At 38.1% G+C, this 52,385-nt stretch overlaps 2 protein-coding genes across 2 annotated transcripts; one reads left to right on the forward strand and one right to left on the reverse strand.

Moving 5' to 3' along the window:
* Window positions 1-8,083: 8,083 nt before the first annotated feature.
* LOC133423389 (phosphate-regulating neutral endopeptidase PHEX-like) lies at window positions 8,084-18,332 on the reverse strand. The gene is made up of 9 exons (XM_061713570.1): window positions 18,313-18,332; window positions 16,724-16,775; window positions 16,363-16,451; window positions 11,817-11,884; window positions 11,600-11,730; window positions 11,384-11,449; window positions 10,575-10,679; window positions 8,992-9,083; window positions 8,084-8,186 (listed from the first exon to the last, which is right to left on the reverse strand). The coding sequence occupies exons 1-9, from the start codon at window positions 18,330-18,332 to the stop codon at window positions 8,084-8,086; spliced, it is 726 nt and encodes a 241-aa protein (XP_061569554.1).
* A 5,015-nt stretch (window positions 18,333-23,347) lies between these two features.
* On the forward strand, window positions 23,348-48,012 carry mbtps2 (membrane-bound transcription factor peptidase, site 2). Its single transcript, XM_061713213.1, has 11 exons — window positions 23,348-23,591; window positions 26,224-26,372; window positions 26,483-26,621; window positions 28,381-28,484; window positions 31,628-31,755; window positions 34,075-34,193; window positions 38,981-39,161; window positions 40,543-40,649; window positions 42,311-42,509; window positions 43,614-43,689; window positions 47,148-48,012. Exons 1-11 carry the CDS (start codon window positions 23,517-23,519, stop codon window positions 47,368-47,370), a joined length of 1,500 nt encoding a protein of 499 aa, XP_061569197.1. The 5' UTR covers window positions 23,348-23,516; the 3' UTR covers window positions 47,371-48,012.
* Window positions 48,013-52,385: the final 4,373 nt, after the last annotated feature.

Genomic DNA, 52,385 nt, shown 5'->3' on the forward strand with positions numbered 1-52,385 from the left:
AGTTTTCTAAACTGGTGTGATCCTGGAAGTAAGGAAAACTGCACTTCTTGGATAGCAAATGGCTCCAAAAGTGAATCAATCTCCAATTATTAATGTTAAGATTTTATAGCAGAAATAAGAAATATTTACAGCCTGGTGTCCATAGCTAGATTTCAAATCCATGACATCTGACGTGTGAAAGTGTACTTTTGAACCTCATCAGGAAAACTATAAAGCCACAATTTCATGGAATATACAGGACTGTCTCAGAAAAATTAGAATATTGTGATTTTCTGTAATGCAATTACAAAAACAAAAATGTCATACATTCTGGATTCATTACAAATCAACTGAAATATTGCAAGCCTTTTATTATTTTAATATTGCTGATCATGGTTTAAAGCTTAAGAAAACTCAAATATCCTATCTCAAAAAATTAGAATATTCTGGGAATCTTAATCTTAAGCTGTAAATCATAATCAGCAATATAAAAATAATAAAAGGCTTGCAATATTTCAGTTGATTTGTAATTAATCCAGAATGTATGACATTTTTGTTTTTTTAATTGCATTACAGAAAATAAAGAACTTTATCACAATATTCTAATTTTCTGAGACAGTCCTGTAGTATAGTATAGGAGTTTATGGTGTAAACAGTTAGCCGTCATCAATTTAGTTACTTTGCTCTCAGCATTTTTGGCGAATTTGACATTTCAGTTGGGAATTAAGAGCTATTTGTTGTTTGACAACTAATACATTCATGAAGAAGGTTCCAGGTTTCAAAGAACATTTCTGTGCAAAGCTTGCATCTAATTGCTGATTTGTCACCATCATTTACCTTTTAAATGCCAGTCCAAAAACATATACGGTATTTCAGGTTAATTGATTATTCTAAATAGACGCAACCTGTCCATGGTGCCCCAACAGAGCTGGATGGATGGATGGATGGATGGATGGATGGATGGATGGATGGATGGATGGATGGATGGATGGATGGATGGATGGATGGATGGATGGATGGATGGATGGATGGATGGATGAACAAAAAAAGGGAGGCAGACTGAAACAAGAGCAAATGTAATATTGATTAAGCAGATGTTGAGACTCGATGGTGAGACGTCATTGTGATTCACAAAATGCTGATAAAGAAAACGCGAAAGACAAAAGGACCGAGATACGGTCATGGGTACTGAACCTTTTCTAGAAAACTCAGCGAGATCAAAGAAAAATAGCAGCTTCTTTCATCCGATTCAGTGCTAAAGATTTACAATCTTACAGCGGGGTTGAACATGAAATTTCAAATAGATTTGTTTCTGTGTGATATTAATACAAATCCTTGTGATTTCCTGTTTTTTTTTATGTATTTATTTTTGAGATAGCAAAGAAATGGATCAGAGTGCACTGAATTGCATTAAACTAAATGGTTCAGTCACAAGTTGCATCATCCCACATTAGTATGGAGATTCAAATAGCTATTTTAAGCAGAAATACAAGAATCTGCAAATTCAGCACATAACTTATAAAGTAGAATTAAACATAACCAGAGATGCTGACTACAGAACCACCTGAGACAAGATAAATACAAGTAAAGTGTTTAAAACACCAACTCATAAATCAGTGGGCTGCTTCCAAAACAGCCCAAACTTTTATAGATTTCGGTAATTCTTGGGGTTACTCATCGAGTCCTGACTTGATTTACTCGTGCTGTGATGGTGTTTAATCGGGCGAGGAAGGTGACAAATCAGCGGTTTAATCAACCTAGATGTCATTTTTAGAGCAGCCATTAAAGTAGATTCATCACAGTTCAATGATGTAATGGCCACCAGTGAGGCGGTAGCTCTTTATTAACGGCTCTGCGAGCACGGAACATTGATGTCGCTGCCGCCATTGATTTTCAGGGTAGTATGTGGTTAGCCGGCAGCTTTGCATGGTCAACGGGTGTAAGAGAGCACATTTTGAATTTACTCAAGTAAACAGTTTCATCTTAGGGCGATGAATAAATCTAAATATTTAACAAAGCATGTTTTTTAGCCTCTTTTTTTCTCTTTATTTTTTTATTTATTTATTATTTTTTAATTTTAATTATTATTTTATAATTTTTATTATTATTTTAATTTTTAAATGTTTTAATTCTTTCTCTTTATTTTTAATTACATTCATACACAGCAATATAAAATGTTGTGGTTTTTCAGATGATGGGCAGGACAGAATTATTTTTTTTTTCATTTTTGAAGGGAATTTGTTCATGGAAATCACTCATTTTTGTGTTTTGACGTCAAACTTGCCTTTTAAATTCGCTTGTAAGCAAGAAATTTGGACACTTTAGGAACTATCAACATTTAGAAAAAAAAATTCTCTTAGACAATCAAAGATGGCAAATTTGATTTGATTTTTGATTTGATATGTTTATTTGGTCACGTTGTAGAAGTCAGTATTCAATACAATAAATAGGAAATAAGATTGTTTATTCTTTTTTTAATTAAAATAGGGTTTTCCAAATTTTGGCATTAAGATGGTTAACGTAACAAAAAGTACAACGTAAATCTACTTATCAAATGACAATTGCCATTGTGAGACACCATTGTTATCAATGTAATAATATTTAGCTACTGTACTGTTTACAGAATAAAATAATGACATAAGAACTTCTTATTTTGGAGCAGAGTATTAATGCAGGACAAAAGCAAAGATGTTTCCAACATCTGGACATTATACAGTATGTTGTAAATCATATATCGGTTTACCAGCCACCTTAAATTCCATTGTCGGCACTAATAATAGAACTTCCAATTAGACAATATGTGACATGACAATTTTTTTTTTCTTCAAATTTTGAATATTTTTGTGGCACTTGTGGACTTTACTGGGAAAATAGGTGGAACTGAAATGGGTAGAAAGACGGGGGGAAGACTTGAGCTCTGTTTTTGTTGTTCAACATCAAACTTTTGTAATGTTATCCTGATGAAATAGATCTTTACAAATGGACATTATTTTATTTTGGGGGGTTTTCTTTAACAGCTACAGTAGGGCTGGGCGATTTTGGACAAAAATAAACAAAAATACAGATTTTTTTTCTCTGAAAACCCGATTTTCGATTTCAATTTCGATTTTTTTGGTAAAACTACAAAAGACAATGGAATAAATTGTTTCAAATATTTTATCTTTATTTTTAAAGAAAAATAGCAAACAAATGTCCCTTTTGGGAATGAAGTGCAATTGAAAGATACTGTAAATCCTCCTTGAGTTTAGTAAAGTGACAACATTTACAATTTTCTTGACCAAACAAAGATGACTAGACGAGCTCTGTCTGTAATGCAGCCAGCTGCAAACAAGGAAAATCCGATTTTCCGATTTTCCTTTTTTTTTTCCTTTCCTTAACATCGTCTTGATTAATAAATCGGATTTAGATTTAAAATCGATTAATCGCACAGCCCTAAGCTACAGACACCGTTGCAGCTGTTAACACAACTGTTATGGTCTAATGTGGATTTACAAAGTAGAAAGTATTTGGAAACAGTGATGTAGTTCCACAGCTTTGCTTCACAAAGTTTGGACTTTGTTGTCCTTGGTATTACTTTCATTTTTAACACTAACAACCTCCTTTAGCAGGAATCTTCAGAATTTTCAATGCTAATCTGGACGAAGGTCATCTCTCTTTTGAAACTACATTTTAAAACTAAGCATACTAATGTGGACGTAGTGTACGATGTAAAACACTGAAATGAGAAATAATGAAAATACTTCCATGGCCATATTGGTCATTAAGAAGAAGAAAAACATAATCAACGGTTGTTTTATTCAGTTCTCATCAGCAAATTAAATCAATAGTTTCTCTCTGCACAAGTTCAAATTTTGCAATAGATGTGCAACAAATAATCCTCTAAAATAGAAGTCAGAGTTTCCCCGAGGGAGTGAATACACATTTCATGTAGAAACCATCCGAGCCTGAGAATGCCACCGGCCAGATGTTGATCACACATCAGTCTCACACCTTCGCCGAGGATCTGACTGTTTTTCTAACTGCTTATTAATTGATGACACTGTGAGATAAGTCATTAACGCTAACCCCCCTGCTGCAGCCACTTAGGCAAAGTCAGAGCCAGACACACACAAGGAAACACGCACAGCATCAGGTTTAAGAGTCGGCCGCAACACAAAGCAGGTTGCCATGGGAACTGCAGAGATAAATGAATGAGATGTGCCGTGCGGCGCTGTCCGAGTGTAACAGCACGGAGGAAGGAAAATAAATAAATGGACATGCTTTTCAATCAGCTTCGCCTACACCGTGTGTCACCGTCACTCTCTCAGAAGTTCCCACTTATCTTATCAATCACGGCACAGCGACAAGATACAGGATAATATCTCATTTTTATTAAAAGACAACATCAAGAGTGAGCCATGAGCACAGCACACAGAACGAAAGCAAAACTCTGCAAAGGAATTTACAAAACTATGATATACAGGACTGTCTCAGAAAATTAGAATATTGTGATTTTCTGTAATAAAATTACAAAAACAGAAATGTCATAAATTCTGGATTCATTACAAATCAACTGAAATATTGCAAGCCTTTTATTAATTTAATATTGCTGATCATGGCTTACAGCTTAAGAAAACTCAAATATCCTATCTAAAAAAATTAGAATATTCTGGGAATCTTAATCTTAAACTGTAAGCCATAATCAGCAATATTAAAATAATAAAAGGCTTGCAATATTTCAGTTGATTTGTAATGAATCCAGAATGTATGATATTTTGTTTTTTTAATTGCATTACAGAAAATAAAGAACTTTATCACAATATTCTAATTTTCTGAGACAGTCCTGTATTAACAGAAAACACAAGGAAAGAACAGTGATTATGATCCTAAAGCAACAATAAAGCTTTCTGAGTCATTTCTTGTGGCTAAATTGGTTATTTTTTCATTTAAGATCTACTGTATTTAAATTTTTAGTACTTTTTATTATGATATAAATCTCTGTTGTAGAACATTTTTGGTTTTTGTAAACGGAGACCTCTGAGGACGGAACAAAGGGCTCTGGGAAACTTTGATAACATCAGCACATAATTATTATTTCTTTGTTTCTAAGATTAAATGAGAAACTGTAACAGATTTAAAGCTCCAGTATGTAATAATAACAGTCCGACTGGCAGAAACACTGAGTAATTACAACAGCTTGGATCTTACTGGTGTACAATTGCATGAAAACAACATTGGTTGTGTTTTTTTTTGTCAAAACAAGCAATTTATATCCAAAGACACCCGGAGCCGTCCTCATTGCAGCTCATCATGTTTGTAGTGAAGTGAAACCGGAACAAACCAGATCTAAAGCAGCGCTTTTGGGCGTCTCACGGCTAACGTGATTTGGGAGGTGGCGGTTTCAGTCAGATACAATTATCCACTGTTCACTTCTGTATTCTCTAGGAGTGTATAGTTGGTTATCCAATCTTGAGTTTTTATATTTATTTTCATTTCTACCCTCCGTGTGCTGAGTTGTAGAAGCTGCTGGAGACTGAATTTCCCAGAGCGAATCATCCCAAAGGGATCAATAAAGTTGACTCTAAGTCTAAGTCCGATATTTTAAGCTGTTCGCTGTCCCTAAGTCCCACAACCAAGATCCAATTATGAAAACAGAAGCTTAGAAATATAGAAAATGAATTCAAGAAAAAACCTAGATGATAATGCAAAGAGAAATAATCCTGATTTTAACCCATTACTTCAATTTATCAATAATATTTACCAATGATAATCTTACAGAATACATACTGCATGTATTAATTACAAAGAGCTTAGTTTACTATACTAAATCGTGTACTTCTACACGTAAATGAGCTGTTTTGAGGTTATAACATGTGTTCACACCAACAGTTCTGAGTTTGGAGCTCTGTGTATCTGAACAGCCTTATCTGTGTGAAAGAACACTGTGTACTCACAAAAGTACCTCATCTGGAACAGAAACTGATGTAAATTGGATTATGATGTTAAAATAACATCTCAGAGGGTAAAAAACCTTCCCGCCCAGTCATCCCAACTCTTTTCTGCCTTGATGGTTTCTTCACTCAGCTTTGATTTCCAGGAGGCAGAATCAGCGAATGCGGAAGAAACTTCCTCTGGACACTTCTGTGTAAGCCCAAGGGCGTAGGTTTGCATAGGGACGGTAGGGACATAACACTACCAACTTTTCAGGAGGCTCAAATTTTCCCCACCAACTTTTAAGCAACCTTATTTGCATTATATAATGAGTTCAGATATAAAGGTAATTTAGATTGTTTTCTCAAATGTTGTAAGGATAGAATTGACCCTACCATTATTAAGTGAATTATTTTCATTTTGTTCAGACTTACATTTACTCCTTTTCACTTGCTGAATGTGCCGGTCCATTTTTTTTTCCTCAAACGCACGTTTGATTGGCTGATGACTTTCTCCCATGAAAATAACAATTTTAACTTTTTTTTAACAGATTTATTTTGCATTGATCAATTATACTATCAATTAATTAGGTTCATATTCTTGACAAATGTAGCCCTGACTCCCGTTCACCCAATTTGTTTGGTCTTATTAATGTCCCGTCCCCAGCAAAAAGTGTACATGCAGGTTATGCTGTTATATCGTCCCTACCGTAGGTTTGTTGAGACCAAACCTACGCCCTTGGCGTGAGCATGCAGCCAATCAGAGGAAAGGAATCGTGAAGTCGGCAGAACAACAACCAGACTGGTATTAACAAAACACCAAAATGATGAGCAGTGGAGCGGGAACACAGGTGGAGTTGTGCCAGCACTCGCAGTAAATCATTTGCGTCAGGCTGCCGTCCTTTTGGTCACCGGTCCAGCTAGTCAACCTGGAAAGGGCCTCAACTTGAGCAAAGCAAAGATCACTAGACTGAAAAACAGAGCCAGTAATCCGGAGGCCGCTCCGGCTGCTGAGCTGAGCTCCACGCAAAAGCTGGACGCTGCTTTGCAGCTTCTGCCCCGACTCCTGACTCTAATTTGAAGAGTCTGAGGGCTCTGCTTTCTATCATCGTTTTAAATTCACTAAAAATGGTAGACGCTAAGTGGCTATGGTGGTAAGACCTAGCCATTAACCATTAAAAAAATAAAATAAATAAAATCACCACCGGTTATGGAGGATTTTTTGTGCCAAAATTAAATAAATAAATACATCATTAATTAATTAAAATGGGAATGAAATATATCATTAATTAATTAAATGTGTGATTAATTAATTAAAATTTGAATTAAATATGTCATTAATTAATTAAAATACAATTAATTTTAAGTAAAAAAATATATTTATTATTTCAGCATTTAATTAACACACATTTAATTCTAATTTTAATTAATTAATGACACATTTAATTAATTAATGATTTATTTAATTCCCATTTTAATTAATTAATTATGTATTTATTTATTTAATTTTGGCACAAAAAATCCTCCTAATGGGTATGCGTACATTTTTGGTTTCTTATCCTAAAACCAGGTCGTAAATATGTTAACTTCTTCCTCAAAGTTGGATATTTTAACATCCAGTTTAAGTATTTGCATTACCCTGACAGATGCTGAGACGTGAACTTTGTGATCTGCTGCCCCCATGTGGTCAGAAGTGGTACTGCTCGATAGAGTTAATAAATCTGTGCTCATATTTAAACTGTGGTTTACAAGCATTCATAATCATATTCATAGCTTGACCTGATATAAACCTCCTATATCTTCTTCCACAGAATATAAAACTTATAGTCACTGTATATCTGCGGTAACAGGGATATTTGTTGTAGAAGAACTCTTTTTACCATATTTTATGTTGTTATGACTCTTAAACCTTGGTCCTTTACACATTGATTCAGTCATATTTATGCATTACCTACAACAAACATACCTGTGGAACAAACGTGGGCATTTATCAGCCGATTAAAAATGGCTTCAGTCTCCAAAATGTTTCCTTCATACCAAGGGTGAGAGTCCGAGTGTCTCCGAGGAGGCAGACTGTGTCTGCTCTGCTCTGTTATCATGTAAACTAAGTGTTCATCATCCAGCATCATCCACCTGCTCAGCAGACGTCCTGCTGGCGGTTCAGCTCTGGTTTGGAGTCACGTTGAGGTCGGGGATCACCAGACCCGGCAGGACTGCGCTCCTCGGTTCATAACTGACGAATCATCACATCTGAAGGCTTTCCTGAACTCGTCGTAGTTGCTCATCGCCCCGATGACTCTGCAGGGAAACAGTGATGGTGAGTGGACGTTGGAGGAGGTGGGTTTTATGCAAGTGTGTGTGTGTGTTTACCTGTATTTTGGACAGAGGTGGGTAGAGTAGTCAGAAATTGTACTCAAGTAAAAGCACTGTTACTTCAGAATAATATAACTCAAGTAGAAGTAAAAAGTAGTCATCCAAATAATTACTTGAGTAAAAGTAAAAAAGTACTTGGTGAAAAAACTACTCAAGTAGTGAGTAACTGTTGAATAACGTCTGATTTATTTTTTTAACACAACCATTCAAACAGACAAAAGTACAAAATAATCATCTTCAGGCAAATTAAATCAATAAAATAATTTCATAAAAAATAGCTTAAATTGAAATAATCTTAAAGTAAATTCAAGTACTTTAATAAATAATAAAATAAATAAAATAATAACAGAATAAAAAAATAAATTAAGCACAAGTAGCACAAATTTTCAAGCTTTTGTACTTTTCTTTTTTAACCAGGCAGAACTACAACAAGCCCATGAACTCATAGAAACTGTGTGTGTGTTTGAGTCTGTGTAAATGTGACAAAACATGCAAAAACAAACATTTTTCCCCAAAGAATCACTCGTCATGAGATTGATGCGTACGTGGATAAAAGGGATAAAAGAAAAGTAACAGCTCAACGTAGCCTAATGTAGCGGAGTAAGAGTAACAGTTTCTTCTTCACAAATCTACTCAAGTAAAAGTAAAAAGTATAGTGATTCAAAACTACTCCTAAAAGTACAAAATTTCCCAAAACTTACTCAAGTAAATGTAACGGAGTAAATGTAACTCGTTACTACCCACCTCTGATTTTGGAGGACTGTGGGCGCCGCTCTGGATCTGTTCTCTGGCTGCTTCGGGTCTGTATGAATTACATCTAACCTGCAGGGAATCAACATGCAGATTAGAGGCTGTGCACGTCTCTGTGTACGCTGCATGAGTATCAACAAATACCAAGAGCCCCAGACAGCACAGAACAGTCTATTACATCCAATTACATCATCTCACACTGAATGACACGAATGTGCTTCATCTTGGGTGAAACTTCAAAAATGTTGAGGTTTCACGATGAATCTCTTGAATTGTGGGAAACATAGATGTAGAAAAGCGTCATCAGCGTACGCTGATCATAAATAATCAACAAGTAAAACAAGAAAATGAGCAACACGTCAGCAGCAGCTGTTACACGAGCAGAAACACCTGATGAAAGAATCAGGAAAGGAGAAGAATGTGGTCATCGTTCAGGAGACGAGGAGAGTCACGTTAATTAATGTCATTACATGTGGCATTGAAACTGGAGACTCAGCAGACTCGTTGCTCACTGTGCACAACATAAGAGCCTGTTTGGAGCTACAACAAAAGATTTTATGCTTCCCCAACGCTCATGTTTCATCTGCGCCGGCTGAAACATAATCCTGCTGTTTATTCTGACCGTTATTTCTAACAATATCATTCTACAGACAAACCTGAGGTCACGTGACAGACAGAGAAAGTTTTGTCCAACCTGATTTTTATTCAAAAGGCCAGTGATTTCAAGCATGGCAGCAAATCTACATCAGAAGGGCTGAAAAAGAACCAAATCAGGGTTTCTGAACACAGACCTCCACCCAGGTGAAATGCTGGGAGGAGATCTGAGGAGAGATGTGCACGAGGGCCTGAAACTTGGATGAAGTGGAGCAACAATGTAAAGAAGAAATAAGAAAAGTCAAAATGTGGAGAAAAAAGTCAAAATCTGGGAGAAAAAAGTCAAAATGTGGAGAGAAAAAGTCAAAATGTGGAGAAAAAAGTCAAAATGTGGAGAGAAAAAGTCAAAATGTGGAGAAAAAAGTCAAAATGTGGAGAGAAATAGTCAAGATGTCGAGAAAATTACAAATAAATCACATAGGAAAATACACGACCACTACTTTCAGTTATTGCTGCTACAGGTGGATCAACAAGGATGATGGGAGAACTTGGTATCGGCCAAATCATTCATTTGATTATTTATATATTTATTTGAAACATAGGACAGTGAGAAGACTAACCCGCTGACCCACTAGGGTCAGAATATTTCTGTCATGCTGCCACAAACCTTCATGAAGTAAAGAAATAAAAAAAGCAAAAAGGATTCAAAGTATTAAAGTAAGTAGTGGTTAATGTATACGAGTGTGCATCCTAGAAATGGGTGTGAAAAAAAGTTCACTTGCATAAACACTAAAACACTATGATGCACAAGACTGGACAAGATGAAAAAGCCTGTAAGAGCTAAAATAAAAGACCAAAACTGTTGAAGACACACAATCACAGCTGAACTACACAACCACAAAGAAATGCTCCTATTTCCAGACGTGGTGTCGATGGAAAAAAGAAAAGCGAGCGTGTGTGAGGACGTACATGTGCATAGCTCAGGAAGAACAGCTGATTGTTGTTTAGTTCCACTCCTGGAAGTAGAGGCTCCTCCACCCCAGCTCTGCTTTCATCCACCCACCGCCTGTACGCCTACACACACACACACACACACACACACACACACACACACACACACACACACACACACACACACACACACACACATCAAATATATATATATATATATCGTATTGTCCCAAATATAAGACGACCCCGATTATAAAACGACCCCCTCTTTTATAAGACTCAAGTTGGAAGAAAGACTTTTTGAACACACAAATTCAATTTTTATACAAAAATAATTACAGTAAATCTGAAACAAATGATTATAACAATATATTTGAGAGAAAAAGCATGTTATTTTGACTATTTGAAATCATTATCTTGAAGTTTGCATCATAACTTCTCCTCAGCTGCCAGTTTACCTGCCGAACTTCCACCCACTTTTCTCCAGATTGGAGAAACTACGTTTCTACACTTTCTGTTATCTCTTCTCTTATTTTCTTCTCTTTTCTTTCTTATGCTATTTTTTATTTTTATTCTTCGTGACAGGGGTTGGCTTTGGCCTGTAGAGTTAAGTTCAACATTGGCTTTAAAGATATCTGGCGCCATCTAGCGGTGTAAATGGGTATAACGTCTAGACCCCGAATGTAAGACGACCCCCACACTTTTTCAGTCTTATTTCAATGCAAAAAACCCCGTCTTATATTCAGGCCAATACGGTATCTGCCTCTTAAAGGAGGAGCGTTAAGCAGCTTCTCTACAAGTTCTCTCCTTTATCTCAGACGGCTCACCCTGAAAGCTTCTCTCACTCCTCCATTATCTGCTATGTTTTCAGCCAGAGTCCTCGTACCACGAACCTAGAAAAACCAAAGACAGAACACACTAAAACATCGACTCAGCTGTTTTTTCACTAGAAGCATCTGACCTGTACAAAAGTTCAGGTATTTCTACTTGAAATAACATCTCAAAAGTCATTTTAAAGTCATGGTCAGCTCTTTGGTCCTCACATTTAAGCCGGCCTCCTCCCAGTGGTAGTTGTTGTACTGCTCAATCATACACTGAGTCTTCTCTGTGAAGGCCGTCACAGACGAGTTGCTCCACCACTGGTCAAGATTGCCATTTTTGTCATATTTACGACCTTAAAAGAGATAAAATACATGAAATGATTTGGTATGTTAGAAATCTTGTAAACAGTGAAAAGTAGCAGCTACCACCAGCGTTTACCGTTGTTGTCAAAGCCGTGTGTCAACTCGTGTCCGACTATCACTCCGATGGCCCCGTAACTCAGAGATCTGGAAACAGAAACCAGGATATTAGACAGTCAGACCAGCACAGACCTGGAAGAGCTCGTTTTAGCAGAGATGACAACATGAATGTCTGCTTCCTGAATCCCCCACCCTACCCTGAACTCTTCAGAGAGATCTGTATTTTATAAAGCTGGGTTTGTAGTTAGATTTTATATGATCTACATACAAGCTTCAAAGTTTCCCACCAGAGAGGAAAAACTGCGTTGAATAAACTGTCAATCACCCTGTAAATACATAAGTGGAGGAAAGATTTGCTTGCAGTTGAACTGTGACAATATCTGTGAAGCTATTTTTGTCAAGTTTATTATGTCCAAATATGCAGAAGACATGATTTCAAAACCTTATAAATGGTTAATTTATCATGCGTTGGACTATGAATGAGAAGAATGCTCTTCCTTATGTGATACTCACAAAAGTGTTTTTGTAGAATTATTATTATTGTCATTATTATTGTTTTATCTCCGCTGAAGTCACGTTTTGGTTTATTGCTATCTTTGGTTTTGGTATCTTTTTATTTTATTATTTCATCCTGCGAAAATGAGAACAAGAAAGAAACACACAAGGACTTTTAGTACCAGAAACGGACACAGGGTGGCAGCACCGGCCCCGGCCCGCGCCACTGGGACTCTTCACAGCGCGACGAGGACGGGAAACTCATAATCCGTTGGACTGGAGAATGAGCAGAGGTGGTCCGGTGTCACTAATTTTATTTGTGTGTTTCCAGGTTGGTTATTTATGTTTTGATGTGACTTCAGATGTTTTTAAGTTAATATCAAAACCCCGGACGTAAAGATGAAAAGTTACGAGTTCAGTTACTAAGTACAGTGAATCCAAGCGTACGTGACAACCGAGTATGTGAAGATGGCGGCCGCTGCCGCAGCTAGATTACATGTACTTTTTATTTATTTATTTTGGCTCTCCGGCATTTGTGGGTTGTTTTTAAGAATTGTGTGTATGATACATGATTCAGGTTGGGCATTATTACTGTGTGTGTGTGTGAGCGCAGCAGTGTTTGTGTAGTGTCGTGCTCAGCACTAAAGGTATAAGCTACAAGCTAACACCAGCTACGGCTGTTGCCATGGTAACGCAAGACCGAGTTCAAAGCCAAAAGGTCCAGCTATCGGTCAGCTATGTTGTTTAATTTGTGTTAATGTTATATAACGCGAGTTAGTGACTGCAATAATTATTATTCTGTTATGTTAAGTGAACACTTAATTTATTTTATGTACTTTAGGTACAAAAAATACTCTTTCAGTAAGAGACCGAAAAGTTTGTACATGATGGCTCAGATTACATGATTAGTGATGTGTGTTTGAGAAAAGAGTGTACATGATTTATGAGATTACATGATTAGTTATAGACATTTGTGCATGATTACAAAGAAAAATGTTTCTTTGGTTTAATGCAAAGGATATTGGTTATTTTGTTGTTTATTTCTGAAAGAAAAACTTAAGATATACATTTCCTGGAAATGTGTCATATGGTTGATACCAATGCATCAGTATACAGAGATAATTAATTGTTGCAGTGAACAGTTAAAGAAAATATGTGAATAATATAATAATTGGACTGGAAAATGAGCAGAGGTGGTCCGGTGTCACTAATTTTATTTGTGTGTTTCCAGTACTCCGGTTCCAGGATTATCTATCTGCTAGCGGCCCAGCCGGGACCCGCTACACTTACTCAAGATAAAAGACAAACACGTGAGAAGTGGCTCAGAAACAAGACGCTAAAGGCACTTTGATTAATGATCAGCTGAGAATCCATAACAACGACAGCGTCCAGCAGGCTGACCGCCGGCATGTTTCCAGCCCGAGGATCTGGAAACTGAGGTGAAGTGATTTGTCAAAGTCAGACCAGCAAAAACTCTGGAAGAACAACTGATCTTATGTTTTCACTAAAGTTTTCATTAAGCAGATAAATATCAGTCTGGTGGTGCTCTATGGCACGTTGTCAAAAAAAGGTCACATCAAGCAATTTATACATCAATTTCTAAAGCAGATGACTGAATTAAATTATTTCAACATTAAATCACGTACACATCTTAAATCTTAAATCTCTGTCACCTCAGTCACAATGTCCATCTTACCTCTGTGATCTAATTTCATCATTGTTGAGCCACGAATTAAGCAAAACCCAGCCATCTAAGATACAACTAGGACAGGAGTTCAAAGTTATCTTTGCTGTTTTTTGACGAAAGTCGGTAGGGGATGGCAAGAGCAAGACCTCTCCTAAAAGTAAGTAAATATTCCTTGAAATGAAACTAAAGCAGACATTTCAACATGACAGAGGCTTGTGCTACTTTTAACGCAGTAGCCTCAGAGATTCTTGTCAGAGGTTTAAAATAGTAATTTATTGTAACGTAACTCCATGGACCAACGTACTGACATTGGCCGGGTTTCCCAGATCAGTTAAGTAGTTCTTAACAGTGAAAGACTTCTTTCAAACCTTTTTAAGGAGCCTGTGAAAGAAAATCGCGTTTCCCAGAGTTGCTCTTAGCTTAAGTATCTCTTTCATTAAGAAGGAAACGAAAGATGCTGCTGACCCAGTCTTTACAACCATCTTAGTGAACAAAGACTCACAGATCCAGCCGCGTCAGGCAAATCAATATCACACCAAGCAATGAGATATTAAAACAATGCACCCCGCACAAATTATGATTCATTTTATACTTTAGATTTATATTGTTTAGCATTTATTGGTGACAGCAAAGGGGGAAAAAAAGAAAAATAAGGAATAACAAGTGTGTTCCTGTATATGCTTTATGCATTACGCACAAATAAAACGATCATCATGAATATCATTTATTTGATAATTTGGCTGCTATACAGCATGTTCTCGCTGCAAATCAACCGCGTCACCGTGCGTGAAGCAGAACTGTTTTTATGAACGCATTCGTGCGTCAGCACTTCAGTCCCCTGGACGTGCTGTCGGACCGGGCTGTCCAGGCAGCCGTGACACCGATCCTCCTGCGTCCGAGCCCGAGCCCGAGCCCGAGCGCACCTATGTGATGACAGGGAAGCAGCAGCTGAAGAACGTGATCCTTTGATGAATCGTTCATTACAGTCTCAAATATAATCAATGGTGTCGGTTTATATTAAAGAATCTTTTTGCCCAGAAGAAAAAAGAGCGAAGACAACGACCCATAACTATTTTCTTCTCTTGAAAAAACACAGCTACACCGCGGGGTTTAGGATAAAAAGACGCTACAGCGAGTCAGGATGAGGCGGCTCAGAAGAGCAGTGGAATACGTGCAAGGCGGGGCTGATCTCCGCAATTAGAAGCCCTCTATAATTGTAAAAAGAATTTCACTTATCACGGGTTCTTTTTGGAACATAACCCCTGCGAAAAACCAGGGATTGCTGTAATTCCACGTTGCGATTTGCGAAACTCGCCTTCTCTTGGCTCATGACCGTCATGTTTTTGAACGCACACACACTACGTTCCCTCCCGGTCTCTGCGTGTGGGGAAAAAAAGCCTCACTGTAGCCAGAAATAACGGAGTAACGCACCGTTTGGTAGCGGTAATTGCGTGACTGAATTTAAAAAGTAATGCGTTAGATAGCCTACTCTAACACATTACTTTTTATTATTTTGCGGTATTAGTTACCGCAAAACTAACGGCGTTACTGTAACCCGTATCCACACCCGCTGTGTCTCCAAACATCCGCAAATACAACGTTGATAAATGCAATAGTGAAAACGGTCAAGCAGCGAAATAAACTTCAGAATATTTTTTTGAGGTAAAGGATTCTGTTTTACTAGTCAGGAGGATACAATCTGGTCCAATATGCTGAATGATCGTTAAGTTAATTTCTCCTTTCGTCCATCTTTCACATTTAATAAAAACAATACATTCCCTCATTCTCCTACCAAGACTACTTCTTATTTGGTTGCAGTCTTGTTTTCATCATGAAAAAGGGTCATTGAATTATATTTATCATCTTAATTTTTTATTATAACGCACATGCAGCAGAGAATTAGTGCGTTAGGTAGCAGTGCTGTGTGAAAATGCGCTGATAGTGATCGGTGATCGATTTGCCTGGCATCGATTATTTGGTTTCAGAACTGGACAGCTCCTCCAAAGAGGGTCTGAAAGAGCGAAACTAAAGGACGGTGTTAAGAAGTCATCTGGGAAACACCCGTATCTTAGGGTTCTCTCTTAGTTCAAACCTTCTTTGAACCTCTCTTAAATCCTTAAGAGAGGTTGGATCTGGGAAACCCGGCCATTACCGGTGGCTGTATTTCTGACCAAAATGAAGTTAGTTATTCATGTAACTTGGCATATCTGATGAAATTCCTATTAATGTCTGCGGACAGTTGAAATCAGATATTTTCATCAGTTTTGAATCCTTACTCGTCAATAAACGTGGCCATTGATCAATCAAAAACAAAGTTCCAATAGTTTAGATAGCAGCAGGCTATTCTCGCCATTTCTATGGCTCTTTTCTTCTAAACGTGTACAGCAGAGCACAGCAACGTTGGAGGGAGTTCTCCACGTAATTAACACACTTATCCCAGTGTGGGGTCAGAGAGGTGGTTCCCGTGGTTACCTGGTGGTGCAACAGTCAAGAGATGCAAGGTGACATCATTTCTCCCTTCAATAAAAAGGAAACAACTTCTCCTCATAAGTGATAAGAAGATGGTGTTACTGAGCTGCCATGAACAACATGACCAGTTAAACACAGTTTCTGTTTTCTGTTGCAGCATTTAGAAAAAACTGAGTTTGGTTTCATCATCTTGGTTCATAAAGTAGAATTCAATCTGAAGTTCATCAGAAATCACCGATATCAAACAAACATGGTCCAGTTTTGCTCGTACCCACCCGAGCGTAGTCGAGGTATCTGTACAGGAACCGTCGGCTCAGAGTGGTGATGCTGGAAAAAACCGTCAATGAACAATATGGTCATTCACACCATTTTTTTATTTTTTATTTTTTGCAGACATTTCTTTATTTTCTTGCCTGTCTCTTATCCACTGAAGCCACTCGGTGCTTCTCTTAAACACACTTAAGCATCTGTGTGTTGCTCTTTGCACTTGTACTGCTTTTTCTTGCATCTTGCAGCTGAAGCTTCGTCACCAAATGTGACGACGAGCATCAGAAAACCCTCTGAAGGTGAAGTTCCGCTTTTGTCTGTTGACTTGTTTTTCTCTTGGCGGGCTGTTGTGTCACACAGTGGTGTGCTGGTTCAGTTATCAAAAGTTATTAATGGTTGTCGGATGACAATCCTTAATAATTAATAAAGTAGATTATTTATCAAATGGAATTATCAAAATGACTTAATCAAAACGGGGCACCACCTGATGTAATCAGGAAAATGACAACTAAACAGCAAAAATCAGTCTCAAGGTAGATTATTCTTCAGAATAATAGTGAAGGGAGGAGTTCGAACACAGGCCTCTGCAACCAGCAGTTGTGAAAAATATGCGCAAAATAAGCACAAACAACTTCTCATTCAAATTAATCAGAATTTATTTACACAAGTGTCAAGAAGATGGTAAAACGACACTTCGGATCAATTCTGATGACTAAACTACACAAAAATAACACTAACTAAACATATCACAAAACTTCAGATTACATGTGTGTGTCTGGGTGCCAGTGTGTGTGTCAGTATGTGTGTGTGTGTGTGTGGGGGGGGTTAGTAGGAGCAGGATGAGGGGAGAAAACAATAAGATAAACAAACACACTTAAACTAATGAACACAGTTGTGACGGGGTCAGTGGTCCGGCTCACAACGTAAAACTAACTTTTAAAATGTGTTACTAAGTTTCTCTGCCCAGACACAAACAGCCCTTACGTGGATCTTGAAAATGAAGAAAAAGGTAGTTATGTCTGGCCGGCCGGTTCTTTGTTGAACAAAGGGCGTTACGCTCAGCAGGGGATCCTGATAAGGAGCTGCTGCTGCTCTCACTCCCTCATGTTCCTTGTGGATGAGGGGAGGCAGCATGGACACAGCAGCTGGTTTCCTTCAGCTCCAGGTCGGTCCAAAGGCGGTCCAATAGAAGGTTGTCATGGTAACCTTTGTGAGCACTGAACTAAATGGAATTCCAGGTCAACGTGGCCCCACCCACCATAAAAAAAATGATCCTTTTACATTAATCAGATAAATTAAGATATGTGAATATAATATTTATAGCTTTTACAGATATTCAAAATGTTAAAAGCACCACATGACATCTTTCACGTGCAACATGAGGCTGGTACCAACGTGTTCACTCTTCAACACAAGATGGATTTTTTCCCCTCCAACAGCGTGTTTCTGAAGATTATAGTCAGTGTTGTGTCATTTTTTGTGCTGATTTAAGAGCAAACAACGTAGAAATGGACTTCTGTTTGTAGAAATGTCATTCACACCATATCTTTGCCAATGTACCATAGCAACAAAGGATAGAGATGAAGAGTGCGTGTACCTGGGATCTTTGTTGTCCATGAGCTTAATGTTAGAATAAATGTTAGAAGTACCTGTGGTATGGAGCGCTTTAGACGAGACAGAGAGTATCTGTTGTACATACTTTCGCTGGTGCGGTTTTCATAAGGAATCAGGATCTGCAGATACGATCAGACATGTCATTAATCCTGAATACGTTCATTAAAGATCTTCATTTGCACCAATGGTAAAAGCTATATAATAATATATTATTAAGCTATATAATCAGCATCATATTTCAGAGTTAATGTTGCAGTTTTAATTAACTCAGGAGCCGCAGAGGCCCATTAAATCACTTCTAAACTTCTAGCATCATATTTATCCGACACCAGGTTTTTACATGAGCCACTTGGGTCTCGAAGGCGAGAGCTTCTTCCATCTGGGTCCTGGCCTCGGTCTCCGGGGCGCCCAGCATGACGGCCACATCCACCATGAGACTGATGAGTGTAATATCTCCATTGGCAGTGTTTTTGTTGCCAGTCACCAGTCCTGCAGGAGGGAAATAAACGCCCCCGGGAAGAGAAGATTTTAGACAACCGGTAAGGGGAGAAAGATGAGGCAGAAACCCACCGCCTGAGCAGAGGAGGTGTTGGTGGTGTAATCTTCCCTGGAGGGCAGAGACAAGGAAGCCTGGTCCAGCTGCAGAGACAGAGAGACATGTGAGCTTTGCTGCTTTCCATACTCGTCTAACTCACAACCTTTGATGAAGGCGAGGTGCTGAATGCGTTCCCGACTCTGGATACACGTCTTCACACGTATTTGATTCTTTAAAATACTCTGAGCTGTTGCAAAGAGCTCCTCCAAACTGGTAGTTTGTTTCTCTTCCAGCCAGCAGACAGACTGCAGATTTGCATATAAATGATGAGCTGATAATCATCCTTGAGATGTTTCCCTTCTTTAGATTTATTGCAGTCAGTGACCTGAAACCTCTAATATGAGCATCGCTATTTAAGCATAGGCTTTAGTATTTAAATTTTATTTACAAAAGACCCACAAAATTCACACTCTTATTAGATTTTAACCTTGCATTAATTACAGATTTTAACCTCAAAAATATCAATCTTATTGTTATTATGACTCAGGTTTTTCTATATTTCATAAACTGAACAAAAGCTGGATTATTATATCATATAACTGATAATCTAATGGTTACAAACTAAATGTCAGAACGTAAATGGATATTACAGCTCTTCACCTAGTTTCACTTTTCAACATAAAACAAATAAATGATAAGAAGTAAAATCACATTAGGTGAAAAGTCTGAATTCTGAGAAAAAAGTCAGAATCCCATTATCTATACCCGCTACCCCTTGCGGGGTAACGGGGGTCTGCTGGAGCCTATCCCAGCTCATTTCAGGTGAGAGGCAGGGGTTACACCCTGGACAGGTCACCAGTCCATCACAGGGCCACATATAAACACACAAACCATGCTCACAACCACACTCACTCTCACACCTACGGGCAATTTAGAATCACCAATTAACCTACTAGCATGTTTTTGGACTGTGGGAGGAAGCCGGAGTACCCGGAGAGAACCCACGCAAGCACGGGGAGAACATGCAAACTCCACACAGAAAGGCCCCTGCCGGGCCTGGGAGTCGAACCGGGGACCTTCTTGCTGTGAGGCAACAGTGCTAACCACTAAACCCCCGTGCTGACTTTTTTCTCAGAATTCTGACTTTTTTCTCAGAATTCTGACTTTTTTCTCAGAATTCTGAGATTAAAGTCAGGATTCTGATTTTTTCTCAGAATTCTGACTTTTTTCTCAGAATTCTTTTTATTTTTTTTTAAGTGGCCCAGAATTCTGACTTTTTTCTCAGAATTCTGAGATTAAAGTCAGGATTCTGACTTTTTTCTCAGAATTCTGACTTTTGTCTCAGAATTCTTTTTATTTTTTTTTAAGTGGCCCAGAATTCTGACTTTTTTCTCAGAATTCTTTTTATTTTTTTTAAGTGGCCCTAATACTCTTCCGTAGAGAAGGTTGTCCACAAGGTAGAAGAAAAAGATGGATGGATGTGATGTGATGCAAAACCCAGTTTTTACAATTGTAGTGGATGGGAGAGATTACAGTTTTGTCCAACCTAGCAAGAGGGGCGGGGCTTAACACAGGGTCAATTTTGCAGCAACTGAAGAAGAAAACAGAGAAATTAGAGATCAGTGAGGTGGAAAACCACTGCAACGCCATTGAAGAGCCCCCTCAACCACAGGAGGTGAACCTAATTGAAACATCTCCAACTAAAACTCTACGTGGAGACATAGAAGATTTAAATTTTAAATTATGACTTTATCATTGACTGGGGACAAGAGATGAAGTACCACAAATTCCACCACCCAGTTCTGAAAGTGAGGAGGAATCCAAGGAAAACGTTCCCCAATCGCAGAGTTATCTGGACAATCGGTTGGATGTGTTGCGAAAACCCCTGCTTAAAATTATGTTCTTCATAACAAAAGAGACAAGGAACTAACAGTAGAGAAGACCTGTTTAAATGTCTGTTAAAAATACAGCAAAAATGTCAGCGTTAATCGATGCTTTGAAGGATGAAACCAAACGTAGACAAGCCTGTGAAGTGGACTTCCATGACCGCAGTGATTGCGGATTTTCAACGGTCAACCAGAACGGACAGAGAGAAGCACAAATCAGCCCCAGTTGATCTGATTCACTTGAATATGGAGTTACAAGAAATGAACAGCAATATTCTTAAACTCACTTCCAAACTGAGAGAAGAGGACACATTAATAGAAAGTATTGATTGTAAGGTGGCAGAGTTCACCGGACGGGTATCTGAGCTGAGTCCTTACATACAGGAGTTCTTTACCAGAGAAAACCTACAAGAAAGGACAATTGATTTAAAAATCAAATCCAGTAAAAGTGATTGTTTTGATTCTTAAAAGGCCTCCAAACCAATACTTCCACTTTTAAGATGTAGTACCCTGAAAAAGCAATAAGAGAGCCAATATCAGTGTTTAAATTTGTCATATGACTTTATGGAGGTAATCGTGACACTCTTTTTTTTCAGACCTCTTCACAAGGAGAAGCCTCACCATTTGACCCCTCAGAAATCATTAAAAAAAAAGTATTTTTATGCCATTTCTTGATGGGGAAAAAATATATACCGTACTCAGTAAGTGGGGTACGTTTACTATTCTGTGGTTTATTGCAGTAGTTGAGTTGTTACATTAAGATTTTTACAATTACAAACCAAACTTGTTTTCATTCATTTCCACTATCGTAGTGTTGCCAACAACGATAATTGTTCTGCCCTGCAGTGAACTAGTAACGTTCCTAGTCTGACCGTTTTCTGAGACAGACGCGTGCAGCTCCGGCGACGTTAACAGTTACCATGCCAACGGGGCTGGGAAAACGCAGCATGAAAACGGTTACAAGTTGTCTCTCAAACGGAGCTTGGTAAATCTTTGTCTGTAAGTAATGACATGTTATATTGTTAAGTATTCCATGATTTGTAGTGTACAATCTTACTTACCGTTCAAGTTTGGTTGTTATTTCTTTACGTAGTTTGTCACCTTTATCGTTTTATCGTGGCAGCGCACTGTTTTTATTTGTCCACCAGAGGGCGCCAGTTAGTCCGTCACAGCCGATTTAGCTGGCTTTATTAGAAAAAGTGACATTAATGTTATTACTGCTTATGATTGTTGCCATTTTACCATGTAAATATGTTTGTGTGAAAAGCATCCAGATATAACAGACATTAGCCTATTTGTAGTAATGTTTATCTTTGTTTATTTGTTTGCAGTCTTACAAAAATAACTGATTGAACTGGAGAGAAATACAAGAAATAAAACTGAGGACCAAAAGAGAAGAAATCCTCAAACAAAAGCATTTCTTCAGCCTCTCCTTTTCTTCAGAATGTTAGCTATCCGTCTAGTTGTGCAAGCTGAAACGTACTGCGAGGACAGAATAATAATCATATTTCATAAAATAGCAATAAAATAGCAAGGAATAATCTACTACCAAAATATACCAGAGGAATGTTCACAGAGAGAGGGGGCTATAATCTAAGGGGAGAACTACATTTTAGAAAACATAAAGTACGAACAACAATGAAAAGCATGTGCATATGGAACTGTGGAGACTCTGTGGAACAGTTTGGAGCAGGAAATGAAACAAAGTAATAACATAAATCTGTTTAAAAAGAAATACAAAAAAATATTCATAAACAGGTATATGGAAGAGGAAATGGGTTAACGAGGAGTGTGAGAAACCAATAAAATGGTACTTGCTTAAGATATGTTTAGATATTTATGTGGATATTTATGTAGTATATATTATCTGTTGAGAGGGATAGTTATAAATATGTTATATATTTGTATTTGTTATATATTTATTGGGTATGTAGCACATATATATATATTTATAGGGATATTTATGTAGTTTATATAGTGTATATTTATATAGATGTATATAATAGTTGTATTTTCTAGATATTGATATAATATTTATGTAATATTTATATTGTCTATATACTTATATGGATAATTATGTAATAATAGGCATGTTTACGTAGTATTTATATAGATTATATTTATATGGATATTGTGTAGATATAATAATAGCAATAATGTAAATCCATAGTTATGAAGGGGTAGGAACTAGGAAAAAGTGTACACTTCTTCCTACTCCTTTTTTTCAAACATATGTGAATATGAAGATGTAAATGTTTATCTTTTTATTATTATTTTTACTTTCATTTTATATACATGTTCGAAATAAAAATGCATTTATTCATTCATTCATTCATTCATAATTAATACAAATGTTGTCTTTGGTGCTTGTTTGATTTCCAAATATATTAGTATGAAGTTTGGTCCAATAATAAAAATGCCTCAAAGTGGCGGTAGAGTTCTGCTGTGACCTTCCCTATACCGGAGAAGAAGAGTCAAGGCTGATTTATGGTTCCGCGTTACATCAACGCAGAGGTACGGTGTGCGTCGCCGCGTACCCTACGACGTAGTTCTGCGTCGATTTAACGCGGGACCATAAATCAGCCTTAAGCCGGTGGTTTTTGACGTTGCTTTCAGTTCCCAGTTGAAAACAACAACACGAGCATCCACGTGTGTGTTTGATCTGAAATGAGGACATTTGATTTCAACTTCAACAGCAGGTAGTGAGGTGATGGAGGCGGTGCAGTTCGTCTTTCCGGCTCCGCGGAGACTCCTCTAACAGCAGCTATGATCCCCGTACCGCTGCTGGTGTGCGTGATGGGGGGCTGGTGTGCCGTCTACCTGACGGACACTCTGCTCAGGGTGAATATTAACCTCCTGCTTTCAGCTTCAACCCCTTTTGGTTCACACAAGTGGGTAAAATGCTGCTAAAGAGGCCTTTTATTCCGCTAACAGCAGCAGCGGTTGTGCGCATGCGCGAACAGCTGGAGCTGGAGCTGCAGTTGTATCAGTACTTTAATGTTGATTTAATGTGGATTAATCACCGCGGTTGAATTGGTTTGATATTGGATATTGGATTTCAACACCCATAAAACTTGTGATACATACCACAGATTTTGGTCATATTGCTTGTGATGTGTTCATGGTCATCCAGACTATATATCACATAACAGTAATTATTAAAAAATCATTTATATGGGCTGATTTAAAAATCATATATATGGGCTGATTTAATGAGGTTTAATGAATTAAACAATCGGTGTTATGTATCACAAGTTTTATGGGTGTTGAATTCATTAAACCTCATTAAATCAGCCCATAATATGATTTTTATAATAATTACTCTCTTGTGATAATATAGTCTAGATGACCATGAACACATCACAAGCAATATGACCAAAATCAGTGGTATGTATCACAAGTTTTATGGGTGTTGAATTCATTAAACCACATTAAATCAGCCCATATATATGATTTTTAAATCAGCCCATATATATGATTTTTTTTATATGATTTTTTAATAATTACTGTTTTGTGATATATAGTCTAGATGACCATGAACACATCACAAGTGGTTTGACCAAAATCAGTGGTATGTATCACAAGTTTTATGGGTGTTGAATGTCGAATATCCAATATCCAATATCAAACCAATTCAACCGTGGTGGTGGATTAATGTGTGGCGTTTTATATATATTTGAAATGCTTTTATTTTGGTACGTGGCATAAATATTAGAGTAAGGTCGTGTGATCAGATTTACTTTGTTTCCATAGTGATGTGTGCATCAGGATCAGGTATATTCAGGTCTTAGATTAGATTAGATTGTCCTTTATTCCTCCCTCAGTGGAGAAACTCGCTTTGTGCAGCAGCAGTACACCCAACCAGAGGTGGGTAGAGTAGCCAAAAATTGTACTCAAGTAAAAGTACTGTTACTTTAGATTAATATGACTCAAGTAGAAGTAAAAAGTAGTCATCCAAATAATTACTTGAGTAAAAGTAAAAGTACTTGGTGAAAAAACTACTCAAGTACTGAGTAACTGTTGAGTAACGTCTGATTTATTTTTTAACACAACAATTCAAACAGACAAAAGTACAAAATAATCATCTTCAGGCAAATTTAATCAATAAAATAATAAAATAAATAAAAAATAGCTTAAATTAAAATAATCTTAAAGTAAATTCAAGTACTTTAATAAATAATAAAATAAATAGAATAATAACTGAATAAAAAAATAAATTAAGCACAAGTAGTACAAAATTTCAAGCCTTTGTACTTTTCTTTTTTAACCAGGCAGAACTAGAACAAACATGAACTCATAGAAACTCTGTGTGTGTTTAAGTCTGTGTAAATGTGACAAAACATGCAAAAACAAAAATTTTTCCCACAGAATCACTCAGTGATGTCATGAGATGGACGCGTACGTGGATAAAAGGGATAAAAGAAAAGTAACAGCTCAACGTAGCCTAATGTAGCGGAGTAAGAGTAACAGTTTCTTCTTCACAAATCTACTCAAGTAAAAGTAAAACGTATAGTGATTCAAAACTACTCCTAAAAGTACAACATTTTCCAAAACTTACTCAAGTAAATGTAACAGAGTAAATGTAACTCGTTACTACCCACCTCTGAACACAACACACATGCAGCGAAAGGGTAAAAAATGTATAATTACATATTATAAACAGTATATACATTGCAATGAAAATAAAAGTACTGCAGTACGAGAAAGAAAGAAAAACAGTGCAAAAAAAAGCTGGTAGGATGTTTATGAGGTAGACAGATATTGCACATCTTGTTGTTATTGTCCGTTACTACTGTGAGCAGGCTGTTAACTATTTTTAGACCACATATATTTATTTCTTTCTTGTTTTTAATACTCTAATACTCAGAATTCACACACCAGATTGTGACCCTTCGCATGACTTGTTATAAAGGGATTTGGATCTGGGGTTGCTTCAGTTTGACAAGTTCAACATTATTTCCTTTTTCCGAAAAAGTGATTAGATTTTCCAGGTTTTTCCCAACAGCTTATGTAGTCGTCTCTGTAGGACACCAACTAGACCGGTATCGGCTACAAGTACATAGAACTATTAGTTCTCCAGCTAACGGATAATTAATATTAATATCTTGTATTTTGTACCGTTTGACAATATATCTGTGCCTCTCCTCTGTCTTTCCTTCCTCCCTTTTCCTGTTTTACCCTGCTGGTCTTTGGTAGGGGTTCCCCCCTTATGATCCAGGTCTGCTCAAAGTTTCTTGAGTTTTCTTGCCACTGTTATGGTTTTTCTCCCATAAGGGGAGTTTTTACCTCCTATTGTGCTATTGTTTATGTAATAATTGCTCAAGGGTCATGTTCTGGGTCTCTTGAAACTGCCTGTAGACAACTTGTATTGTCTAAATCAGGTTAAGACATTCAACAAGGTTTTCTCCAAGATAACTGCATGGATTTGTATCAAATCGCTCATTGAAGATGGACTTTTTCTCATGTCCTGCAGTCGTCAAGCACCCACCGGATCAGCTACGAGACGTGGCTCGCCAGTCGAGGGCTCATGGTGTCTCCTTTCCACGTGAGATGGCAGACCACCATGTTCAACCGGCTATTTGCGTACTGCGCCCGCATCAACCCCCGAGCCCTGTACCTCTGGTGAGAATCATGCCGTCATCAACTAGTATGAAATGTTTTCGCACAGGTATAGATTGTTAAATTGGAGGTGACTGGTTTATTGAAACATCTGTCTTCTCTGTGTCGCTCAGGTTCAACAGTGGTCTGGTGTTTGGGATCTGTGCCATGCTGGGCTCAGTGGTGCTGCTGATACGAACACTGCAGCAGACGTACGCTCAGATGACCACGGATAACCCTCGGATCGGTGGCCAGCAGGCCCTGCAGGTGGTGGTACGTTGACTCCTGAGTCTTTACTAGTGATGTATATCAAGTGAAATTAAACAAATGCAAACAAATATACAGGACTGTCTCAGAAAATTAGAATATTGTGATTTTCTGTAATGCAATTACAAAAACAAAAATGTCATACATTCTGTATTCATTAGAAATCAACTGAAATATTGCAAGCCTTTTATTATTTTAATATTGCTGATCATGGTTTACAGCTTAAGAAAACTCAAATATCCTATCTCAAAAAAATTTGAATATTCTGGGAATCTTTATCTTAAACTGTAAGCCGTAATCAGCAATATTAAAATAATAAAAGGCTTGCAATATTTCAGTTGATTTGTAATGAATGCAGAATGTATGACATTTTTGTTTTTTTAATTGCATTACAGAAAATAAAGAATTTTATCACAATATTCTAATTTTCTGAGACAGTCCTGTAAAATTGTAGCAAGAGTTAGCACCTCTTCTTTAACTCTTTGTGTAAAAACGTATTAAAAATCACCTAATTGTAGTGGGATCTTACTATGAGGCAAATACGACCTCAGAAGAAAACAGCTTTTTACTTTTTTTTTTTTTCTCTGCGTGCTAATATTTTATTTAACTAAAGCAAAAAGAATGTAAAAAATGTGGGCAGTACTAAATAGCCCCATTATTCAACAGCTCATAAATCCACTTTTAGCGGCAATACATTGAAGGAGTTATTTTCCTGTCTGACTTTATTTACGGTAAATTCTTAGTTACCAGGTTGGTTCCAAATTATCGTATATATGCGTTTGGTTTTTGTGAGACAGCGGGCTAGGCTTTAAAGCTAAACAACTTGGCATTTGTGTTTAGTTCAGATGGAGTTTTGGGAACCTCAGTCGTTCATGCATGTTGTTTTTAGACAGAAAAGTCTTCCTACTGGCAAATCTTCAAACTAAACCCTACTTGTTGAGTCTTTATTAAATTGTGCTTTCATGGATTTCAGTGAGGCATGTACGGTCTGAGATGTAGCTGTTTGGTTTTTCTGCATTTCAGGATAAATTTGCTGGTACGTTCACTCAGGAGAGGGTTGGCTGCCATCGTGAATGCTTTCTGGTTCTGAATAATTTTTGTCACTTATGACTGTTTAGCTCTATAGTAGTACTTTGTAGATGGTTGTATAACCGTTTCTGGGTTGATGTGCAGAAACACATGTGTCTCTTAGAAAAGTGCTTATTTCTTTCCCTATTGACATTGTGTTAACACACTGGAATGCTCCAGAAGGAAAAACAGCAAACTGCCTGTTTTTCTTTTTTTTTTATAGAGACCTGCACACATAGGCTACTGAAGATTGGTTCATCCTTGATATTAGCAGCACCTGGCTGTTGCAAACCCTCTGAAATCCTGTGGAAGCAGTAACGGGGGAATTAGGATTGGGGAGGGTTTGTTTTTGTCCCCTCTGCTTGCAGTGACAGAACAGCTCAGTTATAAGAAGAGCTTTTCCCTCTTCACTGTAGTGTCGGATAGAGACGCTTTTATGTTGTTCCTCATGAGACCTGATTCATGGGAAGCTGTTAACAACCCGGTTCATGTTTGAGAATTTGGCCTGCACATCGCAAAACCCTCACAGGAGATAAGATCCACAGGGAAAACGAAAAGTGATGTAATGTGGAGAAAGCAGCAACTGGGAAGATTTAAATGTGGTTGTATTTACAAAATGTGCAGAGAAACAAATTTCACTACTCTTTTGTTTCTGTATCGCTCAGTGTCTTTTTTTTGGTCGGTCCTGTGTTTTCAGGTCCCGGGTGTCAACCTGCCCACCAGTCAGCTGGGCTACTTCTTCATGGCTCTGCTGCTCAGTGGAATCATACACGAGCTAGGCCACGCCGTGGCCGCTCTGAGGTAAAACACTCTCCTTCCATCTACACTGAGTGTTACCATGACAACCAGCCGTGAGACCAGCATTCACAGGCCATTTCACTCCACCAGGAAGTTAAAAGGTGTGGGATCTGTGGGTCTTATTGTGTCCCTCATATACATGGCTCGTAAACAAATCCAGCTGCCACCGCTGGAGCATCTGTCTATCTGTATCTGTCTATATCAAGGAATTCAACCTAACACTAAGTTGTGAAGACATCTTTTATGTTTTAACGTTAATGTTCTGTCTCACATGTTATTTTTAATAAATCTTCTGTAAATTGTTGTATTCAACTGGCTGTTTAGGCTTCATTTGAATCGGTAAGCATGGAGTACAGTGTTTACAGATGGTGCAGATTCAGTCCTTAATAACATGTTTACAGAAGAATGAAACTGGTGATTTTACTAGTTTAAGCTTTGCCAGAGGCTCAAAAAAAAAATATAAACAAATGCATTTGTACTCAGAAAAGTAAGAGCGTTAGACTCAGTTTCCGCTTGTACGGCCAAAGATCCATCTAAACAAAGCAGGAAACTTAAAAGTAACTGTATGATGAGAAGAGCACATTAATTTTATCGCTGGTTTCCTTTCTCGTTGTCACAGGAAGTAACTTTTGAGCTCATTAACTGTTTTGAAAATAGTATTTGGTTCCCCCTTTGCTGTGAAGATCCGTTTAACCTGTTATTAACGTTTCCCCTCGAATGCAGGGTCGGATGACAAACACATCATTCATAAAATTCTTCTTTTTTTTTGTTTTGTATAATCATGCAAGCTATGATATTGTCTCCACATGCACACCAAACTGATGAAAAAAGGCTTTGTTTTAATCTTTTATAGATTATTTCCAGGTAAAAACTGAATTCTGGCACCAAACAGCCAAGCGAATGCGTCGTAAAAAGGCGAGAATGAGGTTTGCCGCACAAAACTGGGACCATGTGTCTGTTGTTGGGTTAAAAGGACGACTCCAGAGGTTTCAACAACCTAAGGATCCTTTCAAAAATGTGTCAGAGGCCCAGCGACGTGTCGCTAAGCTGTTAATGGTAGACTGACACTGAAGAAGACAAATGCCTGGAACCTTTGGGGGGATCCCAGGAACTGGAAAGGATCAGGGGAGATCCCCATGTGGAAGGGAATCCTGAAGGAGCAATCCATGAAGAGGATGCACACAGAGTGCCATGCCACAAAACTCTTTTTTTAAACACTGTCTGTACCACAGCCACTCTCCACCATTGTTCTTTCTCTTTTCTTTTCAGTTTTGGGCTCATGGGAAAAAAATAATTGGATAAACAGCTTGCACCGTCTGTTTCCTCCCTCAGATCCCTCGCAGATAATCAACTGAAAGGGATCTGAGTCCCGTTTCTCCCACCTGTGTTTTGTTTAGAAAATATGGTTTTATAAACCAGTCGGATAACTAAGGGCCAATACCAATACACCCCCTACTTTCTACCACTATCCCTAAAAAAAGAAGCCACAGATTTCAGTGCACTTGAAATCTTCCCAGGGGCTTGTCCCAATACTCCCCGTACTCCTACTTTCAGCACCACCCCTAAAATCAGGAAGCTCAGAGCCAAAAGCTGTTTTAATTTCCGCTGTAGCGCTGTTAATATGTTTTAATATTTTTTCAGGCGTAAAAGTAACCGTTAAGATCCCCAACCTGGGCTCAGTTTATCCAAATAACGCCTGTTAAGAAATTTGCTGCAGCAGCAGCAGCAGCAGCAGCAGCAGCTGCTCACGGCCGGGTCAACCTGCGCCGTCGTCCCGGGGAGAAACCTGCAGCTCTGTGGAGAATTACCTCTGGCTGAAATAAATCATTTAGGAAGATAAATGTTGGTTTAATAGATGAAATCTAACAGTTGTAGCTACGCCTGTTAAGAAATTTGCTCCGAAAATTTCACGATTTCTGCCTGCCGGCTCTGGAGCTGATTTATGGTTCCGCGTTAAATCGATGCAGAGCCTACGGCGTACGGCGCGCGTCGCCGCGTAACCTACGCCATAGGCTCTGCGTTGGTGTAACGCGGAACCATAAATCAGCCTTTATTCTGGCGTGATTGCAACAACGGACAAACGAGTGATAATGTACATTCACTGAGTGAATATTATGAAAGTAAAATATATATTTCTTGCTAGAAATGTAATGAAAACGCATTTTTATGCAGAAACTAACTCAAAATATAGATTTTATTCACTAAAAAATAAGAAATGTCCGCCATGTTTTTTTTTTTGATTCAGTCCGCAAATGACGACGTAAGGCATTCTGGGACATTTTTCTGGCCCTCGGTCAGCTAGGGTGCATCTGAAATCCCTTCGCTCTGAAGGGCTAGATTCATATCCACTACCCTCGTTTTCAGCACTCCCCCTAGATGAAAAGAGGAATTGGGACACCGCTACCCTCACGGGAACGCACAAAATTTAGGGGTAGGGCTGAAAACGAGGGGAAGTGGGAGTATTGGGACAGGGCCTAAGTTACTGTCAGGTTGTGTGGTGTTTGTGTGTGACACCCTGATGTAAATGATCTGAGCTGACCGATGATCCGCTGACTCAACATTGTGAAGTCTGAAACAGCTAATGTTTCATCACTCGGCAGCAAACATGCACTAAGCTGCCAGTCAAAGAGCAGAAAACAAAGACTTTGGGCTTACTTTTGTTTTTCTGGCATCATAAATCATATTCCCGTCTGAAGTCTCCACTCGATTCATGTAATTCCAGGTCTGTGCATCACATAAACTACTCCCTGTTCTTCTGTTTGAGGTTGAAGCAGGCTTTAGCTTTTCAATTCATATGTGCTCTAAAAGTGTAGTAAGTTGTTGTGTTTTTTTATTTATTTTATTTTATTTTTTTTTATTTTTTTTCTTATTTGTTCCATCTTCCATCTTTTTTTACTCTGTCCTGGTCATATGTGAACTCATTTTATACTAGTATAATCCCAGATGTGTAGCCTTATTTTGATACTAAATTGATTGAAATACACTTTGTAATTGCTTATTTTAATCAGATGTCATTTTTGAGAAGTGATCCCAAAACGGGACTCAGTAGGAATGCTTTAAATTGATCCTTAACGAAGAGACATTTGTGATGTGTTTAAGTCGTCTATCTCACCTCATAGTCCTGAACTTTTTCTTTCTTTGCACAGGGAGCAAGTGAGAGTGAACGGTTTTGGGATGTTTGTGTTCGTGATGTATCCCGGTGCATTTGTGGACCTCTTCACCACCCACCTCACCCTCATCTCACCTGCTCAGCAGCTCCGCATCTTCTGCGCAGGTAAAACACTTCATCTTTGGGTGATAATGCTGCAGCCTGATTGGTTGTCAGCTATTGTGATCGCAGCTATTAATCACAATTATTATAAGTATGTTGTGTTGGCGGTGAAGGGCACTCAAAGGGATTTAATCCTCTGCAGCGGGCAGCTGGATCACATCACGTCAGTTCACTTGCAATTAAGAAAATTGGAGCTTCGTAAATGAATTGGTGGAGGCGGCAGCGGTTGATGCGTGATTATGACTGATGATGTGAAGCTGTGAAAGCCTCTATGACGAAAATGATCCAGTCTTTTCATTGAGAAAACTGTCAAATGGGCAGTTTGAATTGAAAAAACATGTTTGTGCTTTACAAACTCAACAAAAAACTTTACAAAAAAAACTAACTAACTAGTTAGTCAAAAAATCTCATTACACTTAAAACAAGAGTCATTACCAGAAAAATAACTTATTTTTTCAATTTTCACCTGTTTTAAGTACATTTTCACTTGAAATAAGTAGAAAAATCGGCCAGTGAGACAAGATTTATTTTCTCATTACAAGCAAAAAAATCTTGTTCCACTGGCAGATTTTTCTACTTATTTTAAGTGAAAATCTACTTGAAACAGGTCAAAATTGTTGTTTTTTCCAGTGATGAGTCTTATTTTAAGTGTAATGAGATTTTTTTTGACTAAAAATGAGACATTTTAACTAGAAATAAGACAAATATTCTTGTTAAGATTTACTTGGCCCCATTTACTTGATCGACAAATAATCTGTTTATTTAAACATGAAACTCCTGCCGGCAGTCAGACGGGACATTTATGACTGTATGTGTGTATTTTTGTCGTCTCGGCCATCACTCGCCTCCCCATCAGTGAACTCTGCTTAAATTCTGGATGGACGTGGACGCTGGTTCAGTATCAGAACCAGAACTCTAGCAGCAGCTCACAAAAACATTAGCCAGAAACAGCGTTTATAATGGTTTTACTCTCATACCAGGTGATTTTTATAAGCTTTTTTAAGTGATTTGCTTTTGCAAAAACGACTTTGTATTAGTTCATTTTCATTTACACATTCAATTTGTTGATTCTGACACATAAAATACTGGTTTGTAACATATTTTAGAGTGTAGCATGGCTAATTTAAGACCTGTGTGAGTTTTCTTTACTTCTGAGATTCTGATTGCTCAGGATAAAGTCTGAACTTCGTGTTGATGATGGTGAAGCTGCCAGTGTTGAATCTCGTTGTGGAAGTCTGTAGTTTTTGGCCTCTGGAGGGCGGCAAAGAGCTTCTGTGGGATTTTCTGACATGAAAATAATGTGGTTGTGACTTTAGACACAAATTTCAGACTTATAGTCGTGTTAAGTCACATGACCAGCCGGAGGAAGGGGGACGGTTTTCCCATGAGGGCGGCGGTGACATAACTGCATGCCGTGTTTGTTTATTTCTCTGCATGCCCACAGCATTTCATTTCTGAATAACGACGGGGGCCGTCTGACATCAAAATGTTTATTATTTTCGCTGAGAAAAGTCGTAAAACTTAAATCATTTGTTTGCTACATCAGTTTCAGTAATATTTTTTATTATTTTGCCTATTGTTCTCAAATTAGAACTTCTCCTTTGCAAGATTTTCCTCAAAATATATTTATATCTCCAGCTTTTAAATGTTCCCTGACCAGAACGAGGACTAAGAAACTTTTCCTTGACCTCATAAGGGAACTTTTCCTCCTGTGGTTTTAAGCAACTGACAGACTCTTCTTTCATAATTAACATTGTATAGAGAGTATATTTTTAGAGAGCGGTGGTTACTCTTTTGCAGCCACATCCTACATCTAAAATACGTGGAGAACATAGAAGAGCCGGCGTATACAGGGAGAGGTTGGGGTTTTTAATAGTTTCTGTAGAAGCTAAAATGTGAAATGTTTTCTCTGAAACTTGAAGGCAAAAAAATAAACTGGTATCTGTTTTCTGGAGTGACGGCCAGATAAGCATATTATGTCTTTCCGGTGAAAACAGGGTTCAGAAACAAACCTTAATGAGTCAGAAAGTTTGAGACTGAACAGTACTAGGTCCTTAAATGTGAATATTCTTTTAGCATCTATTAAAAGTACTATTAGAATAAAACAAGTTGTTCTTGGTGCCGTCAGTCCTACTTTTCACACACTGTTTTTTGTGCGACATGACTCAACATCCACCACGACTCAGCACTCAAAGATAATGTTTTTTACACTAAATACTCTGACTAATGAAGAGCTGCTTCTGGTGGGACAATGGTTTTAAAAAGTCACATAAAACTAAACCATGTGAGAGTTAAAAGAGCGTTTTCTGTGTTTGTCTCCAGGCGTGTGGCATAACTTCGTGCTCTGCGTGGCGGCGCTGGCCTTCCTCTTCCTGCTGCCCATCTTTCTGTTTCCCATGTATTTCACCGGAGCCGGAGCACTGGTCACCGAGGTCGTGCAGGTCAGTGCAGCTTCTCCGTGTGCAACAACCCTCATGTACGAGTTAATGGTTTACTGAACGTTCAGTTGAACTGAGTACCGTATTTTCCTCACCATAAGGCGCATTGTATTATAAGGCACACATATTACTGACTACGTTTACATGCAGTCAAAATTCGGGTTATTGCTAATATTCCGGTTACTAAAACATTTGGAATATTCCGTTTACATGGTAATTCATTATTTAGGATATCTCGATCAAACCAGCAACGCGCCGAGAACGTCATGACGCAATTACTGTCATTTCCGCTTCTTCTTCCTGTATCCAAATTCAAAACAAATGCTGCTTCGCGCAACTTTTCGCTCACCTTCTTGTAAATGTCGCTATCTCAGTACTTTCTACCGTCTACAAATGCAGAAATGTTCATATCCTTCATTACATTTATGAAGTGATTAGTCTCCTCCTGGTCTTGGTTTCTCTGTGTTTATAAGAACTTCCTGGACTCAAAACACCAGGATTCCTTGTGAACAGAGCATGTGCAGAAAACAAATTCATGTTCCGTTTGATGGGGATATTCCGTTTGGCGTTTACATGACCCAATATTCGGGTTTTAAAAGGAGTAACCCAGGGGTCATAGTCGGGTTTTTAAAAACCGGAATATGAGCAAATTTGGGTTATTCAAAGGGGTTATTGGTGTTTACATGGCCGTGCAAAACCGGGTTATTGCCAATATTTGGGTTTTAAAAGGGTTATTGACTGCATGTAAACGCAGTCAATAAATGGCCTATGTTAAAACCCTCTTCATATATAAGGCACGGGGAATATACGGTAAGATACAGTACTATAATGGCTGGGGTTGAGTTACGTATCTACCTGATGGAGCTGCGCTACACGAAATGAAAAAAATAAACAACAAGAAAAGTACTGTAAGTCAAACTTTATTAACAAAATAAAAAAACAGCTTTCTGAAAACTTCGTTCACTCCCAAAACAAACGTGGAGGGGAACTTTTCCATTCATTCCCCGAATCCCTGGAAATCTTCTTCCGTGTCGGAACAGAACAGCAGGGCGAGTTCGGCATCCAACGGTCCCGGCTCCGTCTGTCACAGTCGCCATTATGCGAGTCGGTGTCGCTGCTGTCGTCTTGAACGTCTGTGACGATTCCTCCCGGTTATAGCGCCGTTACTTCAGCAACACCAACTACATTACCCACAATCCCCCTGACTACAGTAACAGAAGTTACCGTAATGTTCATATATAAGTCGCACCGCATTATAAGGCGCACTGCCGGGTTTTGAGAGAATTAAAGGCTTTTAGGTGCGCCTTATAGAGCAGAAAATACGGTACTTCTGCATTGATGCCCAAAGTGAAATGATATAATTTTAGTGCAAAGATGACAAACAAGAGGAGAAGCTGTTTGATTGTAGATCTGTGGAGATTATCATGAATGTTCAGGAAGGTTTTCTTTGTCAGTTCAAACATCTGGGCTGCAGAGCTGTTCCCTCGCAGTCACGTGACTTGGATTGTCTGTTACTAACAAACTCCTGGACCACATCTGTCTGAAGTCTTCAGTTTACCTTTTATCATCTGGAATCCATAAAAAGGCTGGAGTCCAGAACATGATCCTGCAGCCACGTCTCAAAAAAACACAATTCTTCTGCTTTTATCAGCATTGCAGCTGATCCCTCCCACTTCCCAGAGATCTCTGACCTCCCATGATGGTTGAGCAGGAAAAAAAGAGCCAGAATGATTTACATTTTCACTGTTTTCTCCTCCTTGATTTTTTTTTTTTTCATCTTCAACTCATCTGAATTTGTGTTTTTTTTTTTTTGTTTTTTTTTCTGAATTATCTGATTTCAGGAAAGCTCAGTCAGATGTTTCCACATGTAAATGACTTCTTGTTGTCATGGCTACTTATAGCAAATGTAAAAAATGCCACAACTGTCATAATCATCCAGGCAGAGCAACATCCAAAGCAGTGTGGGGAAAAATGTTTCAAATATTATACTTTTAAGAGATAAAAATGTGGGAAAGAAAAATACATAAATGAGACTGGTACATTTGTCAAGGCTGTAGTGTAACTCAACAGGCTGACATCAATTAGTATTGATCTGCCTAAAGACTGCACATTGGTGGAAACAGCCATCCTGCCTTCTGCACTGATCAAACAAGCTTCTGTGCCAGTTAATGACATCTATCGTAGGTTTAATCCAAAGCACTGGCTTTGTTTTGTCCGAAAAGGCCAAACTGCTACTTGAAGCGAGACGTCACAGTCACGTAACATCTCATTTTCTGTCTGTGTGTCGTCTCGTCTTCACCACCTGCTGAGATCTTAATGTGTCATCAAAGGAAGCTGCTGCTGATTTAACTGAAGAGATTCTTTTCGTCTTTATGATCAGTGAGGTCATTGTATTTTATGTAGAAACGTCTCAACAGACTGGTGACAGTGATCTAGGGCTGTAGTCATAAATAGTTTAAATAGTCATCGACTATTTAAACGATTAGTCGACTGATCAGATTATGAATCTCATAATTATTAATTGGCTTTTATTAAAGTCTCAGCTTTTTACATTTTGCATGAGGTTAATCCTCTATGGTACAATGTACATTTGGTACATTGCACATTTGGTAACAGACCCATTAAATTCCTTCCACCCATCCGATACCTCCATTTTTAAGATCTAGTGCACTGAAAGAGAGATGAGATCCTAACAGAGGCTCACCATTTGACTTATTTAAAACAAGAATTTTTATGACATTTGACGGGGAAAAAAAATATACCCAACAAAAAGTGAGGTACGTTCACTGTTCTGTGGTTTATTGGGTATTTGATCATTTAATAATGTTAAAGTGTGGACGTTGCCATGGTAACACTGTATCATGATTAATATCATTCTATTGCTAGCCCGTATGTTGATGGTATGCACTCCTCTAGAGTCTACTATGATGATGCAGTTTGAGTCCTTTCTGCATTGCATATATATTGATATATATTGGTATTTGACAGTTTTCTTCCATTTACAGAACGAATGCCACAATGTCCTTCGGGAAGAAAACCAAACATGCGCTCCCTGTAGATGGTAGTGATGATGACTCAGGATTTAGTGATGAAGAAAACGAGCAGCTTGCAGCCCTGCAAGACATCAAGGACAGTGAGGACAGGGTGAAAGTGTAGTTAAAATTCACCGTGGGTGAAAATATCTTTTAAATTGTTTTAACTCTCAAATGAGTTGCATTGCTAACTGTTAATACTACTGGGGACTGCTATAAACACTTATTAAATTAAGGTTTTTACAATTATGAACCAAACTATCTTAGAAAGAAAGAAAATGTTGTCATACGGCAAAATTTACCAAAAAATAACACAAAAAAAAAGTTTTTAGAAAAATGTTTCTTGATTGATACGTGGTGACAGTAGTGGCTGAACACTATTTTACATGTGCAATTCTCAGCAGAGGTAGGAAGTCGACAATTAAATTCGTCGGCAACTATTTTTAGTAGCGATTTTATTTACTAATCACCACTTGAGTGAACATGTCTGCATTTTATCTTTGCAAAAAAAAAGTCTGCGTCAACCTGTATAAAAATATTATCATGAAATGATAAAAAGCAGATGTTAAATTAGACATGAACTGATTTTTCAGTTCTGATCTGATAGATACACTGTTTCATAACTAATACTGACTTTGACATCTGGGCACTTTTTTTTTCATTACAACGTTACAATCATTTTTATTATCATTATTCTTGTTCTTGTCATTATATGTAAGTACGGCCAAATGAGTTTACTAAGACTAGTAATGTGCAACGTTATTGTTGAAAACAGAAAAGTTTTACAGTGTTAATACCTGCTTTACTGCTAATGTAACTCCACAGTAAGTAGCCTATTTAGACGCTGGACCAAAAAATTATTTGTAGTAAAGAAAATTTCATTTAAAAAGAGAAAAAATGGTACACCTGTTACCAGATATTATTTTGATCATACATCTAAATCAGTTGCATAAATATTAATAAAGTGCCTTGATAATTTTAACATTTTAGCTTCATATTCACTCGTTGGTCTGGGGTTCATCCTACAGCAAGATAATGACCCAAAACACAATTACAAGCTGTGCCAGATCTACCTGAGGAAAACAGAACAAGATGCTAAGCTTGAAAACATGAAGTGGTCAGCTCGGTCTCCACACATTTAACATTCGTAATTGGATTTCCTTGGACCAGTTTTATTGAGTCTCAGTCGTGTCTCAGTCATGAACTTTGAGCTCTTCCTAAGCGGTATTTGTCCTACACAAATACTGTATTTGTGTAGGACAAATACTGTATTTGTGTAGCACAAATACTGTATTTGTGTAGCACAAATACTGTATTTGTGTAGCTGTCATGCTGCAAGACGTCACACTAAAGTTGTTTCAAGGTTGAGGTGACATAATGCTAATGTTGCTCCAGGTTTGGAAGAGACACAAACAGACATGTTGCATCTGGTCTAAATGTGTTAATGTGCACGTGAACGCTAATAAAGTTCAGTGTGAACGAGCAGTGACTCCAACTAGGCTGTGATTTTTAACCAGAAAATATAAATGAATATAAATAATATAAATCAGTAAGCTGTTAACATGAGTTGGGATGATGAATTTGTTAGTTATGTTCTTGCAGGACAATCAGCGAGGAGTTGTTTAAGCCGTGACATTGCAGCGCAGCTTGTTTTCTGACGTGTTTCAGTCCATTTTCCCAAGTTTCCTCAACAACTGGAGCTCCAGTACTGATTTTTTTCCCTGAGCAAACAAAGTTTTTCCTCCGTCTGTGTTGCAGGGTTCTGCAGCTGACGGGCCCAGGGGTCTGTCGGTGGGGGGCATCGTGACGGGGCTGGAGGACTGTCCCGTCAGGGGGGTGGAGGACTGGACCAGCTGCCTGTCTCACCTCACTCACGCACCGCAGACGGGATACTGCGTGGCCGTGGCCGGCCTGCAGCCCAGCTGGGCCCACGGACGAGGTGGGTGGAGGTGCTGGAGCAAACACCAGTCAAAAACATTTAATTCTTCTTGAAGATGACATTGGATCAGATAAACACGGCAACGACAAGAAGCCTTGTTGGCCAGCAGTAAAGTAATCAGTGACATCAATAGAGCATCTGCTGCCTTGTCATGACATGTCATTACTCAAGTTGTTTTATTTACAAACTGTTGCAGAGCAGTTATACAAATCCAATAATTTCATAGACAATGATTCTTGATTTATGTGTCAGCATTTGGAGTATTTTTCTTTTTTTTTTTTCCTCAAACCTGTACGCTAGGAATGGGTGATATTTCACCGTTCACGATAAACCGTCAAAAAAATTCCCCACGTTAAGAATTTGTCATCTCGCGGTAAAAACGATAAATTCCCGTTGGTGACGTTTTTGTGTAAAGCTGATTTATGATTCTGCATTAAATGCGGAAAGAAAGAAAGAAAGAAAGAAAGAAAGAAAGAAAGAAAGAAAGAAAGAAAGAAAGAAAGAAAGAAAGAAAGAAAGAAAGAAAGAAAGAAAGAAAGAAAGAAAGAAAGAAAGAAAGAAAGAAAGAAAGAAAGAAAGAAAGAAATGAACCCGAAAGAAAGAAATGAGCCAGAAAGAAAGAAATGAGCCAGAAAGAAAGAAAGAAAGAAAGAAAGAAAGAAAGAAAGAAAGAAAGAAAGAAAGAAAGAGAAATGAGCCAGAAAGAAAGAAAGAAAGAAAGAAAGAGAAAGATATGAGCCTGAAAGAAAGAAAGAAAGAAGGATCAATTAAATTGAATTGGTGTAGTTTAGTAGTATTTAGTATCTTTTAGAGCAGTGTTTTGGGGGCTCCAAAGACTGAATGTGGTGATAGATTTATAGTTACAAAGATGGAGTTGAATTGGTATTTATTTTATCGTCATTTTTATCTTTATCGGGATAAATGCCAGAAATTATCGTGATACATTTTTTAGTCCATACCGCCCATCCCTACTGTACGCCAATGTTCGCCTGCCTGCAGCGTTTCAAATGTGAAAATTAGCGTTCTCTTCTCTAATGAAAGCTCTTTAAGCATTTAAGTTTTCACAACAAAAGTTAGAGTTGGGGACAGGAGCTCAGATGGAGAGGTTTTACTTTTCTCTTTTATTTGGCTGCGTTTTCTTATGGTTATGATCAAAATTTTAGATTAATCGTGAAGCGAACACTTCAGATTTTCTCCTTCATATTGTATTAATGTGCATTTCATCGACTACAGCTAATCAGAAATCAGCAGTCACTACTTTGTGGTGCACTTTTATTATCTGAGTGCCAGCCGGGATGTTTTTAAAATTGTCCTGGTTTCCTTTCAGCCTCCTTCCCCTCCTATCCATCCTAGAACTTACTTGTCTTCCTTTCTCTGGCAGCTTTTAAGCGTCTGGATGGAACCATGGACTGTTGCAGCAACAACAGCATGACGGACCTGTGCTTCTCCTACGTCAGGCCGCAGGGCAGGAACAGCAGGGAAAGAGAGGTGACACACGTCCACATGGAGGGCCTTTTGTGTCCGGTCCGTCTTATGAGCAGCTTATTTAAAACAACTTCCCTTATTCCGTTCATCTTTATTTAGCTTTTATTTAAAGTTCTGTGGAAGTAAAGGTGTCACAGTCCTGTGGGGAACTATTTGTGCAGCGGAGGAGGATCAGGTGGTGATGCTTAGAGGATTAAATATAATACTGTTCACATTGTTATACTGATGAGAGAAGTGATCATGGACATGTATTCTGGGAAACCCCCGTATATTGGGTTAGTATGTTAATCATGTGACAGTAAAACGGAGAGAGGAACCGTCTTTTGTTCCAGCAAAAAATATTCACTTTAATAAAAAAAAAAAATTTCAATCAAAGAAAAAAGAGTGTTCAAATATTTTTTTGCATCCACACACTTTTTTTATTTGATTGAAAATGCTTCTTTTTTTTTTTTAAATTGAAGTGAAGGTTTTTATTTTTGAACATATTTTTTGGGATTGAATAATAAAGACCCAAATCTACCTTCATACAGCCAAGCCTTTGCGTGATTGTTACTGCCACAGCAAATAATCCTGGATCATGGCCTAACGCTGCAGCCAGAAACACACCACTTAACGACAGGAAACTTAAAGGAGACACATGACACTTTAAGGAGACATTGTTTGTTTGGTTAAAATGCTGGAGGAATCGACGAAAGCAGAGCAGAAAGTGCTTTTTTTCAGCCATGTTGTTTACATCTCTGTTCAAACAGACACAGTAACTCTCCTCACCTCAGCTCTTCCTCCTCCTTCTTCCTCAACTCATGCCTCCTTTCTAGAATCAGGTTTGAATTTGAATTTTGAATTTTTTGAGAAAAAGAAACAGTAACATCTTCATTTGCACATAGGTTCGAAAAAGGAGTAGGAAGAAGTTTACACTTTTTCCTAGTTCCTACCCCTTTATAACTCTATGAATTTACATTATTGCTATTATTATATCTACAAAATATCCATATAAATATAGTCTATATAAATACTATGTAAAAATGCCTATTATTACATAATTATCCATATAAGTATATAGAAAATATAAATATTACATACATATTATATCAATATATAGAAAATACAAATATTATATAAATCTATATAAATATACACTATATAAACTACATACATATCCCTATAAATATATATATATGCTGCATACATAATAAATATATAACATGTATTACATAATTATAACTATCCCTCTCAACATATAATATACACTACATAAATATCTAAACATATCTTAAGCAAGTATAATATATCATTTTTCCCTATTTTATTTGTTTCTCACACTCCTCGTTAACCCATTTCCTCTTCCATATACCTGTTTTGATTTATAAATGTTTTTTTGTATCTCTTTTTAAACAGATTTATGTTAGTACTTTGTTTCATTTCCTGCTCGAAACTGTTCCACAGAGTCTCCACAGTTCGATATGTACATGCTTTTCATTGTTGTTCGTACTTTATGTTTTCTAAAATTTAGTTCTCCCCTTATATTATAGCCCCATCTCTCTGTGAACATTCCTTGGATATTTTTTGGTAGTAGATTATTCCTTGTTTGGAACATTATTTGCGCTGTTTTGTGTTTAACCAGGTTGATTATGTTAAAACTCCCGCGTGTGTGTTTTGCCCCTCAGTTCGCCTGCATGCCGGTGCGCAAGATGGTGACGGGGACGCGAGTGTGCCGCACCGACGGCGACTGCACCGCCCACTCCAGCGTGGCCAGCGTTTGCGTCACTCCCTCTCTGGAGAACCAGACTCGCTTCATCCGCGTCTCGCACCCTCCCGACACACACATGCTGTTCGTGGGGTATCCGCCGCACCTGCAGCACGCTGGTACGTACACACTTTAACTCCAGTGTTGACAACTCTGAAACTGCTGGAAATTATGTTACAAGTCGTAGATTTTTTTTGCAGAAATTCAAGTCTAAACTATATAAAGTTAATAATTACAAAGATACGTGCTTAGTTTTAGAAGTTCCCCCCTCAGAGGAGACTAAAACCTCCTACAGCCAGTACTGGAGTTGAGGGGGGATGAGGGGGGTTGGCATCCCCCCTGAAATAAAAACGGTCCAAATCATCCCCCCTGTAAAACTGCCATCCCTCCTTTCCATCCCTTATGTTATTTCATCAATGAATGTGGTTTTACTGCTATTTTAACATTTAGAGTCATCACCAGAAAAATAACACCAGAAAAATTACTTATTTGACAATTTTCTCCTGTTTAAAATACATTTTCACTTGAAATAAGTAGGAAAATCTGCCAGTGGGACAAGATTTATCGTCTTATTACAAGCAAAAAAATCTTGTTCCACTGGCAGATTTTTCTACTTATTTCAAGTGAAAAACTACTTTGAAACAGGTGAAAATTGTTGTTTTTTCCAGTGATGAGTCTTGTTTTAAGTGTAATGAGATTGTTTTACTAAAATTAGACATTTTAACTAGAAATAAGACAAATATTCTTGTTAAGATTTAGAGTTTTTGCAGTGATCCATTTTACTTATCCTGTGAAGGACAGAGTCATATTGATAAGTTCAGAAAAGTGTTTTTTATTGTTGTGTTTTGATGTATTTGATGTAAGCCCAGTGGATATTTAAAGCTTACAGAAGGCTGCATTTAACTGCTGCTATGTCATTCCTGCAGTATTTCTGCAGGTGTTTTGGTCAGTGTTATTATTTGTAATATATTATATTATTTGTAATCGGCACAAATTATCTGTCCCCATATGATAAAATCCACCATCCCCCCTGATATTTTTTTTACAACTGGAGTACTGCCTACAGCGCTGTAAACAGCGCTGTAAACAGTAATATGCTGGTGATTACTGCTGGCTGGTGTTGTAGGTGTTTATCTGCTCGTAGAGGCTCGTTGTCTCGTCTGAGCACGTTCACTAAATTCACTAAATGATCACCTCTCTGTTTCCTGTTTTGTCTTTGCCAGTGAGTCTGACCAACTTCATCCCCCGCTTTGGTTTCCTTCACCTGGACCTGCCCGTCTTCTTGGAGACGTTCTGCAAGTATCCTTTTCTGCCTGCGGGTCATTACACGCTGATCCACGTGTCTGGAAGTGACTTCACTGGGGTAAAACCTCCTCCAAGGTTGCTCAAAATTTGAGTCAAGGGTGACATAATTGCTGTCCTTTTTTTTAAAACGCCCTTTTTTATTTCTAAATGTCTGTTATTTCTGAATAATTGCCCATTTTGTAACGTCTCTTCATCGTAGTTTAGAAACAAAATCTTGAAGAGCCAACTGTAAACCTACATTACCCAGAAGTGCTTTTAAAGTCTACCTGCTGGCAGTTTTTATTGAGTGTACGTTCTATTTAGTCTCTAAGACACACAACTATGGTGATTTATGCTGACTGGAAGAATGTAAGAGATGATGTGGATTTAGAAGAGGAACAATAGGCGTCGACTGATAAGATGACAAAAATAGAAAATGTGCAGAACATACATTTACTCAGTAAAGTGAGTGACTAACTGGTGAAAATGTCAGACGTTTAACAACGTTAGCCAGTGAAGAAGAGTTGGAACAGTAAAAATTAAAGAAAAGCATGTTTCTGGACTGTAGACTGTAGAGTAAAAGCAGTAGCTGGAAGATTGAAATTGGACTTCTGGCAACTCCAATACAAGCTTGAAATGGATACCTGCGCTAGAGCTGGGCGATATGGACCAAAAGTGATATCTCGATATTTTCTAGCTGAATGGCGATACTCGATATATATCTCGATATTTTTTCTGTGCCATAATTGGGGTTTCCCCCAAAGCATTATAGCATAGCATCTCTGTTAGCATCTCTGTTAGCATCTCTGTTAGCTTCATTTTTTTCTGAGGCAAACCCTTAAAAAACAGTCAGTTTTAATACAAAGCCTCGTGCCAAATGTCACACAGGTACATTTATTAACAGAGGTCTGCACAATATCAAAATGTATAAAACAAATGAAATAAAAATAAACTGCCTGCATATATAGAATAAAAATGCTTCTTGAATAAAATAAAACAAATATCCCTTTCCTGCATAACAATTAAATTAAAATACACTGTGCAATTAATACAATGTAGACAGTAACAGGGAGACTTTTCCACTGAGGTTGACAGTTGTGCAAACAAAACATTTGTGCAAATCTCAAATAAAACATTCAAGTCAATTTGTCACAAAATAAGCTATATCAAAATCATAAAAAAATAAAAATAAAATGTTTCTTTAAATCGATATAAACGATATTGTCTCGTACCATATCGCGTTTGAAAATATATCGATATATATATTAAAATGTCTATATATCGCCCAGCCCTAACCTGCGCATGTTATTTCAAGTTAGACAGTGGTTTTGGAGTTGCTACAGGTTCACTCAAGTAGTAAATTCGATGAAAAAAGGCAAAGGACATTGGAAAACCTTACATTTAATATTCGTAGTGTTAACTTTTTACCTACAAGCAAGTTTCTGTTGCTGCAAAACTCAATGACTCAGCAGGCAAAAGTGGATTTTAGCTGATAATAATAATGACACACAACTTATTTTTCTTTCTTCAGTGTCACGTAGCTCCTTGTTCCCGTTAAAGATATGACAAAGTGGCTGCTGAACACACAACCTTTCTTCCTTTACCAGATGACATCACTTTTCTACATAATTTCATAATTATTGCATCGTGGTTAGTAAAGTGTGAAAAGCTTTTTGTTCTGGCTGAGCAACCGACCAATCAGAGCAGACCGATCACCGCAGGAATATTCCAGTTAAAACAAGCTCCTTCCTGTGATTAGATGGTAAAGAACAATGTGGATCGAAGCGTTTTTTATTTAGAACAGAGTAAACGTTTGCGGTAAAATGACCTTTATTGTTGGCCTGGAGGTCAACCAGCCGACGTCAGAATAAACTTTTATTTTAAACCTCTGAGACTCAAAATTCTTGTTCCAAGAAAGTTTACACTGAAAGTAGAGAGAGAGGTAACTCCTGGAAAGGGAAAAGGAACTAAAACGAAACAGTCAGGAGGAGGTGAGAAGAGATGCTGCAGCAGGAACTACACAATAACGGGTATATATTTTTGTGCACTGCAAAAACTCAAAATCTTAACAAGAATATTTGTCTTATTTCTAGTTAAAATGTCTAAATGTCTTCAAAAAAATCTCATTACACTTAAAACAAGACTCATCACCGGAAAAAACAACAATTTTCATGTGTTTCAAGTAGATTTTCACTTAAAATAAGTAGAAAAATCTGCCAGTGGAACAAGATTTTTTTGCTTGTAAGTAAGATAATAAGATAGTAAGATAAATCTTGTCTCACTGGCAGATTTTTCTACTTATTTCAAGTGAAAATTTACTTGAAACAGGTGAAAATTGTCAAATAACAAGTTATTTTTCTGGTAATGATTTTTTTTTTTACTAAAAATGAGACATTTTAACTAGAAATAAGACAAATATTCCTGGTAAGATTTTGAGTTTTTGAAGCTCTTTAAAATGATCATATTTGCTGGTTTATTTCAGGACATTTGCTTTTTGCTGCTTAAATGAGTTCAAGTCACACTCATTTGGTCAAATCAGGAATAATGTTTGGAGATTCTGTCCTTAGATCCCCAGATGCTACAATCATGTTGATAGATATGAACCCAGATAGCAAAAGATGTTAAATCAATGTTGAATTATGGTCAAAAAGGTTGATTTTTGGTTAAGGTCAATGATTGATGATGGATCAACCATCAATAAATCATCCAATTTTCATGCCAACATGTAATCAATGTTGAATCAACGTATTTTGTTCTTTGCGGACCAGGCTTCAACATGGCTTCAACATGGTTTTTCACATGGATTCAATGTTTCTGCCTAACCATGTTTCAATGTTTATTCACTCATATTTTACTATCTTGGAAACTCTTCTTCTGTTAGACCAGGGGTCGGCAACCCGCGGCTCTAGAGCCACATGCGGCTCTTTAGCGCCGCCCTGGTGGCTCCTGGAGCTTTTTCAAAAATGTTTGACCTTTTTTTCTTCTTTTTTCTTTTTTTCCTCTTTCTTTTTTTCTCTTCTTTTTCTCCTTTTTTCTCTTTTTTTCTTTCTCGAAATTTCGACTTTTTTCTCAACATTTCGACTTTTTTCTCAACATTTCAACTTTTTTCTCGAGATTGTACTTCAACATTAATCTTGACATTTTCGACTTTTTTCACGACATTTGGAATTTTTTCTCGAAATTTCGACTTTTTTTTCAACATTTCGACTTTTTTCTCAAAGTGCATAATGAAAAAAAAAATCTTCCCCCAGTTATAACTAATATAGAAACATGCAGCATGTGTTGCCTTCATTCTAAGGCTTATACAAGACTTCATTTTTTGCGGCTCCAGACATATTTGTTTTTTGTGTTTTTGGTCCAATATGGTTCTTTAAACATTTTGTGTTGCAGACCCCTGCGTTAGACTTTAAATGGATCTGCTTTTATCTGTTTTCACCGTGGCTGCGCCGTTACCATCCTGAGCCGCCTCTCAGATACCTGGTGTCCCTCTCTGGGGCCTTGGCCGTCGTCAACTCCGTGCCCTGCTTCGCCCTGGACGGCCAGTGGATGCTGAACGCTCTGCTGGAGGCCACGCTGGTTACCGTGGTGACGGACCGGCAGAAGCGCGAGCTGATCGGCTTCTTCCTGCTGCTGGCGGGCAGCGCCCTGCTGGCGGCCAACGTGGCGCTGGGCCTGTGGATGGTCACGGCCCGGTAGGAGGAGGACGCTCGGGGCTGGGGACCACCTGACTGTGAACAGGCCGGTAACGAGCCGCGGTTACCGCGGTAACGAGCCGCGGCTCCAGCAGAGATGCTGCTCCTGCAGACCGGTGAGCGCCGCACTGCTCGCTGTTTGTGCCGTTCCTGAAAACAAGGACATGAACACAAAAGCACAAAACTAACCGGATACTTGTCGTAAAGCACTGTCCCACATGTATGTTTACAAAGATCAAGTTAGAATGTTTTAGGATTCGTCAAATGTTTGTGTTTTAAAGTTTGAGCTGTTTTTCTTGCTGCGACAGAAAGGTTTGTTTGACAGAATGAATTTAAAGTCCATCCTGGACAAAGACGTTTCTGAAGCCTTCAGTATCTTCAAACATGTTCTCACTGGCGGAAAAGCTTCACTACCTTATATTTATCTTAAAGCCCCCAGTGATCCGAGGTAGGAGGACTTCTGTCCGTCTCAACGTGTCTTTGTCTCCTTCAGGAACTTTCAGTAGGAAAAAGGCTTCCAGTTTTCTTTTCTCTAATTTTCTTTTCTATTTTCTTGACCTTTCACTGTCTGCAATCTGTTGGGAATTGATTTTTCAAAATTTTGGAATAAAGGACTGATTTTTATTTAAGTGCTCCCTCAAGCTGATGAGATGGTGAGTATCTTCCTTGTTTTAATTTTGTCGTTTTCCTTTTATTGCTCTATTGGATATGACCATATGTATAGCTGGCAAGATTGTGAAACGGTGTCCGAGCTACTTTGCTCGTTTGATGGTGGGTATTACACTGCAAAAACTCAAAATCTTACCATGAATATTTGTCTTATTTCTAGTTAAAATGTCTCATTTTTAGTCAAAAAATCTCATTACACTTAAAACAAGAGTCATTACCAGAAAAATAACTTGTTATATGACAATTTTCACCTGTTTCAAGTAAATGTTCACTTGAATTAAGTAGAAAAAGCTGCCCGTGGGACAAGATTTATCATCTCATTACAAGCAAGTGTAATGAGATTTTTTTTGACTAAAAATTAGACATTTTAATTAGAAATAAGATACATATTCTTGTTAAGATTTTGAGTTTTTGCAGTGTTCCTAGCCTGGTCATTTACTTCATGGGAATCATCTTGCAAAAAGGTTTTGGTATATGTCGTTTTCAGAGCAATTTTCACCGATGCAGAATGTACCAAACCAATCCCGACTGGGCCAAGAATCAGCCACAAAAACAGAAGAGCCACAATTCAAAACAACCAATAGGACGACCTTCACAGCCCTCCCTTTTCTGATTCTTTACACACCCGTCCAGTAGAGTTCAGACGTAGGTTCCTGGTCCAGAGAAACTATGGAGGTAGATTTGTGTCTTAATTATTCAATGAAAAAAGATTGCTTCAATCAAAAAATATATTTTCAATAAAAAAAAAATTTCACTTCAATCAAAAAATATTTTTTTTGCATGTCTGACTCTGGTCTGACCAATGGGGAAGCATCCGCCCACTGCGGGATGTTTGTGTCAAAATGATTCAATAAAAAAAAAAATACTTTTTTCACTTCAATCAAAAAAAAAAAAATCACTTCAAATCGAAAAAAAATATTTTCAATCCAAAAAAGTGTTCAAATGCAATTTTTTGGGTCTCAAATATTTTTTTGCATTCAAACACTTTTTTTCTTTGATTGAAAAAGTTTTTTTTATTGAAATTATTTTTTTTTTCATAGAAAATATTTTTTTCTTTTTGAAGCAACTTCTTTTTTGATTAAATGATAAAGACACAAATGTCCTACCCATAATATGGTCCAAACACAAAAAAACACTTCAATCAAAAAAGTTGCTTCAAACAAAAAAAAACTTCACTTCTATCAAATAAAACATTTCCAATCAAAGAAAAACAGTGTTCAAATGCATTTTTTGTGTCTCAAAATTTTTTTTGCATTCAAACACTTTTTTTCTTTGGTTGAAATAATTTTTTTTTGATTGAAGTGAATTTTTTTTTAATTGAAAATATATTTTTTGATTGAATAATTAAGACGCAAATCTACCTCCATAAGAAACAACACTAATTCTTTGTGTCCAAAAGGAAAATAATAAGGATGACAGATCAGGCAAGCTTCAACTGGACATCATAGTATTTCAGGTAGAACCTGCCGAGGAGCCGATCATCCATCCACGGACTGGCAGCGGCGAGGATCTGTCCGCCTGTTAGGAGACACCTCGGACCCTCGGACCCTCCACTACAGGAAAAAGTAACGTTTTCATAACAAAAAGTTTCCACTGATGACTTCATACTTGACATCTTCACTTCAAGGGAAAATACTGTGCTGTACAACATTTATTTACCATGCAGTCACATTTATAAGACATGATTAGTCTGACATTTATGACGTTTTGTTCAACACAAAGTTATTTCTTGGCCTACAAGGCATCCGAGTGGACTACATGTACCGTTCATGGACAGAACTGCAGATATGTAAAGTAATACTGCAAGAAAAGGTGAGAATTCATCACGATGTTCCTGTAAAAGAAAATAGAAGGACAATAAGGTCAAAAACAGTGAGGATGACAGTTCTTGCAAAGCACCCTCTTTTTTTAAAATGGGAAAATTCAGATAAGAAGAAGAAAAGAATTTTAAAAAGTAGACATTTTTTGAAAATATTCTTGAGTAAACCTTTTATTCTAAGTGGGAGCCAGCATCTGTACGTGAGCACATCTGGGTTAAAAGTAGTGGGCCTGCCTGTGTTTATGGACTCTTGTTTTATAGGTGCGGCCCAGATGGTTCATTGTTCAATGTTTGTTTCTTCGTGTTTATATCTATATGACACTCCCAGACCCCAGGCTTGTGTAGTCCAGTCTGATCCTTTATGGATCCATTTATTTACCCACATATGACTCCCAGTTGCATCACACTGTAACCATATGGGGGACATGAAATGTACTTTGCTAGGTCTACGGCCCTGTCCCAATACTCCCCCTACCCTTCGTTTTCAGCCCTACCCCTATATTTTGCGCGTTACCGTGAGGGTAGTGGTGTCCCAATTCCTCTTTCCACCTAGGGGGAGTGAAGAAAACTAGTGTAGCGGCTATGAATCTGTCCCTACGGATCAAGGGATTTCCGATGCTCACTAGGTGAACTAGGGCCAGAAACATTTCCCAGAATGCTTTTCATCGTCATTTGCGGACTGAATAAAAAAAAAAAACATGGTGGACATTTTTTATTTTTTAGTGAATAAAATCAATATTTTGAGTTAGTTTCTGCATAAAAATGCATTTTGATTACATTTCTAGCGAGAAATATGTATTTTACTTTCATAATATTCACTCAGTGAATGTACATAATCACTCGTTTGCCCGTTGTTGCGAAGAGTAAAGGCAGAATAAAGAATAAGGCCCAATCTCAATACTCCCCCTACTTTTCTTCACTCGCACTTCTTTTCTTCCCTAACCCCTAAAAAAGAAGGGGGAGATTTTAGGGCACTTGAGATCTAGGGCACTTTGCCGAGGTGCCTGTCCCATTTCTCCTACTCCCCCTCGTTTTCATCCCTAACCTGATCAGGAAGCAGAGAGCCAAAAGCTGTTTTAATTTCAGCTGTAGCGCTGTTAATATGGCACTTTATTAAGTTTTAATATTTTTTCAGGTATAAAGGTAACCTTAAGATCCGCAACCGGGGCTCAGTTTATCCAAATAACGCCTGTTAAGAAATTTGACCTGATGTTTTCGGAGATGAGAAGAGCCGCCGCCCCCGGGGAGCAGCCTCAGCTCACAGCCCGAGAAGAGACGTGTCCGCCCGGTCAAGCTGCTGCGTCGTCCCGGGAGAGAAACTCTCTCCTGGGACGCAGCTCTGTTGAGAATTACGCTGGCTGAAATAAATCATTTAGGAAGATGTTGGTTTAATAGATGAAATCTAACAGTTGTAGCTACGCCTGTTAAGAAATTTGCTCCGAAATTTAGAGATTTCTGTCTGCCGGCTCCGGAGTTTAGGTCCGCGTTAAATAGACGCAGCCTATGGCGTAGCTTACGTAACCTACGGCGTCGCTTACGTAGGTTATGTAACCATATTCCGGCGTGATCTTAGCGAACAACGGACAAAAAAGGGATTATGTACATTCACTGACTGAATATTATGAAAGTAAAATATTGGTTTGCGCCGAGAAAATGTAATCAAAATGCATTTTTATGCAGAAATTAACTCAAAATATTGATTTTATTCCCAAAAAAATAAGAAATGTCCTCCATGTTTTTTTTTTTTATTCAGTCCGCAAATGACGACGAAAAGCATTCTGGGAAATTTTCATACCCCCTCGCTCGCCAAGTGAGCATCTGCAAACCCTCGATTTGAAGGGGCTATTCTCAGCCCCTAGCCCTCGTTATGCCCCCTCCCCCTAGGTGAAAAGAGGAATTGGGACACCACTACCTTCACGGGAACGCGCAAAAGTTAGGGTTAGGGAAGAAAACGAGGGCGAGGGGGAGTATTGGGACGCAGCCTAAAGGCTGATTTATGGTTCCGCGTTACACCAACGCAGAGCCTACGCCGTAGGTTACGCGGCGATGTAGGCGGACCCATAAATCAGCTCCCGAGCCGGCAGGCAGGCAGAAATCCAGAAATTTTCGGAGCAAATTTCTTAACAGGCGTCGCTACAACTGTTAGATTTCATCTATTAAACCAACATTTATCTTCCTAAATAATTTATTTCAGCCAGTGGTAATTCTCCACAGAGCTGCAGGTTTCTCCCCGGGACGACGGTGCAGGTTGACCTGGCGATCACGTCTGTACGTGAGCTGCTGCTGCGCCCCGGACCGGCGGCTCTTATCATCGCCGAAAACATCAGGTCAAATTTCTTAACAGGCGTTATTTGGATAAACTGAGCCCAGGTTGGGGATCTTAACGGTTACTTTTATGCCTGAAAAAATATCAAAACTTAATAAAGTGGCATATTAACAGCACTACAGCTGAAATTAGAACAGCTTTTGGCTCTCAGTTTCCTGATTTTAGGGGTGGTGCTGAAAGTGGGAGTAGTGGGAGTATTGGGACA

The sequence above is a fragment of the Cololabis saira genome, chromosome 22 (genome assembly GCF_033807715.1).
Source record: "Cololabis saira isolate AMF1-May2022 chromosome 22, fColSai1.1, whole genome shotgun sequence".
In the NCBI taxonomy this organism is placed as follows: Eukaryota; Metazoa; Chordata; class Actinopteri; order Beloniformes; family Belonidae; genus Cololabis; species Cololabis saira.

What these genes read in the sequence shown, in the direction of transcription:
- LOC133423389 (XM_061713570.1), bottom strand. Translation starts at nt 18,332, where the DNA reads ATGGACAACAAAGATCCCAG. An exon ending in ATGGACAACAAAGATCCCAG is followed by an intron (nt 16,776 to 18,312) that starts GTACACGCACTC and finishes GGTTTTTTCCAG; the next exon opens with CATCACCACTCTGAGCCGAC. An exon ending in GAGTGAGAGAAGCTTTCAGG is followed by an intron (nt 10,680 to 11,383) that starts GTGAGCCGTCTG and finishes GTGTGTGTGTAG; the next exon opens with GCGTACAGGCGGTGGGTGGA.
- mbtps2 (XM_061713213.1), top strand. Translation starts at nt 23,517, where the DNA reads ATGATCCCCGTACCGCTGCTGGTGTGCGTGATGGGGGGCTGGTGTGCC. An exon ending in CACGCCGTGGCCGCTCTGAG is followed by an intron (nt 28,485 to 31,627) that starts GTAAAACACTCT and finishes TTCTTTGCACAG; the next exon opens with GGAGCAAGTGAGAGTGAACG. An exon ending in GCTCCGCATCTTCTGCGCAG is followed by an intron (nt 31,756 to 34,074) that starts GTAAAACACTTC and finishes GTTTGTCTCCAG; the next exon opens with GCGTGTGGCATAACTTCGTG.